The sequence below is a fragment of the Cannabis sativa genome, chromosome 7 (genome assembly GCF_029168945.1).
Source record: "Cannabis sativa cultivar Pink pepper isolate KNU-18-1 chromosome 7, ASM2916894v1, whole genome shotgun sequence".
In the NCBI taxonomy this organism is placed as follows: Eukaryota; Viridiplantae; Streptophyta; class Magnoliopsida; order Rosales; family Cannabaceae; genus Cannabis; species Cannabis sativa.
In genome coordinates this window covers 14,654,650-14,724,982 of record NC_083607.1, presented here as the reverse complement: position 1 = coordinate 14,724,982, position 70,333 = coordinate 14,654,650, and the positions used below count along the sequence as shown (strand labels likewise).

At 35.2% G+C, this 70,333-nt stretch overlaps 7 protein-coding genes, 1 long non-coding RNA gene and 1 other non-coding gene across 17 annotated transcripts; 5 read left to right on the top strand and 4 right to left on the bottom strand.

Moving 5' to 3' along the window:
• Nucleotides 1-50: 50 nt before the first annotated feature.
• LOC133029337 (uncharacterized) lies at nucleotides 51-1,738 on the bottom strand. The gene is made up of 2 exons (XR_009683486.1): nucleotides 1,122-1,738; nucleotides 51-298 (listed from the first exon to the last, which is right to left on the bottom strand). It is a non-coding gene; the product is annotated as an uncharacterized LOC133029337 (long non-coding RNA).
• Nucleotides 1,739-25,185: 23,447 nt separating this feature from the next.
• LOC133029336 (uncharacterized) lies at nucleotides 25,186-28,882 on the bottom strand. Its single transcript, XM_061101864.1, has 2 exons — nucleotides 28,047-28,882; nucleotides 25,186-27,970 (listed from the first exon to the last, which is right to left on the bottom strand). The coding sequence occupies exons 1-2, from the start codon at nucleotides 28,707-28,709 to the stop codon at nucleotides 27,521-27,523; spliced, it is 1,113 nt and encodes a 370-aa protein (XP_060957847.1). The 5' UTR covers nucleotides 28,710-28,882; the 3' UTR covers nucleotides 25,186-27,520.
• Nucleotides 28,883-31,686: 2,804 nt separating this feature from the next.
• Nucleotides 31,687-35,131, top strand: LOC115697270 (putative E3 ubiquitin-protein ligase XBAT31). The gene is made up of 8 exons (XM_030624203.2): nucleotides 31,687-32,144; nucleotides 32,271-32,330; nucleotides 32,434-32,505; nucleotides 32,609-32,730; nucleotides 32,829-32,969; nucleotides 33,062-33,169; nucleotides 33,558-33,813; nucleotides 34,322-35,131. Exons 1-8 carry the CDS (start codon nucleotides 31,965-31,967, stop codon nucleotides 34,706-34,708), a joined length of 1,326 nt encoding a protein of 441 aa, XP_030480063.1. The 5' UTR covers nucleotides 31,687-31,964; the 3' UTR covers nucleotides 34,709-35,131.
• Nucleotides 35,132-35,289: 158 nt separating this feature from the next.
• LOC115697269 (uncharacterized) lies at nucleotides 35,290-39,549 on the bottom strand. The gene is made up of 7 exons (XM_030624202.2): nucleotides 37,675-39,549; nucleotides 37,497-37,587; nucleotides 37,268-37,425; nucleotides 37,109-37,160; nucleotides 36,511-36,590; nucleotides 36,327-36,420; nucleotides 35,290-36,215 (listed from the first exon to the last, which is right to left on the bottom strand). Exons 1-7 carry the CDS (start codon nucleotides 39,370-39,372, stop codon nucleotides 35,476-35,478), a joined length of 2,913 nt encoding a protein of 970 aa, XP_030480062.1. The 5' UTR covers nucleotides 39,373-39,549; the 3' UTR covers nucleotides 35,290-35,475.
• A 2,816-nt stretch (nucleotides 39,550-42,365) lies between these two features.
• Nucleotides 42,366-46,339, bottom strand: LOC115697328 (dol-P-Glc:Glc(2)Man(9)GlcNAc(2)-PP-Dol alpha-1,2-glucosyltransferase). 2 transcript variants are annotated; one of them, XM_030624281.2, is made up of 9 exons: nucleotides 46,198-46,339; nucleotides 45,300-45,480; nucleotides 45,124-45,212; nucleotides 44,313-44,646; nucleotides 43,887-44,160; nucleotides 43,571-43,741; nucleotides 43,287-43,491; nucleotides 42,809-42,951; nucleotides 42,366-42,719 (listed from the first exon to the last, which is right to left on the bottom strand). In XM_030624281.2, exons 2-9 carry the CDS (start codon nucleotides 45,387-45,389, stop codon nucleotides 42,460-42,462), a joined length of 1,566 nt encoding a protein of 521 aa, XP_030480141.1. In that variant the 5' UTR covers nucleotides 45,390-45,480; nucleotides 46,198-46,339; the 3' UTR covers nucleotides 42,366-42,459. The 2 variants fall into 2 exon arrangements, with proteins under 2 accessions (XP_030480141.1, XP_030480143.1); XM_030624283.2 differs by having other exon boundaries at nucleotides 43,571-43,708.
• A 210-nt stretch (nucleotides 46,340-46,549) lies between these two features.
• Nucleotides 46,550-50,296, top strand: LOC115697329 (pectin acetylesterase 5). Its single transcript, XM_030624284.2, has 12 exons — nucleotides 46,550-46,772; nucleotides 46,880-46,962; nucleotides 47,051-47,180; nucleotides 47,278-47,357; nucleotides 47,438-47,527; nucleotides 47,689-47,813; nucleotides 48,481-48,541; nucleotides 48,824-48,880; nucleotides 49,008-49,085; nucleotides 49,174-49,279; nucleotides 49,692-49,837; nucleotides 49,952-50,296. Exons 1-12 carry the CDS (start codon nucleotides 46,550-46,552, stop codon nucleotides 50,063-50,065), a joined length of 1,293 nt encoding a protein of 430 aa, XP_030480144.1. The 3' UTR covers nucleotides 50,066-50,296.
• An 815-nt stretch (nucleotides 50,297-51,111) lies between these two features.
• Nucleotides 51,112-54,961, top strand: LOC115698287 (protein TRM32). Of its 5 annotated transcripts, none has more exons than XM_061101862.1 (5): nucleotides 51,112-51,647; nucleotides 51,901-52,072; nucleotides 52,203-52,276; nucleotides 52,390-53,854; nucleotides 53,987-54,961. In XM_061101862.1, the coding sequence occupies exons 2-5, from the start codon at nucleotides 51,919-51,921 to the stop codon at nucleotides 54,667-54,669; spliced, it is 2,376 nt and encodes a 791-aa protein (XP_060957845.1). In that variant the 5' UTR covers nucleotides 51,112-51,647; nucleotides 51,901-51,918; the 3' UTR covers nucleotides 54,670-54,961. The 5 variants fall into 5 exon arrangements, with proteins under 5 accessions (XP_060957845.1, XP_060957846.1, XP_030481361.1 ...); XM_061101863.1 differs by having other exon boundaries at nucleotides 51,895-52,072; nucleotides 53,993-54,961; XM_030625501.2 differs by having other exon boundaries at nucleotides 51,889-52,072; nucleotides 53,993-54,961.
• A 60-nt stretch (nucleotides 54,962-55,021) lies between these two features.
• On the top strand, nucleotides 55,022-55,094 carry TRNAK-CUU (transfer RNA lysine (anticodon CUU)). The gene has a single exon. It is a non-coding gene; the product is annotated as a tRNA-Lys (tRNA).
• Nucleotides 55,095-56,878: 1,784 nt separating this feature from the next.
• LOC115698038 (uncharacterized) lies at nucleotides 56,879-60,295 on the top strand. 4 transcript variants are annotated; one of them, XM_030625222.2, is made up of 7 exons: nucleotides 56,879-57,012; nucleotides 57,977-58,089; nucleotides 58,426-58,571; nucleotides 58,650-58,699; nucleotides 58,785-58,890; nucleotides 58,968-59,026; nucleotides 59,862-60,295. In XM_030625222.2, the coding sequence occupies exons 3-7, from the start codon at nucleotides 58,473-58,475 to the stop codon at nucleotides 59,908-59,910; spliced, it is 363 nt and encodes a 120-aa protein (XP_030481082.1). In that variant the 5' UTR covers nucleotides 56,879-57,012; nucleotides 57,977-58,089; nucleotides 58,426-58,472; the 3' UTR covers nucleotides 59,911-60,295. The 4 variants fall into 4 exon arrangements, with proteins under 4 accessions (XP_030481082.1, XP_030481083.1, XP_060957844.1 ...); XM_030625221.2 differs by lacking the exon at nucleotides 56,879-57,012 and adding an exon at nucleotides 57,080-57,135; XM_030625223.2 differs by lacking the exon at nucleotides 57,977-58,089 and having other exon boundaries at nucleotides 56,905-57,012.
• The last annotated feature ends 10,038 nt before the right edge of the window (nucleotides 60,296-70,333 follow it).

Sequence of the window (70,333 nt, the reverse complement as noted above, 5' to 3'; positions counted from 1 at the left end):
TATTTTACAAAAATACTATTTTCATGCATAATTTGAAAAGATAAAAAAAATAATTTAAATACAACAGTGGATTTTAAAAAAAATCAAAATGCAACAGAGAAGGATCCTTCATTTGTAAAACAAGATACAGTAAGTAAATAATTTTAAATAATGCATTTCCACTGTGTTAGATTTATCAACTGCTTAAAATAAAACTAAGGCACCACTGGCGTTCTAGATCGTTTGTCCGCCCGTAGCCGCTCACAGTATACGTACCAGAACTGACCCTGCTCACTATACATACTTCCCTGTCTAATACCTGTAGGGGGAAAGTAAGGGGGGTGAGCTAAAAGCTCAGTAAGGAAATGCTTATCAAACAATACCATATAATATCACACATACCATTAATGTATTTATTAAATTTTAGCAATATCATACATGCTCTTTTATAACTATAACCAAATAACTGTACATATGGAAACCTTTATCATACAAGTCTATACTATTTGTTCACACCGTACACATATACAGAGATCATAACTCCAATATCATACTCATAACATAATCATATCAATACTATAGATAATAATAACATTATCACAACATTGGCATATCATAGCCATTACTTACATAACCCGGGCCTAGCCTGACCCTACAATATCCTGGGCCTAATCTGCCCATATAATAACATGGGCCTATGCAGCCCTACCATTGTTATAGGATAGGGTATCTCTATATTCAACAGTAACATCACTGTATCATACCCACCATAACAATCTCATACACGACTCAGTAAAATGCAGGGTAGGGTATCTCTACATTCAACAACCTTATCCCGTATCATACCCCACCATGGTCCCCCACTTTACCTGAGACGTTAGCATACAACATACAACATATAACATGCAACATACAAATACATCATACAACACACAACCTGAAACATACAAATACAACATACAACATATACAAGTCATACAACCATAATCTATGTATCAATTCGCAAAGTCATATTGTGTCCATACCACACATTCTCAGTACCATATACATATTCATAAAAACAAATCATAAGTCATATTTCAATACATAAAGAATTTAAATTTATGCAGACAAACACATACAAAACTATCTAATTTCCTTACCTCAAATCCCGCTGCTTAAACTTGTTATCTCGTCACTACTACCTATAATAACACATGGGTCAAGGCCCTAACATTAAAATTCACACTCTTACAGTACAGCAGAAAGAATACTATTTTTGACCAATAACTACACGAATTCAGTAAAAGTTTCCTTCATAAAAATTATAGGAAATTCAATTATCTTTCCAACGATATATAGATCATTAAAAATGGATTAAAACTGAGGGAGTTATGATAGTTTTAATGAAACTATTTCTGAGAAGGAATATGGAGTAACGAATCACAGGAGACATCGGAAATACAAAGTTTTGATACTGAAATATTCCAAATCAGAGAATACTCTCTTCATAAAAGTTTTAGAAAATCAAATTCCCTTTCTAATGACACTAAAATCTTTAAAATTGGAGTTATAACGTAAGAGATATAGATATTATACCGAAACAGTTTTCTAGAAATCCTGAAACAAATGGATTTCGAACTACAGCAATAAAACAATAATTTTGACTTAGAATAATCAATAATTAGTGAATGATTTCTTCATAAAACATTTGGAAAATTGAATTATCTCTTCAACAGTACCAAGATCGCTAGAATCGGATCATTATTCAGAGAGATATTCAGATTTTACTGAAACAACTTATATAGAAAATATGAAAAACGATTTACAACAAACAGCATAAAAATACTAATTTTTGACATAGATAAATTTCGATTCAGTAAAACCTTTCTTCATAAGAATTATAGGAAATTTAATAAGCTTTCTATAGACACCAAGATTGCGAGAATCAGATGAATATTTAAAGAGATATGACAGTTTTACTGAGACATGTTTCATTCTGAAAAATAAGAAAAGGAGACCTACGAAAATTCTCCTATTGTGATCAATAAATAAGTAAATGTAGAGTTTCTTACCTCAAATACATCAAGCTACTTGGATCGATAGACATAAGATGATGGTGATCAAAGATGAGAGTGAAGAGTGGTATAGATTTGGCTAAGGATGTAATGGAAAGATGACTTGAAAATTTTTAGGGTTAGTCTTGCTCAGATAGGTGGGAAGAATAGAACGATATAATTTTAGGGTTAATAAAACCTATACTATTCTGACTCTTATTAGCTTTAGTTTTATGAATAATAATAATATTAACATAATAACAATAATAATATGATAAATTATTAAATAAACAAATATCTAACTTTTAAATTTAAATTATAAGCTCTCAATCTCGTAACTTTAAGGCTTAGTTTTGACCTAGAAAAATTACGAATTCTGATATAGTTATTTCTACAAAATATATAGATCTTTAAATTATCTTTCCAACGCCACTGAAATCACCTCAATCCGAGCTCTAGAACTCCAGATATGATCATTTTAGTAAAACAGTTTTTAATCCTGCGAATTTATCCAAACCTATGAATTTTTAACATTAATTAATTAAACTCACTAAATATATTATAAAACCCTAATGGACCTTCATATTGGGCTTTAATTAAACGATTACTTACTCTGTAAAAATACCATAATATTTTACTTTCGTAGTTAATACAACTTTAACTCTCTCTAGAAAATTGGTACAACTACTCTAAGCAATAATATCAACTCACTAACAACACAAAGAAACAAGATAATTATCCTCGCTCAATTAATATCCAAAAAAAAATAAAAATAAAAAATTAAATACTATTTTAATCTGGATATTACATTCTACCCTCCTTAAAAGAAATTTCGTCCTCGAAATTTAACTTACCAACACTCGGGGTGTTGAGTCGTCATGTCTTTCACCACTTACTGCATTACCTCATTATCTACCATATATATATGGACCCAATAAACATGCATTTAACCTATGTCTTATCGGTCAATCCATAACACATAAAATATACACAACTTAATTAAGTATTATTATTTCTCTATACATTACTTTAAATACCAAAATATACTCCATCATAATAACTTACATATACATGCTTTGAATACATAAGTTTTGCAATCACATGCTCGTAATATATGAAAAGTTTTTCTTTCTCTTATGACCATCCTTACATGCCATTAAGAGTGAAATTATTTATTCTTCTATGAGCATCCTTACATGCCATTTAGAGTCACAGTATTTATTCTCTAAATGAACATCCTTACATGTCACTTGAGAACACATTAAACAATACAAAATAACAAACACAAAGAGTAGGGTAAAAGATCTTATGCAAACTTCTCTTTAATTATTCCCATTCTCTCGTTGAATGTTATTACAGACTAAAATCTTACTCTCTCTCTGTCTTTTTTTTTTTCCCACTGTAAAGCTACGGTGTCATTCTTGCAGTTTCATAGTTGTTACTCATCGATAGATACTTTTTCCATGGCACTTGGAAATAAACATGGAATCTCTTTAAAAGGTCTTCTATGTATAAATATTTAACTATCTATCCGACCACCTTTTTGTCTAACGTTCACTTCTTAATTTCCTTTATCCATGCATTCGTTGCACTTGTCATGACTTCCCATTTTCCAAGATAATCGTCTTTGGATCCTTTTGTTGTCTGATTTTTGTATCACTCTATTGTATTTTCTTTGCTAATCTCTCTTATGGTGCTTGGTCCTCCATTACCCCCTTCAATCAAGTTGACTTGATTATGAGATTAGCTAGTTTTCTATACTAACTTTTATCTACTTTGGTATTACATCGATATAGTGATGAAGTTTAAATGTTTGTAATCTTAGATAGATTCTGATAGTTATGTTCAATGATTGCTTCTTCTAATATACCAGCCATCTGAGGTATCACATAACTTCATACTTATCATAGCATTGATTATTCCAGCCATATTCATATCCTATATATATTGTAGCCTTCTTTAATTCACCAAAAAAAAAAAATATATCTCAACTTCTTAATTGTACCTCTAAATCTTCCAAATCTCTTAAACATACATTCCAATACTGATTATTTACTTAAGACTATAACATATATGTATTAAAACATAGAAAGCACACTAATAACCCCTTTAAAATAAGTTCAATCCTACCATAGCTTATCGTAGCCCAACTATTTATTATTTGTTGACTTTTAACAATAAGTCAACCATACCAATCTCATAATGTATTGATCATCCAAGTTATCAGGGTAAGGATACTATATATATAATTTGCAAACTATGCCGAACAGACCTTACTCTGTCCATCACTATTATACCTCCTATACCCCTACTTGTATTTGATTTATTACTGGAGACTCACTATTTATAATTCCTTAGTCAGGAATTTTTTATTCTTACTTCCCATACTACCTTTAAGCACAAGTCAATAATTTGTTCAAGCGTCTCATTTTACATCCAAACGCCACCAATACCTATCTTGTTTTTTTTCTTCTTCTAACTTTGCACTTTCAATTGGACAAGACTTAGTAGTGTGCAATAAGTTAGTTATTGTCAGCTTGAGAGAGTCCTTCCAAAGATCTCTATTACTGGCTTTTTAGATTGAGAAAAATATCTAATATTTTTCCTTTTTTTTTTTTTTTTGCTCTTAACAATTTTAGCTTTTGACAAATCCATAGTCATTTTCTTCTCGGGCACTATAGGGCCTAGAAACACCATCTCTTTTCAGCAGGGCTGGACTTTGTGAGTTTTCCTCTTAGTTTCTCATTAGATGACACTCCAACATACTTATACTATTGCCCATAATATAAGTCGTAATTGGATTGTAGTATCCTTTGCTTACGTTGTGCCTTGAATTCCTCTATGTTGCATGAGTGTATTTTCTAATCCCAACACTTATCAAAAACTTGTATAGTCCTTGACATGCCATGACATTCTTCAATATATGTTACTTTGGTCCTAATTGTGTCTCACTTTTCTCCTGTCTCTAAGTGAGGCTTTCCTAACATTTTCTCATTGAGCTATACTCCACACCATTGTTGTTGCATCAGTGAGTATTTGGAATCTAGGGATGTCACCCTTGAATGCTAATTCCTCCTCTTTCTCAAGTTTTGAATTTGCGATCTACTCTCTATAGTTGTTTGTTGTACACCCGCCACAAAGCTGCATCCACAATCTCTTAGTTGTGTAGTTGTGATCAATTCCGAGTAGTCACCCTCTTAGTTGTCTCTCATTCATGTTGTACCCAAATTGTTAGCCGTTCCTGGACCTTTTTTTGTCTTTCTCCTTTGAAAATGTCTCTGTCGAAGCCATACACATTTTTCTCTATTATCTCCTCCACCAAGTAGATGACCTTGAGTTTAAAGTTTACAACTTTCCTTCGGTAATCTAATATTTGTTGATGCTCTGCTTATCTCTTAGTGTTTAAGATACCTTCATAAGTTATTACCTCTAGTAATTTTATCATGTCTCTTTCTAACTTCTCATTTTGGATTCTATTCAACACACTACACTCCTTTCTATATGATGGCATCGTCCTCTCCTGACTCATTTCTATAACATACTTATCTCCAATGTCTTTGCATACAGTACTCATACTTCTTACCATCTAACTTAAGAGTGTGTAACTTATAGAATATCCAACAAGATAGTACCTTCTCCTTAAAGATCTATTATTTCATCCTTCTTAATAAGTAGGTTTCGTAAATTATACTGTCCCAGTCTGGTATAACGTCTACTATTCTAAGTCATCCCTACTTCCTATATGTTGGGCTTCCATTCATGGCTAGGTGTAGAGACCGCTTCTTCAACCATTCATAGATAGGTGAAAATATATGCGTCGGTACTTAGTTGGCTATTGGTACATTTCATTATGTGCTTCAAGTTCCACTACTAGTGTTGGTGATATTTTGCTGAGCCTGTGAAAACTCTTCAACAAATTGTCTTAGTCATGCTCGTAGTCCTTCCAATACCTCTATTAGATCGTTAGCCTTAACTATTATTGGGTTTTCTAGAACATCAACCATCTGTGGGTCAGCGGAACACACATCCTTAGCCCCCACCTCTATTGGTCGTTCTTTTCACATTGATTCTAACTGATCTTCTAGTTTCATGTGTGAGCTCTTACAAGAAAGGTTAATTTAATAGAAACAAAAGAGTTCAATTATAGGGAGAGAAGATTCCATGAATATATCTAAACTTAATGTTGTCAAGCTTAACTAGTAATATTCTATTTATCAAACAAAGTCTTATGAATTCCTAATATAATTTATTCTAAATTTTCAAGAAAGGAACACTGTCCTTCCTAGTTTCAATTCAAGACAATAAAGAAAAATAAAACCTATTCATATTCTTCATAAAAAGTGTAATCAATCATAACAGGTACTATACTCTTAATTTCTCTAAGCACCCACTACAGATGAGGCACTAATTTTAGGAAACATATTTTAACAAAAATCTATGTATCACATATAAAACTATTAATGGCAATACCAAGAAAATTAAAACTAACACTTACATAATAGTGAGAGGGATCTTTTTCAGTCTTCTGTATGTATACCGTGAGTATCCTTCGGGCTAACGGACGATCGGCTCTGATACCAACTGTAACGCCCCGATATTTTGCCTTATTTTACAAAAATACTATTTTCATGCATAATTTGAAAAGATAAAAAAAATAATTTAAATACAACAGTGGATTTTAAAAAAAATCAAAATGCAACAGAGAAGGATCCTTCATTTGTAAAACAAGATACAGTAAGTAAATAATTTTAAATAATGCATTTCCACTGTGTTAGATTTATCAACTGCTTAAAATAAAACTAAGGCACCACTGGCGTTCTAGATCGTTTGTCCGCCCGTAGCCGCTCACAGTATACGTACTTAACCGACCCCGCTCACTATACATACTTCCCCGTCTAATACCCGTAGGGGGAAAGTAAGGGGGTGAGCTAAAAGCTCGCAAGGAAATGCTTATCAAACAATACCATATAATATCACACATACCATTAATGTATTTATTAAGTTTTAGCAATATCATACATGCTCTTTTATAACTATAACCAAATAACTGTACATATGGAAACCTTTATCATACAAGTCTATACTATTTGTTCACACCGTACACATATACAGAGATCATAACTCCAATATCATACTCATAACATAATCATATCAATACTATAGATAATAATAACATTATCACAACATTGGCATATCATAGCCATTACTTACATAACCCGGGCCTAGCCTGACCCTACAATATCCTGGGCCTAATCTGCCCATATAATAACATGGGCCTATGCAGCCCTACCATTGTTATAGGATAGGGTATCTCTATATTCAACAGTAACATCACTGTATCATACCCACCATAACAATCTCATACACGACTCAGTAAAATGCAGGGTAGGGTATCTCTACATTCAACAGCCTTATCCCGTATCATACCCCACCATGGTCCCCCACTTTACTTGAGACGTTAGCATACAACATACAACATATAACATGCAACATACAAATACATCATACAACACACAACCTGAAATATACAAATACAACATACAACATATACAAGTCATACAACCATAATCTATGTATCAATTCGCAAAGTCATATTGTGTCCATACCACACATTCTCAGTACCATATACATATTCATAAAAACAAATCATAAGTCATATTTCAATACATAAAGAATTTAAATTTATGCAGACAAACACATACAAAACTATCTAATTTCCTTACCTCAAATCCCGCTGCTTAAACTTGTTATCTCGTCACTACTACCTATAATAACACATGCGTCAAGGCCCTAACATTAAAATTCACACTCTTACAGTACAGCAGAAAGAATACTATTTTTGACCAATAACTACACGAATTCAGTAAAAGTTTCCTTCATAAAAATTATAGGAAATTCAATTATCTTTACAACGATATATAGATCATTAAAAATGGATTAAAACTGAGGGAGTTATGATTGTTTTAATGAAACTATTTCTGAGAAGGAATATGGAGTAACGAATCACAGGAGACATCGGAAATACAAAGTTTTGATACTGAAATATTCCAAATCAGACAATACTCTCTTCATAAAAGTTTTAGAAAATCAAATTCCCTTTCTAATGACACTAAAATCTTTAAAATTGGAGTTATAACGTAAGAGATATAGATATTATACCGAAACAGTTTTCTAGAAATCCTGAAACAAATGGATTTCGAACTACAGCAATAAAACAATAATTTTGACTTAGAATAATCAATAATTAGTGAATGGTTTCTTCATAAAACATTTGGAAAATTGAATTATCTCTTCAACAGTACCAAGATCGCTAGAATCGGATCATTATTCAGAGAGATATTCGGATTTTACTGAAACAACTTATATAGAAAATATGAAAAACGATTTACAACAAACAGCATAAAAATACTAATTTTTGACATAGATAAATTTCGATTAAGTAAAACCTTTCTTCATAAGAATTATAGGAAATTTAATAAGCTTTCTATAGACACCAAGATTGCGAGAATCAGATGAGTATTTAAAGAGATATGACAGTTTTACTGAGACATGTTTCATTCTGAAAAATAAGAAAAGGAGACCTACGAAAATTCTCCTATTGTGATCAATAAATAAGTAAATGTAGAGTTTCTTACCTCAAATACATCAAGCTACTTGGATCGATAGACATAAGATGATGGTGATCAAAGATGAGAGTGAAGAGTGGTATAGATTTGGCTAAGGATGTAATGGAAAGATGACTTGAAAATTTTTAGGGTTAGTCTTGCTCAGATAGGTGGGAAGAATAGAACGATATAATTTTAGGGTTAATGAAACCTATACTATTCTGACTCTTATTAGCTTTAGTTTTATGAATAATAATAATATTAACATAATATAATAATATGATAAATTATTAAATAAACAAATATCTAACTTTTAAATTTAAATTATAAGCTCTCAATCTCGTAAAATTAGGGCTTAGTTTTGACCTAGAAAAATTACGAATTCTGATATAGTTATTTCTACAAAATTTATAGATCTTTAAATTATCTTTCCAACGCCACTGAAATCACCTCAATCCGAGCTCTAGAACTCCAGATATGATCATTTTAGTAAAACAGTTTTTAATCCTGCGAATTTATCCAAACCTATGAATTTTTAACATTAATTAATTAAACTCACTAAATATATTATAAAACCCTAATGGACCTTCATATTGGGCTTTAATTAAACGATTACTTACTCTGTAAAAATACCATAATATTTTACTTTCGTAGTTAATACAACTTTAACTCTCTCTAGAAAATTGGTACAACTACTCTAAGCAATAATATCAACTCACTAACAACACAAAGAAACAAGATAATTATCCTCGCTCAATTAATATCCAAAAAAAAATAAAAATAAAAAATTAAATACTATTTTAATCTGGATATTACATTAAGCTGTGCAATCCCACACCGCCTGGGGAAGGTCAAGTGGGATGATTCTGACACTGTGTAGGTATGAGACTACATAGTTGAAGAGGGCTTAAATGGATTGATTGGTACTACCTATGTCAACAAGGTGCATCTTGTTTTTCGGTAGCCCATCTCGAAAGAACTCCATAGTTAAGCGTGCTTGGCTTGGGGTAATTTAAGGATGGGTGACCTCCTGGGAAGTTTTCCCAGGAAGCGTGCGAGTGAGGACAAAGCATGCTGGAAACACTCGTGTTGGTCTGTAGGGTCAGTCGTCAGTCCATGAAGCAGCCAGAGTGACGTACTCGTGTATAAGAGTCATTCATTCCGTGGGTGTAAGGACCCAATGGAGGCTTGAAACGGGGACGTTACAAATGGTATCAGAGCCTTGACCCAGCCGGAAGTGTGGTCGACGAGGACGTCGGACCCCGTAAGGGGGGGTGATTGTGACAGTCAGTAGTCCCGTGATCCGTAAGGGGAAACACCGGGTAAGCTGTGCAATCCCACACCGCCTGGGGAAGGTCAAGTGGGATGATTCTGACACTGTGTAGGTATGAGACTACATAGTTGAAGAGGGCTTAAATGGATTTATTGGTACTACCTATGTCAACAAGGTGCATCTTGTTTTTCGGTAGCCCATCTCGAAAGAACTCCACAGTTAAGCGTGCTTGGCTTGGGGTAATTTAAGGATGGGTGACCTCCTGGGAAGTTTTCCCAGGAAGCGTGCGAGTGAGGACAAAGCATGCTGGAAACACTCGTGTTGGTCTGTAGGGTCAGTCGTCAGTCCATGAAGCAGCCAGAGTGACGTACTCGTGTATAAGAGCCATTCATTCCGTGGGTGTAAGGACCCAATGGAGGCTTGAAACGGGGACGTTACAAATATCTAGGTTTATTTGAATCAAATTAAATTAAATATCTAATAAGATCAATGATTTGAAAGGAAAGAATCTTCAATATCACTTTCAGATCTTATAATTTAATAAAATAAACCAATTTTAAAATAGATTTGGTTAGATAATTATTATTTTAGGAATAAAATAATAAATGAATAATAATTACCATAATTATATGTCAAAATATCTCAAATTAAGCAATATTCAAATCTCTACAAAAATATCTATGTTATTTAAATATTTAAGATATGATTTATAAATTTCTAATAAGGAAAAAATGATATATATAAAAAAAAATATCGTTTTTAAACTTATAATTTATAAATTATTAAATATTTAACAAAATAACAAATTTTTGAATTTAAAAACATTATGGTAAGTATATCTATAAAAATATCTATGTTAATTTCAAATTTATTAATTATTAAATTTGTCATATAAGATAATTTTAATATAATATTTTAAATAAAAAGACAAAGTTATTTTATAATTTAAAATATCTTAAATATCAAAATATCTAATCTTATAATTAAATAATAAATAAATATTAAAGAAGTTAACAAATTTTTAAATCTCACCATAATAAGAAATATTTAAAATTGGAAACATTCCAAAATAGAAATATTTAAAAATTGGAAAAATTCCAAATTGAAAATATTTAAAATTGGAAACATTTCAATTTAGAAATATTTAAAATTGGAAAAATAAATTTTGGGAAACAATCCCATGAAAAAATTTGATTTTTGGGGAAAAACCTCAAAAATTCGCAATTTGTGGGGAACTGCCAGGATAGGCTACATGCAGCAACCATGATTTCCAATCTTCCAAAATTCATATCTTTCTCAATTTTTATCGGAATCGAGTTCCGTAAAAACGAAAATTGCTCAATTTTTCACAAGGAATCCAAATAAAATATTTTAAAAAATTGAAAAAATATATTTCATGGAAAAATTTCGTACAACATTAACATTCATCACATAAGCACATAAACCAACATGAAACCATCCAAATCAACACAGAAACATGCAAATCATCGTTTTAATTCATATTACATGAAAGTAAATCATTACCATGGCTCTGGTGCCAGTTGTTGGAAATTATTTTACTAGGATCTAGATTTACTAACAAGTATGTTGGATTAACAACCTAATATGAATTCTAAAACAATGAAAATAAACACATATAAAGTTAGAAAACCTTACAGTGGGTGCAGCGGAATAATATGACTCCTTCCGTTCAGATCTCTAGCCCTTGATTCCTTTCTGTAGGAGAGCATCACAAAGATCTGAACCTGGATCTTCTTTTCTCCTTCTTTGATGCAGAAATTCCATAGTCTTCCATACTATGATTGAGATACCACTTGATGTGTGTGGGCACTACTCATCTCACAAGGATTTCGAAAATTCTCTCTCTTTTCTCTCTCAATTTCGTGGCTGATAGCTTGCAAGAGAAGAGACACAAAGGTTGCTTTATATAGGGAGAAGGGAGAGCACAACTTTCCAAATAAAACAGTTTCCTCTTTTACTGTGTAATTGATTAACTGCCTTATTTAGTGTGATCCACCACTTTCCTATTATAGCTAGGCTTTGATTAGCAATTACATGACAATTAAAAAATAAAAATAATAATTGGGAAACACAAAGGGAGTGCTCGGCCATAGAGGGCATATGGGCCTCACTTGGATTTTGCAGTTTCCTTAATTTTATTTCAATTTCTCCAAAAATGTCATTTTTCCAATTCTAATCATTTAAATGCCAAAACTAATTATTTAATAACTAAAATAGATTATTAAATAATATTGTCATTTAAAATAATTATTAATTAGACATGCAAAGTCTCTCAATTAATAATTAAACCTAGAAACCCTTTTATTTACGATTTCATCCTTAAACTGTGAAAATTCATAAAGTAGACATAGTCTAACTTTTAGAATTATAATTGATTAATTAAAATCAATTAACTGAGTCTTACAAGCAGTATGGCCTCAACTAGTATGGGGACCATGGGTCTATATAACCGAGCTTCCAATAAGTCGAACCGAATTTACCAAGTAAATTCCCTAACTTATTAATTCCTCATTGAATCCACACTTAGAACTTGGAATTGCACTCTCAGTCATATAGAAACGCTCTATATGTTCCACGATATAGACACGTCATTAGTTATCCATTGTTATAACCCTAATGTGATCAATGATCCTCTATATAGATGATTTACACTGTACAGCATTAAATTACCGTAACTGTTGGAAATTATTTTACCAGGATCTTAGATCTACTCACAAGTATGTTTATTAACATCCTAAATAAGAACTTTCTAAAACGATAAATTAAACACATATAAAGTTTAAGAAACCTTACATTGGGTGCAGCGGAATAATATGACTCCTTCCGTTCAGATATCTAGCCCTTGATTCCTTTCTGTAGCAGAGCATTATCAATATCTGAACCTGGATCTCTTTCTCTGAATCTTTGATGTTGAAACTCCTTTGCTGATGATCTTTCTTCACGATCTTCCTCAACATGATTGAGGTATCACTTGATGTGTGTGGGCACTACTCTAATCACTAAGGATTTTGAAATTCAAAGGAAGAAGAAAGAAGAAGTGGTAGCTAAAGATAGGGAGAGAGAAGGCTCAGTTTTTCTCTGAAGGAAAAATAGAAAATTTAAGTGTAATTTTCCTGAAGCCTTCACTATCTATTTATAGCATTCCACTAGGGTTAGGTTTGAATTATTTGGCATTAAAATAATGAAAATATCAGTTTAAATTTCCTACAAAAGTGGCTGGCCCTATACTAGTGGATTTGGGCCTCACTTTTTGCAATTTTGCAGTTTTACCTTTTCTGCATCTGATTTTCTCAAAAACGCCAATTTTCTAATTCAACCATTTAAATGCCAATTCTAACTATTTAATAACTATAAATAATTATTAAATAATATTGTCATTTATCATATTTATTAATTGAACCATACAAAGTATCATAATTAACAAATATGCCCCTAAAACTCTTTCTTTACAATTTCGCCCTTACTTAGTGAAAAATTCACAAATAGACATAGTCTAATTTGAGAATTATAATGGATTAATCAAAACCAAGTATATGAGTCTTACAAGCAATATTATCTCAACTAGTGGGGGGACCATGGGTCTATATAACCGAGCTTCCAATAAGTAGATCAAGAATTTAGCACTAAAATTCACTAACTTATTAATTCTTCGTTGAATCCACGCATAGAACTTAGAATTGCACTCTCAGTATATAGAATGCTCTATATGTTCCACCATATAGACACATCATTAGTTATCCATTGTTATAATCCTAATTTGATCAATGATCCTCTATATGGATGATCTACATTGTAAAGGGATTAAATTACCGTAACACCCTACTATGTATTTTATCCTTAAAACACTTGACCCCGTATAAATGATATTTCAGCTTATGTGAAATGAGATCTCCACCATTTATTTTCGTTTGGTCAAGCTCGAAGGTGATCATCCTTTGCTTACTATTCGCCAGATGGAAGCTATAGATTCCATGTTTATGCTAGCGCTCCCACTTAATTGCACTACCGTGTTCCCAAAAAGTACGTATCACCCTGACCTAAAAGTAGGCTTAACTAACAATTCAAGGAACACGAATAGCCTTTCAAGATTGAGCCTAATCATAACAGGATTAAGATCATTTGATCTAGGATCAACTAGGCGATATTGACTTGAATAGATTTTACGGTAAGTTTAATTAAATCTAAGTCAAAGTTCAATATCGGTCCCTTCCGATGCATACTCCATGCATCCAACCTGAGCTTTACTTTAACCAATGCTCTGGAAAGAACATAGCACTTCTCCAAATGCAAGTAAACTCTGTTGTAGATTATCATATCAGTAAAACCCTGTGTCTGATAAATCTAGGAAACTTTATTCACATAGTCATGTTTACTTTCCAATGTGTTGATGGCACAATAAACAGGATCAAGTATGTGAAAAGGGTTTCAGATGAATTTATACATTATGTACATATAATCATGAAATAAATCATGTGAACCATGCAACATTAAATGTTATTTCTGATCTATATTAATAAGTAAATCTGATTATATTGAAATGAGTTTTATTTAGGGCATAAAACCCAACAGTAACACCCTACAATGTATTTTATCCTTAAAACACTTAACCCTGTATAAATGATATTTCACCTAAGTGAAATGAGATCTCCACCATTTATCTTCGTTTGGTTAAGCTCGAAGGAAATCATCCTTTACTTCTATTTGCCAAATAGAAGCTATAGATTCCATATTTATGTTAGCGCTCCCCCACTCAATTGCACTACCGTGTTCCCAAAATGTACGTATCACCCTGATACAAAACTAGGCTTAACTAACAAATCAAAGAACACGAATAACACTCTTGAGATTGAGCCTAACCATATCAAGATTTCGATCATGTGATCTAGGACCAACAGGTGATATTGAATTGAACAGATATTACGGTAAATTTTAACATATCTAATCAAAGTTCAATATCGGTCCATTCCAATGCATACTCCATGCATCCGATACTGGTAAACTTTGCCAATGTCCTGGAAAGGACATAACACTTTTCCAAGGTGTAAGAATACCTATCGCTGATTATACCATGTCAGTCTAAATCCAGTGTTCTGACAAATCAGGGAATCTACTTTTGAACATACAATAAAGATTATATTCCACTGTGCTGACAACACTATAATCTTTAACCAACTCATATGTTCTGGACTTAAAAAGAATTCATACATTATATACCTATAATCATGAAATAAATCATGTGAACCATGCAACATAAAATGTTATTTCTGATCTTTATTAATAAGTAAATCTGATTATATGAAATGAGTTTTATTTAGAGCATAAAACCCAACACCTACACGTATTCAAGATTAGAGTTTCACAGAGAATTTGAGAACATTCGGGCCATGAATCCAGCGGTTGCACAATATCTTAAGGAAATTGGATTTGAAAAATGGGTCTTGTCGTACTTTCCAGGGGTACGTTACAATGTAATGACGAGCAACTGAGCTGAGAGCTTCAACAACACAACTAAGGATGCAAGAGGCTTCCCGATCACTGCTGCTGTAGCATTCCTGAGGTCCAAAGTCCAGAAGTGGTTTGCTTCACGAAAAGAAAAAGCTGACAAGTGGACGAAACCCCTAGCACCAGAAATGGAGGAGGACTTGACATTGCATTTTGAAAAAGGTCGGTATTTGAACGTTGACTCATGCGGGCCTTACACGTTGTAGGTTCACCCAGGAGGAACAGTTATGACCGGTAGCGTAGTGGACTTGCAGGAACATACTTGCACTTGCGGCTTGTTCCAATGCATGAAGTTTCCTTGTCCTCATGCATGTGCTGCATCTCAGGAGCAAAGTATTAGCGCGTACACACTAAGCTCACCATATTACACGACTGAATACTGGAGGAGGACATATGAAGGAACAATTATGCCAGTTAGTGACGAGGATGATTGGGAATTGCCTGATGACATCAAGAACATGACACTTGGAGTGCCTGTTGAGAAGCAACCAGTAGGGCGACCCAAGAAGCAAAAGGTTGGAAGAATTAAGAACAACTAAACTGCTTGTAACGGTGAAAGGATTATCAAATCACGAAATTGTAGCAAGTGCGGTGCCAAGGGGCACAACAGAAGCACTTGCAACTACCGAGGTTAAAAATGTTATTTTAGTTTATTTGTATCTTGATGTGTTGGACTATTATGTACTGTTATTGAATTAATGTTGGACTATTTTAAATATTCGAATTTGTGATATTTTATGTTTACATAATTATTATAATTTGTTGCATGAAAGAAAGGCGTAAAATTTGTATGAACTCTTAAAAAAACATAAACATACCAATAAAAAAAACCAGTTACATTGTTATCTTAATAAATACCAAATAAAAAACACATTTGTTCATGCTAAATTCTGGTAAAACAAATCTACACACCACCGCTCTCTAAATTTCTTCATATTCTCATCGTGCACATTATCAAACGTAGTCTCCAGCATACTATGCTCGATGTGCTCTATCACGTACATCCCGCAGTTACCGCTGTATGAGACAATAAAAAGTAAATAAATAAAAGTATGCAAATTAAATTCAAGTTAGATAACAAAAATATCAATTGTAATTAAGTTACCTTGTCTTTGTTTGTGGAACAACGGCCCGATCCATGACTTTTGAAGTGAAATTTTTGACCTGGCTCTCTGAGGCGGTAAGTGTTAGAAATTATTTTACCAGGATCTAGATTTACTAACAAGTATGTTGGATTAACAACCTAATATGAATTCTAAAACAATGAAAATAAACACATATAAAGTTAGAAAACCTTACAGTGGGTGCAGCGGAATAATATGACTCCTTCCGTTCAGATCTCTAGCCCTTGATTCCTTTCTGTAGCAGAGCATCACCAAGATCTGAACCTGGATCTTCTTTTCTCCTTCTTTGATGCAGAAATTCCATAGTCTTCCATACTATGATTGAGTTACCACTTGATGTGTGTGGGCACTACTCATCTCACAAGGATTTCGAAATTTCTCTCTATTTTTCTCTCTCAATTTCGTGGCTCATCATCCATGCAAGAGAAGAGAGCAAGGTTCCTTTATATAGGGAAAAGGGAGAGCACAACTTTCCAAATAAAACAGTTTCCTTAATTACTGTGTAATCAATTAACTGCCTTATTTAGTGTGATCCACCACTTTCCTATTATAGCTAGGCTTTGATTAGCAATTACATGGCAATTAAAAAATAAAAATAATAATTGGGAAACACAAAGGAGTGCTCGGCCCATAGAGGGAAATGGGCCTCACTTGGATTTTGCAGTTTCCTCAATTTTATTTCTATTTCTCCAAAAATGTCATTTTTCCAATTCTAATCATTTAAATTCCAAAACTAATTATTTAATAACTAAAATAGATTATTAAATAATATTGTCATTTAAAATAATTATTAATTAGACATGCAAAGTCTCTCAATTAATAATTAAGCCTAGGAACCCTTTTCTTTACGATTTCATCCTCAAACTGTGAGAATTCATAAAGTAGACATAGTCTAACTTTTAGAATTATAATTGATTAATTAAAATCAATTAACTGAGTCTTACAAGCAGTATGGCCTCAACTAGTATGGGGACCATGGGTCTATATAACCGAGCTTCCAATAAGTCGAACCGAATTTACCAAGTAAATTCCCTAACTTATTAATTCCTCATTGAATCCACACTTAGAACTTGGAATTGCACTCTCAGTCATATAGAAACGTTCTATATGTTCCACGATATAGACACGTCATCAGTTATCCATTGTTATAACCCTAATGTGATCAATGATCCTCTATATAGATGATTTACACTGTACAGGATTAAATTACCGTAACACCCTACAATGTATTTTATCCTTAAAACACTTAACCCTGTATAAATGATATTTCACCTAAGTGAAATGAGATCTCCACCATTTATCTTCGTTTGGTTAAGCTCGAAGGAAATCATCCTTTACTTCTATTTGCCAAATAGAAGCTATAGATTCCATATTTATGTTAGCGCTCCCACTCAATTGCATTACCGTGTTCCCAAAATGTACGTATCACCCTGATACAAAACTAGGCTTAACTAATAAATCAAAGAACACGAGTAACACTCTTGAAATTGAGCCTAACCATATCAGGATTGAGATCATTTGATCTAGGATCAACAGGTGATATTGAATTGAATAGATATTACGGTAAGTTTTAACATATCTAATCAAAGTTCAATATCGGTCCCTTCCAATGTATACTCCATACATCCGATACTGGTAAACTTTGCCAATGTCCTGGAAAGGACATAACACTTTTCCAAGGTGTAAGAATACCTATCGCTGATTATACCATGTCAGTCTAAATCCAGTGTTCTGACAAATCAGGGAATCAACTTTTGAACATATAATTTAAGATTCTATTCCACTGTGCTGACAACACTATAATCTTTAACCAACTCATATGTTCTGGACTTAAAAAGAATTCATACATTATATACATATAATCATGAAATAAATCATGTGAACCATGCAACATAAAATGTTATTTCTGATCTTTATTAATAAGTAAATCTGATTATATGAAATGAGTTTTATTTAGGGCATAAAACCCAACAAACTCCCACTTGCACTAATATAAAACAAAAAGTGCATTTCAAATAATCATTAACACCTTGATATACCAATCAAGTGTAATAGTAGTAAACTCCTCATAATGGGATCTGACAGGTTGAATTAAACACAACCTCTTCTCCACCATTACTCTTCCTTAATCACAAAATCCTTGATAATGTGAAATTCCTCTCTATATGTCTACTTTCTTGGGATACTGGATTCTATACTTTTGGGCAACTACTCTTTGGTTATTCAGGAAGTAACCCTAGTAGTTAAGGCAAGTTGGAACAGTGCCACAAATGTATAGAACTTTCCTTAGACTGAATAAGTATCTTTCCTGCAACTTTTAACATTCAGTCTCTCTCTGGTAGACCAAGAGATTTCAGATAGGTTTTTACACTTCTCCAAAATCGCTACTCCACTCCCAAAGTAATCACCATCTCATCAGCAAACTTTCTAGCACAAAGGCAAGTCTTGAAATCTGATGTGGTGTAGTCTAAGAGTTTTAAACAAACACCCTTATTGACTAACATATAGTTCCTCTTCTTAATCTTAAGATTTACTTGATTGTCTTCCAATGTTCCTCTCCTGGATTAATCTGATACCTACTCATTACTCCCACTCAACAGCAGGTGTCTGGTCTAAGGCATACTAAAGCATATCTGATACCTCTCACTGTTGATTTAAGAAATTATTTCATGGCTTTATCTTCTCTGGAATAGTTGAGACTTTTCCTTAGATAAATAAAATCTATGTTTAAGAAGTTGTGAAGCTTCTATAGATTTCCATTGGAAAGAAAATGCATCAGCATCTCATGCTTGCATTAGAGTAAGTAATTACCAGGTATACCACAAGCCATAGGTTTAGATAAACTCAAACCTACAATACTAGGAACAGGAAGTTTTGTTAAGTCCATTGAATAGACTTATTAACGAAAATTTCCTTTCATGTCCTTGTAACAGAAAACTTTAGGTTACTCCATGTGAATGGATCAAACCATAGTTCTCTTGGCTTTCTTCTTAGTTTCTTATCTTGACAATCCATTACTTGCTTAAACTCACAATGGATTTTAATCACTAGTTTCTTCCAAGTCATGAGAAGGTAAAGTTCCTTGAAACTCTCACACTATGACAAGGTACCGTGAATTATGTCTAAGAAAACTAAATGGTATTGGCCTCTTCAGTTGTGTTAAGACAACAGAGGCAGTGGGATCATCTTGTAAAATAAGATGAAAGAACACTTTTGGAATCAAGAAAAAAAATATCTCCTTTATTTGCTACTTTATTTTCAGACTTAGTCATTTTCTTAGAAAAAGTGGTATTTGTTTAAACAAAACACTTTCTTATCTAATGACTATGGGATGTTCCACCCCTAATCACTTAGAATAGCTAACAAACATGCAAACCAGGGTTAGCAGTTCTAGCTTTTCTTAAGATTTCAATTAGGTCATCCATAAATCTAGTAATGATTTACATAAAGTATACAACCATTGCATCATTCTGAAATTATATTATCATAGAAGGATTTAGGCAATAACTAGTAACTAATCATCAATATGCAACTCGAATTTCTGGGGAGGTAAGTTTGGATATAATTCAAAAATCAAATTAATGATCTTTGAACTGCATATCTACTAACTTTTTCTCCACCCCTATCAGTTCGCAAGATCTTTAACCACTTACCTTCACCATTGCTAGAAATTCATGAAATTTTACAAACATTTCAAATTTCTTTTGCATAAGGTAAAATCTAGAGTGATCGTTTTAAGAACACAACGAAAACTCATATCCACCTCTGAATGTACATCCATCTACGAATGAGATGAAATTACTTTCAGTGGATATAGGCATATTAACTCTTTGCAGAGAATGATCTTGTCAAAACCACTATGAACAAGATACAAATGCCTTAGATTTATAAAATATGTGGTTGTATCTTTTGATGACTTAAGTTACATCAAAGAGTTCTTAGAATAGTGCAAGTGGATTCTGGTCACAGAATACTAAACTCATACAGTTTAAATCCATTGATAGAAAATGGTTATTAAACACTTGTGAAAGTGTAACTGTATAATTAGTCATTCTTTCTTGGACCACCACTACTAATCTAACTCTATGATTTGCCTATACAAGTAGGAGATATCTAAGATTGAGGATTTATATCATTTAGGGATAGAATTCCGGGAATATAATCATATGCGTCATCTAATTTCTTAAGAGAAATTAAGACTTTATATGATTTATAGACCATTCATCCAATGATATGTTATTAAGCTAATTCGAAATGAATAAGCTAAGAGGAATTAGGATAATTTCGTTTTAAATAAGAATCCAACGATGCTCCGATTAGCGAGAGTCAAAGTAATCTTATTTATACAATCTTCTTGTTTCATATTGTAAAACACTAGTCTAAGATGTCATCAATTGATGAACAGTTAGATGTTGCATATACAATATTTATCTTTCGAGATCTAACACTACTAAGTTAGTATAATGGTGAAAATCCATTAGGGATTTATCTCATTAGAAAAACAAATCAAGTTAGACCAACAATGAAGATTCGAAATTAAACTACAATTTAATAACAGAAAATAACATGGTTCAATACAAATTCATACACAATTCAGAAATTATGAAGCACATAGCAAGTAGGAATGACAAGTGAAAATACTAAAACATACAATCCTAAATAATTTCCAAGGTTTTCAACAAACTGATATCAGTGTCCCGTTTAGGCGAGAGTCAAAGCTATCATTCATTGAATAGAGTTGTCAGCTCATCTAAAATGTCAAACATTCTAGCAACCTTTTATTCGATCAAGATTTGAATCCGCGTTGTCCCATTTAGGCGAGAGTCAAGGCTATTCTATCTTATGAGCTTCCACCATTGTTTCATATTCTTGCAAGTCTTATATAGTCGCCACCATTAGGGTGATCATAAACTATATAAAAAACTTACAAGATTACTTATCTTTCGAGATTAAACGGTGCTAACTTACTAATGAACGTTCCTCCATTAGGGAGGATTACTCACTAAAACAATAGCTATGTAAAACCAACAATGGAGATCGAATATCCTTATAATAATAAAGCTCATTATTTATTGAAGGGTTGTATTTTCTTCTAATATTTATTTTGATTTATTTATTTTAAATATATATTTATTTAATTAAAATTTCCAATTTAGAATGAAAAATTCCAAATATAAATTTTAATTTAATATTTATCAATTATACTTAGATGGATAAATAACGTGAATTATTTCCATCTTTGTAATAATTTCCATAAATATTTAGAAAATTATTCAATTTAAGTTGTTTCAAAATTAATTTAAATTAATTTACAACTCAAATTTAATTTTCTATAAATATATATTGCATTTCGAAAATGCTTTAAAATAAAATAAAAATAAATCCTGGAAAATTATTCTAATTTTATGTTGGCCCAAAATTAATAAAAATTAATTTTCAACAAAAAATATAATTTCCCTATTTAATTAAATATCTAAGAAAAATTTCAAATATTTAAGTATCATGATTAAAAAATCAACTTAAATATTAATTTTCTATTTAATTAAATACACTAGAAAAATACTTCAAGCAAAACAGATAATATCTATCTAGACTTTCATAGACCAATTAATCCAATTTCTAATTATAATATATTTTAGTTCATTTATTTTAATTAATCATCAAATGAAAAAATCACTGATTTAAGTTGGTCCAAAATTAAATAAATAATTTTCAACTTTAATCTATTTTTCAAATAAAATTCGAAATTTCTACATTAAAGAAATGTAATTTCGAAATTTTGGGAAATGATTAATAAAATAAAATAAAATATATTCTGAAAATTATTCAAACTTAAGTTATTCTGAAATAAGATTCCAAACTTAAAATAATTTTCAACTTTAATTAAATAACATGAAAATAACAATATTAAAGTATCATGATGAAAATCAACTTAGATATTGAAATTTTCAATTTAATCAAATGTATTAAATTCAAGAAATAAATAATTAAGTAAAGAGGAAACTTAATTATTAATTCTAGTTTAATACTAGGAAAATATTCTAAACTTAGATTGTACCAAAATTAATTATGAGACAATTAATTTCACAATCAATGATATTTTCCTATTTAATATTAGAAATAATAGCTAGTACTAGAAATAACTATCTAGAATATATCATTGACTAAGTGTTTTTCTAAAATTAACTTTAAAATATTACAATGAAAAATAAATTTCATATATTTTAAAAGTTAATTATGTTGCCAATTCAATTTTAATTAGGTTAGACTAATATAATTAACCTAATACAATTATTTAAATAAGGCAAATGGGCCTTCACAATTGGGGTAGTTCATGTGAGGGGGAGCTGGGTTCAGTATGTCGTACCCACTTCTATGGCCCCCAACTCTCACACAAGGCCCAAAAGAGAGGAATTTAACCTTAAAATAAACAATTGTTATTCATTGAATAAGCCCAAATCTAATTGGGCCTAAATAAATTTCCTTATGTCAAAATTTATTTTAGCAACCTAGTCCATTTACTTAGTAGAAACTTAAATGGGCTTCCTATATGCATCTAAGCCCAAAAGCAAACATATAGGCTCACACAGGTCAAATGATTTGGATGGGCCCTATCATGTTACTAGGTTTACACAGATGAAAGAAGTACAAAATTTACCTGTTACAAATTATTTATAAGATCTATCGTCAATTGGACTATGATTAAAATCAGATCATTGGATCATGATCTGTCACCAAGTTAATCATAGCAATTTAGATCAGATAAATAATAGGTTTGTTAAAAAAAGTTTTTGAATAAACAATATAAATAAACAAACATTGTCCATGTAACAGATGTGAATCAAGATATTAATATAATTAAATTATTATTCTTAAACTAACCAAATAAAGGAAACTAATTTTAAAATATCTAGGTTTATTTGGATCAAAATTAAATTAAATATCTAATAAGATCAATGATTTGAAAGGAAAGAATCTTCAATATCACTTTCAGATCTTATAATTTAATAAAATTGAAGTAATAAAATAAACTAATTTTAAAATAGATTTGGTTAGATAATTATTATTTTAGGAATAAAATAATAAATGAATAATAATTACCATAATTATATGTCAAAATATCTCAAATTAAGCAATATTCAAATCTCTACAAAAATATCGATGTTATTTAAATATTTAAGATATGATTTATAAATTTCTAATAAGGAAAAAATGATATATATATATATATATATATAGAAAAAATATCATTTTTATACTTATAATTTATAAATAATTAAATATTTAACAAAATAACAAATTTTTGAATTTGAAAAACATTATGGTAAGTTTATCTATAAAAATATCTATGTTAATTTCAAATTTATTAATTATTTAATTTGCCATATAAGATAATTTTAATATAATATTTTAAATAAAAAGACAAAGTTATCTTTTAATTTAAAATATCTTAAATATCAAAATATCTAATCTTATAATTAAATAATAAATAAATATTAAAGAAGTTAACAAATTTTTAAATCTGACCATAATAGGAAATATTTAAAAATTGGAAACAATCCAAAATAGAAATATTTAAAATTGGAAAAATTCCAAATTGAAAATATTTAAAATTGGAAACATTTCAATTTAGAAATATTTAAGAAAGGAAAAATGAATTTTGGGAAACAATCCCATGAAAAAATTGGATTTTTAGGGAAAAAACCTCAAAAATTCGCAATTTGTGGGAACTGCCAGGAAAGGCTGCATGCAGCAACCATGATTTCCAAACTTCCAAAATTCATATCTTTCTCAATTTTTATCGGAATCAAGTTCCGTAAAAACCAAAATTGCTTAATTTTTCACAAGGAATCCAAATAAAATATTTTTCATGGAAAACGAAACTGTACAACATCAACATTCATCAAACAACACATAAACCAACATGAAGCCATCCAAATCAACACAGAAACATGCAATCATCGTTTTAATTCATATTACATGAAAGTGAATCATTACCATGGCTCTGGTGCCAGTTGTTGGAAATTATTTTACCAGGATCTAGATTTACTAACAAGTATGTTGGATTAACAACCTAATATGAATTCTAAAACAATGAAAATAAACACATATAAAGTTAGAAAACCTTACAGTGGGTGCAGTGGAATAATATGACTCCTTCCGTTCAGATCTCTAGCCCTTGATTCCTTTCTGTAGCAGAGCATCACCAAGATCTGAACCTGGATCTTCTTTTCTCCTTCTTTGATGCAGAAATTCCATAGTCTTCCATACTATGATTGAGTTACCACTTGATGTGTGTGGGCACTACTCATCTCACAAGGATTTCGAAATTTCTCTCTATTTTTCTCTCTCAATTTCGTGGCTCATCATCCATGCAAGAGAAGAGAGCAAGGTTCCTTTATATAGGGAAAAGGGAGAGCACAACTTTCCAAATAAAACAGTTTCCTTAATTACTGTGTAATCAATTAACTGCCTTATTTAGTGTGATCCACCACTTTCCTATTATAGCTAGGCTTTGATTAGCAATTACATGGCAATTAAAAAATAAAAATAATAATTGGGAAACACAAAGGAGTGCTCGGCCCATAGAGGGAAATGGGCCTCACTTGGATTTTGCAGTTTCCTCAATTTTATTTCTATTTCTCCAAAAATGCCATTTTTCCAATTCTAATCATTTAAATGCCAAAACTAATTATTTAATAACTAAAATAGATTATTAAATAATATTGTCATTTAAAATAATTATTAATTAGACACGCAAAGTCTCTCAATTAATAATTAAGCCTAGAAACCCTTTTCTTTACGATTTCATCCTTAAACTGTGAGAATTCATAAAGTAGACATAGTCTAACTTTTAGAATTATAATTGATTAATTAAAATCAATTAACTGAGTCTTACAAGCAGTATGGCCTCAACTAGTATGGGGACCATGGGTCTATATAACCGAGCTTCCAATAAGTCGAACCGAATTTACCAAGTAAATTCCCTAACTTATTAATTCCTCATTGAATCCACACTTAGAACTTGGAATTGCACTCTCAGTCATATAGAAACGTTCTATATGTTCCACGATATAGACACGTCATCAGTTATCCATTGTTATAACCCTAATGTGATCAATGATCCTCTATATAGATGATTTACACTGTACAGGATTAAATTACCGTAACACCCTACAATGTATTTTATCCTTAAAACACTTAACCCTGTATAAATGATATTTCACCTAAGTGAAATGAGATCTCCACCATTTATCTTCGTTTGGTTAAGCTCGAAGGAAATCATCCTTTACTTCTATTTGCCAAATAGAAGCTATAGATTCCATATTTATGTTAGCGCTCCCATTCAATTGCATTACCATGTTCCCAAAATGTACGTATCACCCTGATACAAAACTAGGCTTAACTAACAAATCAAAGAACACGAGTAACACTCTTGAAATTAAGCCTAACCATATCAGGATTGAGATTATTTGATCTAGGATCAACAGGTGATATTGAATTAAATAGATATTACGGTAAGTTTTAACATATCTAATCAAAGTTCAATATCGGTCCCTTCCAATGTATACTCCATACATCCGATACTGGTAAACTTTGCCAATGTCCTGGAAAGGACATAACACTTTTCCAAGGTGTAAGAATACCTATCGCTGATTATACCATGTCAGTCTAAATCCAGTGTTCTGACAAATCAGGGAATCAACTTTTGAACATATAATTTAAGATTATATTCCACTGTGCTGACAACACTATAATCTTTAACCAACTCATATGTTCTGGACTTAAAAAGAATTCATACATTATATACATATAATCATGAAATAATTCATGTGAACCATGCAACATAAAATGTTATTTCTGATCTTTATTAATAAGTAAATCTGATTATATGAAATGAGTTTTATTTAGGGCATAAAACCCAACAGTAAGTTGAGGCACGAGGATCATGTCATGACTCTCGAATAGGCCAGCCTGCAGCAGCAAATTTGGTAGTAATTTTCCCACATTGCCAGGTGACGCTTCAATTCGTTCGGGGAAATCGATCCGAGGCTCGAGTCAAATATGTTCAACAACCAATGATCCAGATCTACCTCTAGTGCCACCCAATGCTTTGTTCCATTGAAGTAGAGGGCCATATATATTCTCTCCTTGTTCTTCCAACTGGCCAAGAATTGACTTTCATCCCCTCGAATCAAATCTAATATGCTCTCGTCCCACTGATAGTTAGCCTGCTCATCACCCGCAGCTTCCCACCGAGCAATAACTCCTGCTGAGAAAATACACGGCATTATGATACATCTATTTGGGTAGGCCTCGGGATAAAAGTGTTGCCGCCTCCTCATCAAATGGAATGCCGCATCCAAATGCTAAAACATGAAAATTAAATATGTCAGAGATTAAATAAAAAAGAGTTAGATAAAGTCTTTAAAAGCAAAAGCAGTAAAAAAGTCTTAAAAACTTACATCGTTGCCAAGCCAAAACTTCGGAGTATGCAGTTCGAGGAACCAAGACAAATGGTATCGACCGGTGAAGCACTCTCTCGGGTAATTATTCCCAATCTGGCCGAGTACCCAATTGTGAAAAGTCTTGAGCAGCTTCCGATCAACCACTCTAAGTGGGTCCGCATTCACGAGTGTCGAAGTAGCCCTAGCCTTCTTCTTCATTTCAGTGTACTCAGCGAACCACCTAGGCCGCCTTCTCTTCCTCCGGTTCTCCATGACTTCTGGAGTTGTCTCTAACACCTGCACCTCAGAATCCTGAGTATCCCCGATGCTGGTGATATTCGTCTTCTCAGGTGTACAGAACATGTCATCATCATCTGGTAATCATTTGGGAGAATGAAGTCATCTTCCGGTGTCCGAGCCTCCTCTTCCGGTTGTGGCTGTGGCTGTGGCTGTGAATTTGCTGCCGGCCTTCCAGGATCTTGCAGGAGCATCATTATGGTCTTCAACTGATCCATAATCGCTGTTTGTCCTCTTAGCAGAGCGGCCTGCCCCCTCTCCCCAGTCTCCAACCTTGCCAAAATGGCAGGGTATACTGGATCGCGAGCCTCTGAGGTGCTGGGAATAGAACTGACGGGGGAACAGGAGGATCCTGTGATGCTGCAAGTGGGTCAACACCAGACCCATCAGGAACTGAAGCTGGAGATGGGTCAACACTAGACCCATCTGGAATTGCAGGCGGTGCACGTGGTGGAGATGGTGGAGGTGGTGTAGAGTCTTTAAATATTCGGGCTGCCTCCGCTTGTTCTTCCAATGTGGAGGCAAGCTTTTCGGCCTGGCTTCGCAAAGCATCCTGTGTTGGTTGCCCATCCTCACCCAACACAAGTTCCTCCAAGTCAACAAATAACGGAGGCTGACCCCCGGTTATGTAACTCACAAACTCAATCTTGTTCGGCCGAGGACATAACATGGAGTACACTGTCAACTGAAAAATATAACAAATATATTAATATAATATATGGAAATTAACATGAATTCAACATAAAGCGTAACAAACTTACATTTTTAGCAAATAATCTGGTCACTTCATCCTTCCCGAGTGTAGTGTTCGGCTTACTCTCCCAGTTGACCATTCTCGGAAAGCGATGCGACCTCCTCACTGCATACTCGTTGCCCAGCTGTAATATGGCCTCGTATGCCCAATACTGCAACGCTGCAGCATAGCCGTAGGCTGAGTATTTTGCCTCCTTCTGAGTGACTCCCTTCTCAATCTTTTTCAACATCTTATTATTCACATCCAAGTAATCCTTGTTACAAGTTTCCATCAGCTTGGTGTAAGAAATCTTTCCCCAGGGGTACTCGTAGAAGAATGGAAGGTTATCAACCATTCTTATCACAAAAGGAGGAACGACAGTCTTCTCCTCCTTACCAGTGAGGACGCCCATAACAAACAAGGCCATCCCCAACTTGTAGACATCATCAGCTTCTGTGCAGCTCTCAAAAACTCTGCGCAGTTGGCCGAAGCTGATCGAAGCACTACCGTTGAAATATTCCTGAATCAACCGGTCAGAGCTTCCATTTTGTTTGATGTCTTCCTCAGTAGGGCCGGGCAACAAGTTTAACCCGGTGACCAAGCCGAACTCCACCCTCCCAAATCTACATCTCTTCCTTCCCTCATAGAAATGCACCTCGTCCGGCTTGTCAGATTTTATTTTGTGAAGCATCAATTGATGAAAAAATGCTCCTTAAAATTGGATGGGCGCTCTCTCGAAAATTTTTTGAAAGGGGATTCCCTCACTCTGTCTCATAGGTTGAATTCTTCAAATTTAACCTTAATCTTCGGGTAGTAGTAACTACCCCCGCGCCATGTGACACGACATGTGTAGTGGTCCGACACTGGAATTATAAGATGTGCAGTTTCTTGAAAAAAAAAAAAAACCAACAACGATAAATAATTAATAATAAAACCATAACCAATAATTGATAAAACAATAAAAAATAAAACAATAATTCATAATTAATAATTAATAATTAAACAATAATCAATAAAACAATAAAAATTAAAAAAAAAAAATTACTAATTTATACTAAAACAATAATTCATAAGTAATAAACAATAAAAGATAAAACAATAATTAATAAAACAATAATTAATTATTAAAAAAACAATAAAAAATAAAAAAATAATTAAAAATTATTAAAACAATAAAAAATAATACAATAATTAATAATAAAACAATAATTAATAAAAAAACAATAATTAATAAAACAATAAAAAAATAATAATATAACAATAATTAATAATTAATAAAACAATAAAAAATAATACAATAATTAATCATTAATAATAAAACAATAATCAATAAATAATAAAAAATTAATAAGACAATAAAAATAAATACAAAAATTAATATTTAATAATAAAACAATAATTAATAATTAATACAAATTAATAATTAATAATTAATAATTAATAATTAGTAAAAAAATAATAATTAATAAAACAATACAAATTAATACAATAATTAATAATTAATAATTAAATAATTAATAAAAATTAATAATTAATAACTAATAATTAGTAAAAAAAATAATAAATAATAACACAATACAAATTAATACAATAATTAATAATAAAACATTAATTAATAATTAATAAAAATACAATAATTAATAAAATAATAAAAAATTAATACAAAAATTAATAATTAATAATAAAACAATAATTAATAAATAATATAAAACAATTATTAATCAAAAAAAAAAATAGAACAATCACTAAATACTTATTAATAATTAATACTAAAACAATAATTAATAATTAATACTAAAATAATAATTAATAAAACAATAAAAATTAAAACAATAATTAATAATTAATAATAAATTAAAAATTATTACTTAACAATAATTAATTAAAAAATACTTATTAAGTCATTAAAAATAAATTAATACCTAAAACAATCACTAAATAATATAATAATAAATTAATACCTAAAACAATTACTAAATCATTAATATTTTAAAAAAAAAAATTATCTCGGGTCCGATTGGCCCGATAGGGTACCCATCGGACCCATCGGTCCAATCGGACCCATCGGACATAACTCCCTGCCCATACAGATCACTCCGAACCCCCACCCATCGGACCCCTTAAATCGTACCATCAGACCCGACCCCAAAGGCACCATCGGACCCATACTCAGACCCACAATCGGACCATCGGACCGACCTGCACCCCATCGGGCCGGCCTTCTTCACCAGATCCGAAGGCTATTTTCACAGTCAGAATCCGATTTTCACGGATCCGAATCCCATTTTCACAATAAAACTTAAATCTAACCAATAATATCTCACAAACAATCTCAAACAAAATAAATCTTTAAATCCTTTCTAAAAAAAAACAAAAAAAAAACCACATACCTTTGACATTTTCAGAGTGGGTCGGGGTTGCGAGTTGGTCCGAGTGTGTGCTCAACGTTGGGGTTGCGAGTTCTTCGTCCGACTGTGTGGGTTTTTTGGGTTTGGTGTGGGTTTGGTGTTCGGCTGAGAGAGACGAAGAGAGAGGAAGAGAGAGGCTGATTACAAATGAGAGGAGTAGTTTAGGAAAATTGGTAAAATGGTCCTATATTACCAATTTTAATAACTTCACATTTAGGAGAAAAAATTTTAGGTAATGGAAGTATAGGAATTCAAATTTACTTCTTAAAAAAAAAACTACTATTCAAATTATTTCAATGATCCTTTAAGAAAAGATATTAAGTCCATGATTCATGAAAATTATGTGGCGGCTAGAAAGGGAAAACATAACAAAAAGAAAAACACAAAAAGTTGACTGCCAACATTATGAGAAAAATGTGTTGAAAATTTGCTTTAAGAAAAAGAAATTTTTAAAAACTGCAATAAAATAAAAGAAATGAGTCATGTGTGAAATGAACTCCATTTTTTTGACAAAGAAAGAGACTCAAATAATAAAATAATAACAAAGTAAAATAATAATAATAACATAAAATAATATAAAGGTAATATGGATGAATGAGATTGGATGCCTTTTTTATTAATTAACTAGTATATTGTTACGTGCATCGTACGTATGCTATGTTTTATATTAAGTATTACATTATGAGTTCGGAAGGAAATAAATGAATCAAAAATAAATAATATTTAATTTAGAGAGATTTAAATAATAAATTTAAATTTAACTTTTATGTCCAGTATAATGGAGTTTAAATTAAACTACAAATGTTAGTAAAAACATATTGGAAACAATAATAATAAGGTTATAATATATGTTGCATTTGTTCCAGTTCAAATATTATAAAATTAAGAATAACTAACACTTGAAGGAACATTCTCACTACCAAGAAGAAATCTTAGATATGGAGTTAAAAACAGAGCAAAATCAAAATTAATGTGTACAAGTATTCTTAAGAAGCTACCACTGTCAGCCTACCAGAAATCATGAATTTTAACAATGCTAAGTGAACTGCATTCTGACCTTTAGCTTGGACATTCTTGTAAAATTGTAGTTTGTTAGAGAGATATGTAAGTTAATCGTAAATATTATTTAATTTTATGGGTTTAATTAAACCAAGAATCGTTAAACCAAGAATTGCCGTTAGACACTTTTAATATATAAAGATATAGTGTTAATATTTGACATTGAATAAATAGCCTTATATTTAACTCTTCAATCAAACTAAAATTTGAAATTTATAAATAAAATAGATTGCTCATTTTAAAAAATAATAATATATAAATAAATAAAATAGATTGCAGGTACGGTCAGCTGCCCGAAATCTCGGCGGGCAAGTCCAAGCTCCAACGAACCCCTTCTCTCTGCCCATTACTTAGATTACCTTTTGCTCTCAACCTCAAGCTCAACCAAAGGTCCTGACTCCACCACACCAGCGTAGACAGCGGCGTGTGGGGAAACGCTCCCATGTACTGCTGACTTCACGTTCGGACTACACAGAGAAATGGGTCAGGGCTTGAGCTGCAGGGAGCGCCGTGAAAATGCTCTTTTTGGAGCTATCAGAGATGGTGAACTTGAGCTCGTCGAAGCCCTGGCGGAGGCTGATCGATCCTCATTGGCGCAGACCAAAGGTCGAGGCAAGCTGTCTCCACTGCATGTGGCGGCCGCCAATGGTCGATTCGAGGTGAGTGATGAGTTTTTGGTTTCATTTCTTTTCTTCTCTTGATTGGCCTTGATCACAGATTTTTGCTTTGTTTGTTTCTTGGGAAAATAATGACATGGGTTTTTTTTGGTTTCGTTGACAAAGTAGGTTCTTTCCATGATCTTGGATCGGTGTGGTAACCCAGACATTCTGAATCGTCAGAGACAAGTATGTTAGTGTATCTTTTTGAAATCAAGAAACATACTTTTTTGTTTTGTTTGCATTGATTTGCAACTTTTGTCATTAATGAGTTGTTCTATGCTTGATTTAGACTCCATTAATGCTGGCTACTATGCATGGAAAGATCGCTTGTGTACAGAGACTTATAGAAGCAGGAGCTAATGTAAGTTCAAATACGTTATGTATTTACCATTTAAACGATTATTTCGCTAAAAGAGCCATTGATCGAGTACTGATCATCATGGATTGCGTGTATAATGTATTAGATATTGATGTTTGATTCCGTAAATGGAAGAACCTGTCTGCATTATGCTTCTTACTATGGTCATTCAGATTGCTTGAAAGCCATTCTCTCCGCTGCTCGCTCAGACCCTGTTGCAAATTCTTGGTGAATACTCTTTCTCGCACACATGTTTTCTCCCATTTTTCTTTTATTTTTCCTGGTTAGATGATTAACATTTGACTTTTTCTGTATGGTAATGGCAGGGGATTTGCAAGATTTGTTAATATAAGAGATGCAGGTGGGGCTACCCCACTGCATTTAGCAGCACGTCAAAGAAGATCTGAGTGTGTTCATGTCCTTTTAGATCATGGAGCTCTTGTATGTGCATCTACCGGTGGATATAGGTAATACTCTATGTTGGTGGATACGGATGTTTTATCTTATCAAGTGATGATCTTCCATGATCCATTTAGATTGATGGAAGTTCCATTTGCAGCTATCCAGGAAGTACGCCTCTTCACTTGGCTGCTCGTGGAGGTTCTTTGGAGTGTGTTCGTGAGTTGCTTGCATGGGGAGCAAATAGGCTTCAACTAGACTCATCTGGGTACCCTCTTTGAACCAAAATTCCAAATACATAAATGATTGCACATTATGCTCTAAATTGGAGGGGATCCTTAAGATGAAAATACAGTTGCCTATCTCAACATTGTGATAAAGTTAGTTATTTTAAAGTAAAAGAATTTTGTTCTTAAATAGAGACTTAACATTGATATAAAAAATATAAAAAATGAAGCTTTGTTTTTGTCCATTGTTAATTCAAGCAGAAAAAATTGCCATTGAAAGCAATTTCGTAACAACCCCACCAAAAACTAAATATAAGTAAAATCAAAATAAATTTATAATAAAACTAAGTACTCAGATTAGGAACAATGGAGAGTGGACTAGTTTATGCAGGATGACTTGTATAGTAATGTTCTATTCAACTATCGCAGGAGAATACCATTTACAGTTGCTTTGAAGAACAAGAATCGGGCTTGTGCAGCTTTGCTGAACCCCTCAGCAGCAGAGCCTCTTGTATGGCCATCTCCTTTGAAGTTCATCAGTGAGCTTAATCCAGATGCGAAGGCATTGTTAGAGAGGGCCTTAATGGAAGCTAATTTGGAGAGAGAGAAAGCTATATTGAAAGAGGCAGTCTCAGAATCATCTCCTTTGAATCCTGATATTGAGATTGATGATAATGTCTCTGAGGTAATTTGTTCTCTTTCTGCTTTTATTTGAAATCATCTAACACTGATTACTTGGAATCAAATTTAGTGCAAGTCTTTTTTGAATATTGTTTAGGAGTGTGTGAATGTACTAAATTCCCTTTCTTTTTTGTTTTTTTGACAGTTAGTATTTTATTAAAGGCATTTGAATACGTTTGAATTCTTCCTTTAGGCCCCCTGTTGACATCCATAGCAGAAAATCTGTACCCTTATACAAACAGTTACCAAAATTCAAGCTAGACATAATCCAGCAAATATTATACCAGAATTTTTTTAAGGATTTTCTCTTATGCATTTGGGGTTTATCCGTTTATGAAGCTAATTGCTGTTTTTTTATATTTTCCTCATTTAATTAGTAAAACAGAGGGATAAAATTTTCTCTTGAGATGCTTGTCCTAAGTGGAAAGTCCAAAAAATATTATATATATTCCTTTTATTTAAAAAAAAAATAATTTTTCCTTTGTATTAACTTCGGAAAATATTTGAAACAGGCTAGCGAGGTTGAGCTTTGCTGCATATGTTTTGACCAGCTGTGCACCATTGAGATCAGACCATGTGGTCATCAAATGTGTGCTCACTGCTTACTAGCCCTGTGCTGCCATAAGAAACCCCATTTAATGGCAACATGTGCTGCAGCCCCATTGTGTCCCTTCTGCCGAAGCAGTATTAGCCAACTAGTTGTTGCAAACATCAACACCAATAATGAGAGAGAAGTAGAAAGTAGTCCTTCAAAGCCGAGGAGATCAAGAAAGTCTAATTTTAGTGAAGGTAGCAGCAGCTTCAAGAGCTTATCAGCTATGGGCTCATTTGGGAGGATGGGTGGACGCAATTCAGGAAAAGTGGCTGCTGAATCGAGTGAGGATGTTGACAAGCCCTAAAATGAAGCTTGTGATGTTTGTTTTTTTAAGAGTAATGCTGACAATCCAGCGGATGAACTCTCCCAGACTTTCTTCCAAGGGAATTGCTTGGATCTTGTTGGGGGAAGTGAGTACAAGTCTTTGAATACAAGTTTAGCGTGATCTCGATTTGCTAAGCATATACGAGGATTGTTGCATCTTGTTTCATGCTTTGTTTTTATTTTATTTTATTTTAGATTGAAGCAGCAGCAATGCTTCTAGAGTTCTCCTTTTCCAGATCCTTATGTGATCCCTATATGTAACAATCATTAAGGCTATTTATTATCTTTTGAGAGAACAAGTCTATGAGCACTGTAAAAAAAATATTGTCTCTCCTTTGGCCATGGAAGGAAGAGACGAACAATCTTAATTATGTCTATTATATATCACGCTCCTTTCAGTTTAGGAAGAACAGTTTCCTCGCAGAACAGAAGTATGGTAGCAAATATAAGTTTTTGCAACCCTCGAACTATTATGAAGAAATTCTTTGCATAACTTAGCCAAGTTCAGGTCAGAAGAAGGGGTATTTGGTTTTTACTTGTGAGTTTCTTGAGCTGTGGTCAGAGGACAAATGTTTGTCTCTGTTTTCATTGATAAAAAATAGACTGAACTGAATGATGATTTACATTTATATAATTTTAATTGAATATCTAGCTCTACAATTGTTTCTGTGAAAAAACACGAGAGTATTGTGTTGTGTATGTTGCTGTATTGTGTATGGTCCTAGAACTTGTTGCACACACTAATCACTATGCTTGGCTTCCAAAAAGACTGGTTTGTCGACCAACTTTCCGAGGCAACCCAAAATTCTGATAAGCTTTGATTTCACCACCTAGCCCTGCTGTCACAATAACCATCCCCCACGCAGTTGCTTGGATACTTTGACTTCCATGGTTACCACCAATGTCAAACCAAGGCCAAGACGAAGACCATGAGGAAGATGGTGTTGCACCTGATGCCGATATAGATGGTGAATCACCATACCTTATTGTCTCTGCTTCGGAATTGAAGGACTCTCCAACATAGCCACATTCCATTTGAGAAACTTGACCAAGCTCCTCTTCTGGCTGATTGTTCTCCAACGACGAAGAGGCACCAGTAGTACCTTTCTTGGGCAATGGTGGTAAATGTCGTTTGCTATTACCTGTTGGTGCTGCTGCTGCTGCAGCAGAGGAGACTTCATCTCGAGTGGGTGACTCAGGAGCTGAAGGTGAGGCTGAATAGCGTTTGGAGTGGCGTTTTGAATGATGTAATGGGACAGAAGGGGGATCGCCTTTGATGGTACCTGGCCATGGGATTGCTACTGAAACGTCTCTACATTGGAAATGCTCATATGATCTTGTGTTAATGACGGGTCTTCTTCCTGAGACTGGTTGCCTAGCCTCTTCACGCTTCCATACATATACTTGAGAGTCTTCACTTGCAGATATGATATATTTCCCATTCTCAGTGAATGCTGCTGTTATTTGACTACTTGTATTGCGAAATCCTGTTTGTTGTTATATAAAATGTTCAATATCAAAAGAAATGAGTTAGAATTATAATATCCTTTTACTCTTTCATTCGGCCAGAGATAACTGAGTAAGAGTAATGGAGGTACCTTTGAACTTGTGAACTGGGTTTGCACCATCCACTATTCTTACCCGAGAATCAGCAGAGGTAACAAGCAATTCAGATGGATTTGTGGGAGAAAACTGGTTCATTTATACCACTTTTGGGTGTAAGATAAAAGTTTGAAAAAAAAAAGAAGAAATAAATTAAAATTATAACATTATTGTAATTACCTGAAAACCTGTAATCTTTTTGGCCTGAGATTTCTTCTTGGATTGAAAATCAACCTGACTTGTTTGACTCAATTTGCAATCTGGGTCCACCAAAGACAATCCAATGAATTAATGAAACCAAAACTAAATCGATTATATATATATATATATAAAATATATATTTTGGTTAATTTTTTATTTCAAAATTTTTACATGTATCAAATTATGCTCTTGAATGTCAGGTCGTTAAAAATTTTTCTTGAACTATTGGGATTGTTGAATTTAAAGACTTTGTCTAAGTTCATTTAATTTTGCTAATATAGCGATTGACCATATACAAATCGTGCCTCCCGAACTTTAATATTTACAAAATTATACCCCTGAACTTTAATATGTATTGAATTGTGCTACTAATTTTCATACAGGTTAGACTTTTTTTAATATAATTGAGCAAAAATATTTAAATCTAACAATCTCAATAGTTAGAGAAAAATTTTTAACGATCAAAAAAATCCAGGGGACATAATTTGGTACATGTCAAAATCAATGACAAAAATCTAAATTAGCCTTATAGTTAAGGTGTTCAGGAACACCATGAGAGTCACATTCTTTGTCCTACCTTCTGTACTGTACATGCGACAGCTACCTTTGTGTGAACCAATAAAAGCACCCTGCAAATTATGAGAAAATGTTACCAAAGATTTCAAAACAAGACACCAAATTTTTTTTTCTCATACACATTTTTAAAACAGTAGGTAAAATGAAATGGGAGGTGAACCTTGCCATCAGGGGTGTAGCAAGCAGCAGTAACCATCTCATGAAGATCAGTCCAATCCACAACTTGTCTATCGGGTATGTTCCAAATCCTAACCTTGGCATCAAGTGAGCCACTGATGAAGTAGTCATCATTCATTGGATTAAACTGTATGCAAGTTACTGCCATAACGAAACACAAAAATCAAACCAAATAATCAACATGTTACATCACAACCAATCCAATTTCATACCATAATCGTTGTGAGCAAACATTCTTAAACAGCTCTTGCTTTCTAAATCCCATAGTCTAACGGTTTTGTCCATTGATGATGAAAGAAGCAACTGTTAATCGATCACAAACAAAAAATATTCATGTTCAGTTCAGGTTAAACACAAAAGAAATTAGAAACCTTTTCACATAACATATACCTGATCTCTTGACCAAGACAAATCCAGAACATCATCCAAATGGCCAGTGAAATTGCAAAATGGTTTGTCTGAGAGAGCAAACACCGTTTCAGGCACGTGAACATAGTCAGGAATGGTATTGGTGCCACCTCTTCTACTAGATGACCCTTTCCCTTTCTTCCTCCTCTCCGATGGCATCAAAGGAGCATCAGCAAGAGATTGTGGCCGCTCCGGCGAGTTACAAATCGAGGGATGAAGGGGCGTATTGGCGTTCCCTTCCTCTCTCAATGACATAATCCCACACTCCTGCACTTCCCACACTCGAACTATCCTATCTTCCCCTGCACTCGCTAGAAAATGGGCATCCATACTGAACTTGATACACCAGATCGAGCCTTCATGGGCTTGAATCTCTTGACAACAATGCAAAGCCGATAACTCCTTATAAGATTTTCCTGTCTGCCGAACTTTAATCCAATCCGAACTAGCAGTATTGGAGTTCTTTGCAGGCTTATTATGCTCAGCCCCAGCTGCAGCAGGCGGTGGGGGCAATGGTGGCAGAGCCTCCCTTTCTTTCTCACAAATGAATCCACTCATAGAAGAAGCCACACCCTTTATGCTATTTTTGAGAAGAGCAACACCTCTTCTCTTGCTCATCCTCAAACTCCTTGATATGTAAGAATTAGAAATACCCACTTTCCTATTACTCCCGCCAACTCTGCTGCCGGTAACGTTTTCGCGACGCATTAATTCTTTAACGACGGGAGAATAGCCAACGCACTTCTCGAACTCTTCCATGGTGAGTTGCTTCCCTGTTTGAAGGTCACTGAGCCTGTTCCACATCCCATCTTCGCCATATTCATTGACGATAAACTCTGTCCCTGTATCTAAATTCTTGATGAGGAAGAAAGCCCCAAATCTGCTAGAGGAAACCAATGAAGACAGAGCACCACGACCACCACTATTTCTGTGCCTGATCGAACGTCCTACGATGGTACTCGGATGATCCCTCGGCGAAACTCGGATCGTATCGGCATAAGGGCATATACGAGCCCTTGGAGCCAAAATGGCTGAGTAAGTTCTAGTGATCCTCTGTTTTGAATTCATACCGATCATATCTTGCAGCCGTAGTTTCTCGAGGGTAAAAGACTCGATATCACTATCCGAACGAGACCTCACAAGCACAACCGGAAATTGAGGAGACGGCGAAGACGGAGAAGATGAAGCTGAAGGCGAAGGGTCTTGTTTAGGATCAACGTCGGAGCAGGTTGCAGCATTGTTTTCCGGTTTAGCCGCGACGACAATGCTGCTAACCCTCAATAGATCCTTCTCCGCTGCCAATCCCATTCCCTGAAGCAACCGTTTACGACGCTCCTTGATAGAGCCTGGAGCAGCCATCCATACATCGTAGTTTGCAGCGCCTGCAACAGAGACGACGGCTGAGGAAGGAGTGTTGGGATCGGAGAAGTTACGTAGGAAATCGGCAGAGCGAGCGGTTGAGACAGTGGAGGCGAAGGACATGCGACAATCGTCGAAGCCATCGTCGTCAGAAGAAGAGAGGTCGAGATCGATTGCGAGTGCGGAGGAGATTCGGTCGAAAGATTCGAAGAAGCGGTCGTCGTCATCGTCGTCCTTGAGAGCGTCCCAGTTCATGGTCAAGGTCCTGAGTCGTTCCATGGTGGCACATTGGGGCGGTGGCTGAGACGGTTGTGGAGACATTGAAGATGGAACGAAAAGAAATGATTTTGAGTGAATGGAATGAATTTTAGAGAGAAAAAATAGAGAAAGAGAAGTTTGTTCGTTAATTATAAAACGGTTACGTAGGGAAATGAATGATAAGCATTCCTACCATAATTAATTTATTAAATTGAAAAATAGAAATGATTTTAATCGTAATATCGTTTACATCTCCTCACGTCTTTTACTAGTTTTTTTTTTGTATCTCCTCAATTATTATTATTATTATTATTATTATTATTATTATTATTATTATTATTATTATTATTACAAAGTCAAATCAGAGTCAAATGAGAAAATATTACAATATGTGTAGCATCGTGCTAATGCCTATCCATCTCTCCTCAATTCTTCACAATTCCACATCAAAAAAAAAGAAAGTTATAAAATTATTATGAATTTACTAAAATATAGAAGATGAATATCTCAAAAAAAAAAAATATAGAAGATGAAAAGATTTATATAAGAATTAAGAAACTATATCGCGCTTCGTAACATTTGAGAATGATAAATATTTAAGTAATTTTTATATTTTTATAGGTACCGTTTGGTAACACTTTTGTTTTTTAATTTTTTAATCACAAAATGAAAGTAAAATTTTTGTTTTTAAAAAATAAAAATGCCTTTGGTAACCACTTTTATTTTTCAATTTTAAAAACAGAAAACAAAAGTATATTCTGTAAATGTCATTTTTATTTTTATTTTTTGATTTTATTTAAGTCGGGTCAAGATCCGGGGTTGGATTCAGGTTCGGGTCAGAAGCCGGGTTCAGCGCCAAGGCCGTGAGTAGACTATCCAACTATCCGGGGTTGGATCGAAAGTAGACTATCCAACTCAATAACAACATCTTGAATACCCTTTCTCTTGACCCAACTGAGTGCTTCCTCAATCCCCATTATCTCGGCCAACTCGGGTTGAACTAATAACAATTTTTTCAAAAAAAAGAACTAATAAGAATAAAAAAAAAATTGAGAAAAAAAATCACAAAATTTAAAAATTACAACAGAACACGTGTAATTTTTTTTTGTTTTGTTTTTTTTTTTTTTTTTTTTTTGCATGGGAGAATTATATATAGATAAATTATTGAGTTTTTTTAGGAGAATTATCCCATATAATATTTTTTTTAAATTTACGTGGTTTACTATGTGAATTTTGATTACAATTTAAGTTGTTCTGTTATTTGCTATATGGATTTTTGTATGAAATTCCGTAAAAATACAAAAAAAAAAAAATGACTTGTCATTTTATTTTATCTTTTTGTAAAATTTTTATAACAGAGATCCCTGGAACATTTGTCGTTATGATGTCTGTTTTTAGTGTTTTATTTTAGTCAAATTTTTAATATTATTACAATTTTTAAAAATAATATTAAACTAGTTTATAAAATCATACATGTGGCGTCCCTATAGATTAGAATTTCCTAAGTGAGTTTCCTAACTTGTCAGTCTTCATTTCCAAATCTTATAATTTGAGTGTTGATATGACTTCCTTAAGAGTTATGGAAGTCCTTCCATATTGGATGGTTATTTTTACTTTTATATAGGATTCTAATAATGAGTTGAGGATGATGTAGCTTGATTCCCATCACTCAAAGCCTCTTTCTCTCCTAAGTTATCCCATTCGGTATGTATCCTCAAGAATTCATCAAGATTTTGATAAATCTTGTTAGAGAGTGATTTCTATTGAAAATTGCTATTCTAGTTTTTTCCAAATCTTTGTTGGAGTTTCTTCCTTGTCAATTAATATGATGATTGAGTAAGATAGATTGAATATAATCAGAGCATTAGCAGTTTCCAACAATTCCTCATGTTGAATCTTTGTAGTTCCATCTCGCCACTCAATTGGGAGAACCCTTAATAGATTATGTTGAGCCAGTAGAGATCGAATCTTCTTTCTCCATATCTTGTAATTTTCTGTACCATCAAACTTATCTATTTCAACTTTAATTGTACTCATGTTATTAGGTTGTAAGTCAAATATAAATAGAGTTAGAGGGTTCTAATCCAAAATTTCCAATGAGACATCAACAAATTCATCTAGATTGAATTCAGGTTCTTATATATTAATCCTCTCCAGTCTTGCAACTTCTTTCTAATGTTCTTAGTCGATTCTTGCTTCTAAGATTCATGCAGCTCTGATACCATGTAGGAAGTTCAATTTCGAATTTACCGTACACCAACTCAAAGACAAAATTAAAAAAAAATAAGGTCAAAATTGAATAAATCATGATACTGTAGTACTACCTTTACCTTCCTCTAATAGTTTGGTGTGCTAGAACAAACTTCGAATCACACACACAGGAACACACATTAGAGTCTCAAACTAAATCCACACACAAGAACACATGATTCACAATGAATTCAATCAATACAAAAGAGAAATTAAAAGATTGAGTAAGAGACGCAAACACAATAATTATAGAAGTTCACCTCAAAATACTAAGACTACTTCCACTTTTGAGTTTTCCTCATAGATATGGGGCTCAATCTGCACTAGTAATGGTAAATCCAGTTACAAAGTCTCAAGATTCCATGTCACAATACGCAATCTCTTTTTTCTTCTCAGGATCTCTCTCTCGCTAACTTGGACAACCAATCTCTCATCTCGCTTTTTTCTTACCATGATTGGTATTTATATTTATTAGCCTTTTTCTGTTACACAATTTTGTGTCTAAAATAGGAAATAAGAAAGTCTTGGACTGAGCTAGCTTAATGCTAGGACTTGATCCAATATGTATTCATTTTCTTTTTCCTCTATAACACTTTTTTTGACACCTCTTTCACACTTTAATTTAATCAACGGTTTTCAGTTTTTTTTATTAAAGATTTCAAAATTAGATTAATACAAAAATGATTTCAAATATTGTTGTAGAGTCATGGTATTCAAATATTGTACCCTTTTCAAAATTAGATTCACCAAACCGTACAATATTTGAATAACATGACTCTATAACAACTGTTATGTATACTACATCATTTGAACTATTACAATTTATATATATGGAAAGAGTTTAGTAAATGTGTCTAACTGAAAGTTATTGAAAAAGCATTCAAGACCATTCTATTTCTTCTACCATATAAACCTCTGGGTCCCAAGCTCATGGTCCCAGTGGAATGGCCTATACAAGAACATGATCATTGTGAAAATATTAAGGGCCACATACAAAAATCCCATCAGAACCCAGCTTTGGATATCATTATTATGGGAATGAAGTATCAAGAAAATGAATGGGATGGTGTAGTATCTGAACTCAATCAGTGGAGCAGGAATCAGAACTGCAGCAGTGGCCAAAAAATATCCCAACACCCAAATCTTCCTCTGAACTTTCCCTGCCATAGGAGAAACAATAATTTATCTACACTATATCGACGAATTGTACAATAACCATATCAACATTTTCAGTAAAACTTCTTCTAACCCAATCTAGTGCAGATGGAAAGCCACGAATACACATATAGCGGGACCAGGAGGTATTTCATTGGCCAATAAGCTTTGATGATCTTCCGCCATAGATAGAAGGTATAGTGCCGATTATCAGCAAGAAGATATGGATGAGCGATGCTGCAATAGTCAAAATTTTGCATCACACTTAGTATGATAACCATCACATGGGTGCTTGAAATGAATAGCAGGTAAAAACATCAGATGAGAAAGTTACAACATAATCTTGATTGGAATCATATACGGTATTATCATAGTTTACATTACAAAAGAAAGTATTATCATAGTATAGGTCAATATTATAACATGAGAGCACAAGTTACAACTACAGGGATAAGGATCAATGGATCTTATGCAAGAATTCTATATGAACAAAAAAAAATGAGCTCAACTAGACTTTGAAAATAAATGAGTAAATACTGAAAAAGTGATCAAGCACGTTAAATGGGCCTGACCTGAAGAAATGAACAGAGATGAAGCCAGCAATAAGTGCCAAAATTGCTTGAAAGAAACTGTGGGGCCTATTCTTCCAGAATGACTGGAAAAAATTTATGGTTTCTTCAAAACTGAAATAGAGCGGAGCCAAAACAAGAGCAGAAAATATACCGAAGTACAAGATTTGTGCAAAATGTAATGAAACAGCATGAGCTTCTTTAGCACCTGCAATACTGAGCCAGAGTAAAAAAACAATAGAATTTACATGTGAAAATGTTATTAAAAGATGTGGTAAGAGATTTACCAAGAACTACACTCCCATTCCAGCGGACAAAAGCAACAAATGCTACCAATAAGATAATAAAGGGGGAAAAAGCAACAAAAAGCTTCTTCTTCATATGCAAACTTGTTAAACATACAGCAATAATATCATCAACCAATCCTGCAGTCAAAGTAACCAAAAATGCCAAGAACACTGTAAAACACAAATTCAAGACATTTAACATTAGTGCTAACTTGGCAAGTTACAGAGCAAGCATTCCGATTTTCCATTGCACAGAGAAAACGGATTGTGTGAATTGTTATGTTAATGTGAGGTCTAAAAATATATAAAATCAAACCTGGTGTGCTTATTCTTGACGTAGAACTTCTAGTGTGAGTTGACTGTGCACCAGTATCTAATTTACTACTGATAATTCTCTTTCTCAGGTTTGAGCTCAAAATGGCATTATTTTCAGGAGCCTGCTGACTATTTTTCCTGATGGAGACACTGGCATCATCAATGTCTATTTTATCTCTTTGGTGGCCTAAAGTAATATTTATGATCTCACTGCATGCAACAAAAAGCATCCATATAATATTTGTTTGTCGAATGGCCACTGCCATGGCACCAAGCTGCAGTGAGAAATGGAATACGTCAGCACTTGACTTCAAGAAGTCATGGACAGTGCACTAATACCAAATGAAGTGAATGGCTGCGGATAAATTTACCAACAGTATAGAATATTTAGAATTTTGGGACACAAAGTTTTTTTTAACTCATTTACCAATCCGCTGAACCAGTAACTCTTCCTCAAACAAGCAAGATACATAGCAAGCACAGCAGTAAGTGACGCTACATCTGTATAGTAGAGAAATGTAAAGAACCAATGGAGAGGATACATGGAAAGGACAACAGCATAAAATGTAGCTTTTCTATCATCAAGGGCTGGTCTCAACAGGGTTATGATCTCATACAGAAGAATACTGCATATTACTGCCAAAACACCATTTACAGATCGAAGGATCACAGGGGAGCACACTTCAAAAATTGAGGAGGCTCCATTTATGTATGACAAGCCTGGAAACAGAAAAGTAGCATGGGCAAGTGAAAGATAGTACCTGCAGTAGTATTAATATTCACATTTAAAATTCAAATCCCTACCGGCACGATGAATCACTAAGGCGTTGAATTCAATACTGAAACTAGTTTCTCAACTTTGCAAGAGAATCAAAGACATGTACAAGCAAGTTGTAAACTAGAACAAAAGATCAGTAAAGGGGAAACATGAAGTTATAATATTCCAATTCCAATAGCATAAAATTCCTATTTTTGACACCAATGCTTGTTATATATGGTCACTCGAAATGCAGCTATTTTCCTTTCTACAATTACAGGACTGAATTGATTCCAAATGTCTCTTGTAGCTAGTAATTCTCTTTCAGCATTTGTTATAAGAAACCTAAAAGTTGACTGCTTGGGTTTCTTAAAATCAGTTTTCTCATGCATCTAGCTGAAGAGAGCAGTATATAAGAATATAAAACAGAAACTGGAACTAAAATTAAATTTGGGAAAGGAAGAAAAGATAAGATTCTTACAGGCCAGGAGGAGTGGTAATCATTGGATCCCAGCTTCTGAAATTTCCTTTGCAGTACTGCTGAGCCTGAGGCATGTGGAATATCTCGTCCTACAAATTAGAAATTATGGGGCCTTAAGTTTTTTCAGGCAAAAAAAAGAAAAAATTAACTTCAAGAACAATTATTATTAGTGCTACCATGTAGGGTTCGGGCACAATACGATTGACGAGGATAGAAATGGGAATCACCCACAAGCTCACCATCACTGCAACTGCTAATCTTCCCATCTTTCCGATTTCTCTCACTGGTTGTCCCCTTCGTCAATTGAGCAGCCGCAGTGATGAAACAGAACTTTCAAAATGCTGTGTTTTGGTCTCACTGATGAATGAACAAGACAAAAATATTACACACTCATGCCATAATTGTATTGCCCAAGGCTATGTTTCAAGCTTGGATTTTAGGTTATGGCAGGGAAGAAAAGTATAAGGAAACTGAGGAAATAATTTATTATGTTTGGCACCATTACAATATGCTTTTATGAGTCATCCAACTTTACCTTTTTTCTTACTTTTCTCACACAAAGTAATTCATGAAAAGGAAAAACAGGAGCAATCAAACTACAGATAAGGCGTATATCAGCAAAAATATCATAGCTATAATGAATTGTGAATTCTTTTAATTCAGTTCATTAATTTGTTTCTCCTCAAAGTCACTCAAATCATATATTAGAATTCCAACTAAATAACAACTGGTCACTCTTAGATTTCTTGAGACTTCAACCATTTATAAAAATACAACGAATTAACTACAGTTCATCAAGATGGTTACCTACCATAGTCATACAGAATATATCAAAATGTACAAAACCATTCAATTCAACATTTGTATGCTAAAGATCTATAACAAATAGCTTAAGAAAACTATAAGTTCAACAGAATCATTCAAAGCAATCTTCTATTCAGTTAATCATTCCAACAAACATTTGGTATGACATGCTTTATTTAAAATGTTCTTCTACACTATATTCAAAGGGCATCCATTAAAATTTTGAAAAATAAATAACTCGATTAAAAGATGAAATAATTTGTATCTCACCATTGAAAGACTTCGAAATCAATGTTGAGAAGTCAAAGACATTGATTATCACTACATATCTCGGCGCGACCAGTATTAAAAGTCGACAGTCAGAGGCATAACGCGACGGCGGTGTTAGGTTTCGGCAGTGGAGGACGCGCCAGCAATGGCGGTGTCGTTTGTTGTTGAGCTCTCTAGATCGAGGTGAGCTTGTGTTCTCCTTTCATAACTCTACATATTGTATTTGGGCTTTCACTGGCCCATTGGGCCAAGTATGAGTTAGTGGGCTTCTGGCGCCAATATTCAGAAAAGTTCGGTAATTGAAAAGTCAATGTAACGAGTGAAGTCTTCCAAGCTCAAAGATCTTCTATCAATGGCCACCAATCTCAGAATTCGATTTCTGGTTTGGTTGAGAAGATGGTCGAAGAGGGATTGGGCAATCGCAATCGCTGTTTTCACAATCACCATCTTCGTCCTCACTTTCACCATCAACTCTTTCTCCGACGATCCCGACTCTCCATCTCCGGTCGATGCCACTGCCGACGATGATGTTGTTGACTTGACCTTCTTGCGCAACGCTAAGTCTAGAGGCGCTCGTACTTGACCTATACCCTATCCTATCTTCTTCTTCTTCTTCTCCCTTCCTTCAGTGTAATTCGAAGGAACGGACTCTGAAAATCTTTTCTTGCTTGTCGTTTTGCAGTTTGTTTAGATGGGAGTGTACCTGGATATCATTTCAAGAAGGGCTTTGGATCTGGGTCTGAAAATTGGCTTCTTCACGTTGAGGTTTGCATTCCGAATTTAAATTTCAATTCACGCCATTAACTGTTTGAATTTTCCATTTTTCAATTTTGGATTGACGAATCGTGTGTAGGGTGGAGGTTGGTGCGCTAATAGAGAATCATGTTCTTTCCGCGCGAAGACCCAGTTGGGCTCTCTCAATTATATGACACGTCGTGTACCCTTTTCTGGGATTTTGAGCAGTGACCCATCACAGAATCCTGGTACTATATTTAAAATCCTTGCGCAAGCCCCTACTTCGTGTCTTAAGTCTTAACTATAATTGGTTCTTGTAGCTTTATATTTGTGTGCATTTTCTAGATTTCTTCAACTGGAACAAGGTCAAGTTACGATATTGTGATGGTGCATCTTTTGCTGGCCACCCCGAGACTGAGCTGAAAGTATGTTTTCGGTTTATGAAGATAAATATTTAGTCATTGATACTGCTGTATTTATTTATATATTTATTTTTGTAATGCAGACTGGGAACAATCTGTTTTTCAGAGGCCAACTTATATGGGAAGAACTTATGGATGAACTGTTATCAATTGGCATGTCTAGAGCAAAACAGGTCTTTCTCTTCTCTATAATTTGTCGCTTGTAGTATGTAGTACGAATATAATTTGGTTAAGCTAGTATTGTTGTCAAAGTTACAAATGTACTATGCTTCCATTTGAAGTTAAAAGCTATTCAGTATTTTTTCCCCCTAATATCTGTGGAATCTTGTTTTAGGCTCTTCTTTCAGGATGTTCTGCTGGTGGGTTGGCTGCTCTTATACATTGTGATGACTTCCGCAAACTTCTTCCGAAAGATGTAGTAGTGAAGTGTCTTGCTGATGCAGGTTTTTTCCTTGATGAGTATGTCTTATATATGTCTTGTACCTTGTGCACCTGACTCTAGCTTATACGTTGTGCTAGAAAATTTCATTTATTTGTAATCTGCTAGGAGCATCTGGATCACACATTCTGGGCTCGTTTGGAACGCCGTATTAGGCCGTATTGTATTGTATTGTATTATATTGAATTGGATTATATATCATATTTTTATATAATACTATGTTAAACTTTAATTTATACTAAAATATTATATATTTAGGTGTCTATAAAAGTTAATACCACATATAGTTTTCTATAAAAATATTGCATAAAATACAATTCAATATAATACAATACAATACAATACGACCTAATACGGTGTTCCAAACGAACCCTCTTATATATCTTCCAATTGTGATATGTAGATGTTGTGCTGCATGTAGCCTTCATATTTGTTACCCTGCCAAAAAGGGCTATCATAATATTATCACTCATTCCAACTTTTTTCATCTTTTAGATACATTGGAAATGATATTGTAGAAGAGAATTTATCAATCCCACTACACAAGGAATTGGATGCCTTAGAAAGAAATTACTACTTGAAAAACATGCATGATATACATAACATTTTCTTTACATGCTCTCTGCTCTTAAACATAACTTACTGCAAATAGATATTTTCAGCCACATGATAGTTCCTACATTTCAGGAAGGATGTTGTTGGCAATTATACCATGAGATCCTTTTACCATGATGTCTTCACCCTTCAGGTTATGACCTATTTTTGCATAGTAAATGATACCTTTACATAATTGGCAGGTTGCCTGAGTTGGTACTTATATGAGATTGTTCCATTAATTTTATCGTTAGTTTATAAATACGGCCTGTTGTGCATATCTAACTTTTGTTTATTTATTTTTAAAGCATCTTTATTCAAAGGAATCAGTAGCCAAAAGTTTATTGATCAGTCCTCTTTTTCCATCCTCTCCACAGGAAAGAGTTTCCTTATAAGTATTCTGACACTTTTTATTTTAACTGAAATCATTCTTCAGAGTTTAGCAAAAAGCTTGCCGAAGGAATGTGTCGAAAAGATGGAAGAACCATCAGAGGTAGGTTATTTAACTCCTTTCCTCTTTGATTTTCATATTATGCATCAAGTTTGAGATGTAGTTCCCATATTTCTTCTAACTCTTGATTTATAACATATGCCTTTGTTACCTTGCTTTGCAATGCCAGTGCCTTTTTCCACATGAAATTATCAAGCACATAAAAACACCAGTGTTCCTTGTCAACCCAGCTTATGATTGGTGGCAGGTAATTTCCTCCAATTCCAAACTTCATTTGATTACTATGGATTATAGTTCTCCATTAATTTCTTTTATGCTAATTGGGTAATCATCAGATACAAAACGTGTTGATACCAGATACATCAGATCCCCATGGCTACTGGCAGAAATGCAGACAAAGCATTCTCAAGTGCAATCCTAGGCAGATTGAAATACTACATGGTAATAGCTGAACCAAGTCACATTGTTGTAGGGATTTCTAATAAATTTTATATGAAAATGATGCTGGTATGTAAGTCATGCACTTACATGCAAGCAATTTTCTGAAACTAGTGAATGATTAGAATACATAATAGTTGCCTTACCAAAAGAAAATACATAATAGTTGCAGATCCTGTGGAAACATAAAAATATATGAATAAAAGTTCAGAAGTTCATACGTAAAATTCGGTCCACTTCCTGGAGATATCTTGCCTAATACTCCATTAGAATCCTCATCTAGAGTCAGTTGCTGAAGTCTCATTTGATTATTTTAGAATTCTCAAGTCTTTCAACTTAGCATCTAGCTGGACACTAAAATATTACAATGTTTGGCAATGTACGTGGTTTACTGTAATTGACATATTCCATGTAGGTTTCAGAAATTCACTTTTGAAGGGCCTGAGTGATTTCCAGAAAAATAAGGATGGTGGAATGTTTATAAATTCTTGTTTTGCTCACTGCCAGACATGGTTGACTGAGACATGGCATTCACCTAATTCTCCTAGATTAAACAATAAGGTGAGGAAAGTTTGTTTGAGCCTTATCTGTTCTATGAAAATCTGATGAAACTTCTTGTGTTGGATTCTTGTTAAGCATTTCTAATATGCAATTGAATTTATCAATGTGGAACAGAGTATTGCGGAATCTGTTGGTGATTGGTACTTCAACAAGAGAGTGGTTAAACAAGTTGATTGTCCATATCCATGTGATCCCACCTGCATTCATGTCGACTTCTCACAGACTTAAGTAATCTACATGGGATCTTGTCTTCCTTTTTTTTTTTTTCTTTTTGAGAGAGAGAGAGACAGAGAGAAAAATGTTCCTATGTGGTGTTAAAATACTGTCTTGTCCATTTTTTACTTTGTCAATGTACATTATTGTGTAGACCCTATTTGACTCGACAGACATTAGTTGGATAAAACATATAGGCTATATTGAGGCATAAATATATAATGTTTTAGATTTTATACACTGAAATACTTAATGTTTATTTTTGTAGGCAAAAATACTTAATGTTACAATTCTCTTACACCGTTACTATCACTTTCATTAACTTATCATAAATATAGACACGTGTAGGGCTCAAATGCATTACATTTATTTATTTTATTTTAAAATTTAATATTTTTAATATCAAAAACTAATATCTACTTGTTTTTTTAAAAAAAAATAGAGATGCAATACTAAATTATCATAGCTGAGTGAACCAGTGCAGTATATAGAACATAATTATCGAATTGAAGTGTCAATATCATGTGAAAATTATTATGAGAACTGGTTTTTTTTTTTTTGGAATAAGTAGTATTTAGTTTCTGATAAAAAGAATATTAAGTTTTAAAATAAAATAAAAATAAATGTAATGCATTTGAACTCTCCACGTGTCTATATTTATGAGTTAACGAAAATGGTAGTAACGGTGTAAGAGAATTGTAACGTTAAGTATTTCTGTCTCCAAAAATAAATATTAGGTTTTTAAGTGTATAAATTTAAAATATTAAATATTTATGTCGCAATTTAACCAAACATATATAATGTGAAATACTATGATAAGCAATTATTTCTCACAGAAGACTATGCTTCTCTCTCTTCCCCGTATGTATATAAATATATGCATTTGTAATTCATGGCTCGAACGAAAAAAAAAATCAAACTTTACAAGATATGCACAATTCAATCAAACATTTTGACTATTTTTATGTAATTCATGGCTCGAACATGTAAAAAAATGGAAAGGTTTTAAGCAAAAAGGAAAGGCGGGCCTACATTATCCCTTTTTTTTTTTCTGCTGAAGGGCCTACATACATTGTCTCCAACTGTGGAAAAATTAGACTTGTTGTATCTTGATGCATTTGTTAATTTCATAGTTATAGCTTCTATGTTGATAACTAATAAGGTTACATCACATCAAAAGCTATTGGGAATATGGTTTGGCTTGGTCCATTCCATAACACAAAATTATTAATGAACAACCTTCATTCAATGTTATACTAGTGGTTGTGGTGTGTCCATTGGGACACCTAACAGATCCCTCATACAATCGACCTCATATTGTCCACCATTTTAGACCCTTATTTTTTTATATACGAAAAACTAAAAGATAATTATTATTATGATTTTATTTTATTTTATTTGTGTGTGTTTGTTTTTGAATAGATGGTTGCTTCCACATTCTACCATTGTCAAATTGATTTTTCCTATATTAGCTCGAGTTGGTTTAGTTCTTTTTCTCACACATTAAAGTTCTTTCCCCTTATAAATCTATGATGGAAAAAGGAGTTTGAGGACAACTATCTACCCAAGACCAAATTTTAATTGCTTTTTGTTGGGGGTAAGTCTGGTCTTTTTTCATATTATATTTAACCAACAAATACACAATCATGATAAAATTAAATTTCTGGATTTTCATTTAGCTTCATATCTTCAATTTTGTTCATTATTTTCCATTAAAATGTAGCAAAAATGCTCTTAATTTCAATCTAAAGATCTCATACTATGTTATATTTTATCTTATTTTTTGTTTGAAAGAATCAACTAATTTGTTTTAGTTAATATATATTTTTATATACAAGAATTAGATGCAGTATTTTGGTAAAAAAGAAATGGGGAAGAACTTGAGACAAAAAGGTTCAATCATATCTTTAAGATCGAATGAGAATGAAGGAGGACATGCATGGGGTTTACTTCACATCATCAAATATCATCACTGGCGTCGTGTTAAGAAAAAGCTCACTCAAAAAAACCCATCTCTTGTTGGTAAGTACACATTTTTTTTTGTTTCACTCATTATTTCATTTTTAATGTTTTGATCCATTTTGCTTATATGGTATGTTTGAAAAGATCTGATATGGGTTTTCCTTCAAATTACCTGTTTGTTTATCATCAGAAAATCATGAAGAGATGCCAAGTTCTAATCCTAACAAGCAAGAACAAGATGATGGGCATATGTATAAGCCTAGTGTAAGTTCTTAGATTAAAGAAGCCAAAAAAAAAAAAAACACGTTCTCAGTTTCAATTTGATATGTCAATACTGAACCAAACCAACTGGAGTATCTGATTTAAAAAATTATCAGGTTGAAGAAAGAAGTAGAGATTCCTCTCCAAAAAAGAACAATTCTGTCAAATCCCGAATAAAGTCATTTCTTGCTGAAGAGATAACTCATAAAAAGGGCAGGCATCATAGGAGTTCATCCTGTCCTGTAAGACAATTGACAAGAACAGATTCCATCCATCATTCACAACTTCCTTATTTGGAACCTCTTATTAAAACATTAGAGTTAGATCATGAGCAAAACATCGAAATCCATTCCGCGTCCAATGAGCAAAATCCAATGGCAATGAATAGTGATTCTAGTCAAGAATGTAGTGTCAGGGTTGTTGAGGATGAACCACAACATGACCACTTTGATGAGAGTCCAAAACTTCTCCAAGGAGAGTTGGAGAATACCACAGCATTTATGTTGAAACAGAAGTCTACAAATGAAAGAAAATGCAGTGTGGATGCTTTGGCTAGTCATCCCAAAGAGTGTTTAGATGCCTTGGATATAATCAGTGTAAACAAGGAGTTGGTGATGAAAATTTTGCAGGATCCAGGGTCTCCTTTGGCTCACCATTTTAGCAGTCAACAAGCACTGAGTGCAAAACAAGGACTAGACAAGTGTAAGACATTCCCTTCATCTGGTTCATTAGGTTATAGAGGTTTAGAACCTAGCAGACTCAAACATATGAAGAAGGCTTCTCCAGCTTCTGCTAAGCAACAAAAGAACAATGGCGATACTCATGCTGTTGTTAAGCATTTCAAGACTCTTAAACAGAAGATTAAACATGTAATCAGAGAAGGAAGAAAAGAGAGGCATATAATTAGTATGGACGCCATCATCCATAAGATTCCACATGGACATAATATGGAGGAGGAGATTGATAATAAACTTAATAGTTCGGCAAATTATGAAGAATGTAAAGACATTGATGGTACTGCTTTTGAAACTGATTTGTCAAGTTCTTCCCTTAAGAAAAATAAAGCAAGGCTGCGCCACCAAATGAGAAGAGCCTCATCTCTCACTGAATCGTTGGATCGGTATTGCCAGTTGTATGAGACTAGCTTCAACCGGGAAGCTAAACATCAAAACACTGAAGGATTGAAAATCAAAATAAAAGAAGAAGGTTCCCCTAATAGTGTCCCAAAGTACTTGGCAAGGATTTACTCCTTACCTGACCTTAACTCTTTTCTTGATCCAGAGGAATCTCCTGAAGCTTTGTCCTCCTCAAAAGGGCAAGCCAACAATGTCATGGATCAGAATGTTAGCACAAGTAGTTATGATGAACCAAAAGATCTTGGTGTTGCAGTAGGCATTGCAGGTCAATTGCACATGAATGATGATCATACAACCAAGAGCATTATTTCTAAATCTTCGGTTGAGACTGGTGCAGTAAATTTTGTTACAGATGATGAGTTGGGTTTAACATCAATATCAAATAGTGAAGCTGATACTCAGTTGTGTTCTCATATACATGATTATGGAAGCTTGACAGTAGAAGGTTTGCCTCTTAGCCTTTCCTTATATTAAACTATTCTCTACTTGCCTACCTTTTCTTAAAGGGTTTACTGGTTTTATCTTTAAGATTAATGCACTTTACAGCTAAACATGGATTTTTTTTTTTTTTGGTAAGAATCAGAGAACGAAGCAATACTTGCTGATGAACTAGTTAAGTTGGTAAAGGACAAGGAGCTTGACATGGCTACACCCCAAGTGTCTGGAACTGAAAAGGCTCAAGAAACACTTGACAAACAAATAATGGAAGAAATTTCCCATCTTAAAGTGAATTCAAAAGACAAAGCTGAGTTCAGTTATGTGAGAGATGTACTTGAACTGTCTGGGTTCAGTAGCAATGCATTCCTTGGAACTTGGCACTCTGATGATCAACCAGTTGATCCCTCAGTATATGAAGAAGTAGAGGGTTGCTTAGAGGTTGATCCTAACACTTGTGCAAATGAAGATTTTGAAAGTGATCACATGCTGTTATTTGATATAATAAATGAGGTTTTGATTGAGATATATGCAAGGTCATACAGTTACTGTCCATTTCCACTCTCTTGTGTTTCACTCATGAGTCCAATGCCAGCAGGGCCACATGTTCTGAGAGAAGTGTGGTCCCTTATAAGTTGGTACTTGAGCTTCAAACCAGAGGTTGGCCAATCACTAGATTATGTTGTGGGGCGTGATTTAGCTAAAAGTCATGGGTGGATGAACCTTCAATTTGACAGTGAGTGTGTTGGTCTTGAGCTAGAAGACTTAATTTTTGAAGATCTCCTAGAGGAAGCCATATTGGGGTTTGACATAGTTAGTCCATGACTATATATATGTTCCTTCAAAGTGGTCTTCTTGGCCTGTCTTTTGCTTGTTTATAAGCCATACAAGTCAAGAGTATGGACCTATCTCAACCCTCTGTCTTGGTAGAATCGATGGTTGAGATTACTGGCTGCTTAAGGGATATATATTGTATAGCATTAGCAATTTTGTACATTGTGTTGTAGATAGAAGAAAAATAATAGATATAAAGTATACTTATAAGATATATGTATCACAATGTTTTTATAGTGTTGAGATGAGATCTGATTCTATGGTAAGGCTTTCCTTTGTAGTTTGTAGTGCTGTCATTATTATAAGTAACTTCAAATATCTAAGACATTGCTTCAACAAATAGGCCCGTCTAGCTCAGTTGGTAGAGCGCAAGGCTCTTAACCTTGTGGTCGTGGGTTCGAGCCCCACGGTGGGCGTAGTTATTTTTAGTTTCCATTTCTGTTATTTGATTCCTCAATCTCCACTTCATCTGTTTGCTTCAGGATTTTAATACATGAAAGAAATAACATTCAACTTTTGGAACAATGAATAAAAAAAAACTCTTTTGGGTAGCACGAACAAATTTTATAAAAAAATAAGCTACATTTTAGCAATAAATTACCAATTTAAATGGATATGCTCTTGTATAGGATTACGTTATTCTAATCAATTATTTATTTATTTATTAATTAGAAAAATTAAAATATTTTTAAAAACATTTTCAGTAAATTCATTTCCTTTTTTGTTTTCTTAATTTAAAATATTGGGCTCCTCTCTCGTCTTTTTTTCCGATTTCTTTTTCTCTCACTTTGATTTTTTATAGTAAGGTTTTACACTCTCTCTTCAATTTCAAATATGAGAATTAAGAATTGAGATAACAAATTGGTTCTTACAGAGAAATTTTTTCTGGGTAAGATTTTATTTTTAAAAATATTTGGATATGTATGGGTGTATTATGATGATCTCTTTTGTTAGAAGGCCATTGAAATTGTTTTTAGTATTATGGCCTCTTTTGTTAAATTTTTTATAATTTTAACGGATTTAAATTTTCTTTGATGGGTTGTGTTTGATTTTTCTTAATTTAGGGTTCTCAACTAAGTTTGAGGGATTCAATTATGTGTTGGCACAATTACATATTAATATGATGTTTTATACCATTTCTTTGTGTAACGAATATTATTTCTTAATAACAAATTTTGATTTTCTTGATAGAGAAAATTTTTTGTTTAAGAATACATTTGGATAAAGTAAATTATGTTTTAATTGAGATTTTATAATTAGATAGAGTTACATTAGAAAAAAAAAATAATTAAAACACTAAAAAATATAAATGTAACAATAATAATAATAATAAATAATCATAAATACTACATCATAATAAAATTATTTTTAAGTAAATATAATATTTATGTATACATTACAATTTACAATAAAATTATTAATTGTATACCTATATATTTTATAAAAATATAATTATTTTTATATAGAGATATACTTTTTTATTGCGAGACTTAAAAAATGTACAACTAATTACAATTTAAAAATTATTTTTATTTATAACTTTCTTAAATTTACCTAAATTTAAATTTGATTTTTTATGATAAATTGAAAATTATTTTGAATAGAGTATTCTAATATATGTTCTATAATATTCTATAAGACAGAAGTTTTGTCTCTTTTTGGGCCAACTAATTTGGTCCGGCAGATAAAATTATAGACTAATAAATTGCTTGATTATTTTTTTTTTATCTGAATAAATTTCTTGATTATTACTTGCATCAAATGTACTCGGGTAGAAAAAAGATGAGGTATGATTGCTCTCATGTAATAGTAGAGGTCCACATTTTATAAAGATGTTGTTTTATTTGAATTTAGCAATAACAGTGGTATATGCTATGTTTTAGCGGATGAGTAATATTTTAAAAAGGTTAATTAGTAATTTTTTTCTTGAACTTTCATAGGTATTAAATCGTGCTTATGAAACTTTTTTGGCTGTTAAAATTCAATTTAACAAATTAGTGATTTATTTTTATATAATTAAAAAATATAATTTTATATAAGAGTATCTCCATTTAAATTGGTGATTTATTTTTGAAAGACTAATTAATAATTCAAAGTTCGGGGAAAAATTACTAATTAATTTTTTAAAAATAAATTACCAATTTGAATGGAGATACTCTTATATAAAATTATATTTTTAATTATTATTTATTTATTTAATTAGAAAAGTAAAATTATTTTCAAAAATATGTTAAGTAAATTTATTTTGTTTTTTGTTTTCTGAATTTAAAATCTTGGGTTCTTCTCTCGTCTTCCTTTCCAATTTCTTCTTCTCTCTCACTTTGACTTTCTGAGGTAAGGTTTCAATCTCCCTCTCTCTTAAAGATATCCTCTTCCTTTCACTTCAATTTCAAATATGAGAATGAAAAATCGAGATATCAAATTGGTTTTTAAAGAGAAAAATTTTCTGCTACACAGGTATGATTTTATTTTAAAAATATTTGGGTATATATGAGTGTATTATGATCTCTTTTGTTAGAAAGCCTGGGTCTTTCTTCTTGTAATCGTTTTCGTTGTTTGGTTCCTACCAAAAGACTGGGTCTGTTTGAAATCTACTCTTAAGTATTCGATTTGAGTGGATTTGGTGTATTTATTTTCGTCGATTTTGCATACAAGTTTAAGATTTGTTTATAATTCATTCTTTGATATCCGTTTATTTTTAGAAGTACTTGTAATATTTAGAAATCGAATATGCAATGTCTTTTGGTTTGGTGTATGTAATGAAAATTTAATTTACTCAAATTTATGTAGTTACCCACCATTCTTTATACATTATTTTGAATATTGCATTTTTGGTAGCTGCACTTTGTAGAAGAGTCGTGTTTGTATTAATATTGATTTTTAGAGGGGGCATTGGTGCATTTAGATTACTTCTGGTTTTAGATTTAAAATCAGGGAAATTTGAATGATGATTGGTGTGAACTGTGAAGAGGTTGTGGCATAATTTGAAAATAATGGTACTGTGTCATTGCTAAATGCTAATCTATCTTTGGAAATGCTTTTTGAGTAGCTAGTGTAGGATAAAAAGAAATACTTGCTTTTCTTTGGAAGAAAAAAGAAACTTACCTACTGCCATCTTTGATTGTTATTTTTTGTTGTTGCTGAAATCTTGGATTGTCATTAATTTGTTAAATCAGAGATTATAATATATCATGGCCCTGTCCCTGTTTTATTCCCTGCTGTAAATCGTGGCTCTGTTTTGAAAAGATGAATTTATAAGTACTATTACTAATCAAGTATTAGTGTTTTGTTTTCCCAGGAAAAGGAAAAATCTCAGTCCGAACAATCGTTGCCATTGTGGTTCCAATTGCTGTTGCTATACTCCTACTCGTATTAGGATTCTCTTTCTTAGTAAAGAGAGCATAAATGATTGTATATAATCATACATGTTTCATGATTTTTTATTTTTTGTATTTTGTATGGTTTTCTATGTCCAATAGTGGTGTATTTGCTAATTTACTTCACAACCTTTTTCCTTCTTGTGTTCATCATTAGTTACTTCTGGTTATTTTTTTCATCAAATTAGTTTTTAACTTTTGTTAACTTTCCCTATGTTTGATGGGCACCATCTTGAGTTCATTATTATCTGTAAGGATGGTTTTCAAAAGTTCTCTACTGTGTTGCCTTATAGTATAATTTGATTATAATATGCAGAAACAATAGATCTATATTGGTACTTTATTTAGTAATTCTCTTAATTTGATGCAGTAAGTGTTATCTTCTCTTGGTGAAAGAAACTCTCAATTCTAGTAGGAATGGCGAAGGAAAAGGGGTTCATTGTTTTGGCTTTATTCTTAATATTCTCGCTCATCATGCCATCTTCCACCATTGCCAAATCTCGTCGTCCCATAACTGTATGTTTTTATGTCTTTAATGAATTTAAGAATAGACTTGAATTTGTGGTCAATTCTTTCGGGTGATGTTTTTCTTAGGATATTGAGATGAGGCAGAAGAAGAATCAATGCTACGAGGACATTGAGAGGTATAATTTTCTATTCATTGTTTTTAACTTTGCTTTTGTAAATTTTGCATTTGATTTTCGATTTGGATGGGTTGGAATGGAACAGTGGATTATGGGGTTGGCAGTGCAAGTCTTCCATGATAGCAAAGGAAAATTGTGTTTTGAAATGCCTTTCTCCTACTTGTTATCAAATCATATACCAGCCTGATCCGGTAAAACTTATTTCATTTGAACTTGGTAATAATATTCAATTTCTTAACATTCTTACTAATCTTTGTTTTCATTCTAGCTCGAAGAAGGAGAAAAAGATCTTATTAGGGGACAAGAGTACAAGTACTGTATGCACAAGTATGTTACTTTCATTCTTTTAATTCTATTATGAACGTGAAAAATACCACCTTTTTTTTCAACTAATGTTTACTGTTTATTTCAAAGAGGGGAAAAACAAAACTATTGTTTAGTGTTTACTGTAAACTTGAAAAACCTCATAATCTCCATAATAAGCAAACTACTGTCCCATCCGGAATTATTGGATAGCCCACAAAAATATCGCCAAGACCACCATCTACATACCTAAATGAGGTGTCAACTGTCAACTAAGCTTTGATAAATCCCTATTAAAATTGTGCTTCCATTCCATCTTGCAACCACCTTATCTATAAAGACTGCTATGTTCTTCCCTCAAGTAGATCTCACCAAACCTAGCAGTTGCTGTCCTCACAACTCCTTTCTTTCCATTTAAAATAATAGAGGTTGTTGTTGATGCATTTCTTCTCAAATTTGTTTTAATATCTGCTTTCCGTTTATGAATTTGTTTTTGGGATAATGACTACAGACAAGAAAATATCTGTGAACAGTATAAAGTAAACATTGTGATGGTGTGAGTTTCTTAACATCCAAAAACTGAGAATATTTTTCTGAGTACGGAGGATCAACTCTCCTGCAAGGCTCTATAATTAGCCCATAACAATTCTTAAAATAAACATTGAGGGTGTGAGTTTCTTATGAACATAGTTTAACATCTAGTAATCTACCTTAGTGATCAGGTTATAAATTCTTAAAGTATCTTTACTGGTTTGATGAAATTTCGACATTGTCTTCCTTGTTCTTCCTTTTTGTGATTGTGTGACTTTGTTGCTATATCTACTTTATTCAAGTACATAATTAAGTTGCATTACAACAGACTATCGTTGGGAGAGAGTCTTGAGGGTATTAAGAGTTCATTTGAGTAAAATGAGTGACAATTATGGCTGCACTGGATCGGTGTGAAACAATTTCATCAGGTGTTTGTAAATTTGAAAGAAGGAAGATATGTGAAAGGAAGGATGTGTGGGATTTCGATACGACTCATCCTGTTGGTGTTTCAATGTTGTTTTTGTGTGGAAAGATATTAGATGGTGCTGCAAATCAAGTCAGTTTGAGCATATGATGACCACCAAGTCTACTTCTGGACTTTCATTGCTGTAACTTTTCTACTATTAATAATTGCTGTATGTTACCTAATTATTACGTAGTAATTACACTCTTTTAAAGTGTGTTTGGATTTGAGGTGATAAGGACTTAAAAATATTTATTTGGCAAGATAGTAATTACATACAAAAATAATTATTTTTAGTACATAATATTTAATATGGAAAGTTTTTAGTAATTACACACAAATCTTATGGGGGCATAAGAATTAAGACTATAATTGAGACTTCTCAATTATTTTTAATTACACATTAGAGTATAATTAAAGTATGTTTGGAAGTAATTATATATTTACTAGATAATGTAATTATGTGTTTGGCAAACAGTCAAAAAATAGCTTTTTGAGTAATTTTTAGAGAAGTTACAGCTGAAAGTTAAAAGCTGCTCCAACTCAACTTTTAAAAAAAGTTGTTTTAATTAAAAGACTATAATAATTTTATTTTTTTTACTAAAACCATATTTACTTATTTATTACATATTAAAAAAAATAAAAATAAAATAAAATAAACTAATTATAATAAAATAAATAATTATTAAATCTCTTATTTTTTAAAAAAAAATAATTTATATTTTATTTTAATATTAACAAATAACATCAACCTATAATTTTTTATATACTTGAGTTTTTAATTTTTTTTACATTTGATAAAACATAATAAACAAATACTATAACTTATTTTTATCAAATGCATATAATATTTATATTTTAAAAAAAAAATAAAAATATATATAAAAAAATAAAATATTATATAAAATAAATTTTTACATATTTGTGATTATAATTGTTGCCCTTGATTTCACCCAATATACGTGGACCAATCGAACAGGGACACGTGGATCAGATAACTTGTAAATATTTGTTAAGTCTTTGTATGCCACAAGGGAGCACTCTGGGCATAGGTCCCGGAGGAGGCACCCAGAGTGCAAGGTGCTCCCGGAAGCTCGCATAGCATAAAGCCTCTCCGTGAGGTGTCAGGCTTCTCCTGAGTAATCAAGTCGCATTTAATGCTGCATGGGAGGAAGCGTGTTGGGACTGCAACACGCAATAAAGTCTGACGGCACAACCCCCAAACAACAGCGCCACAGTAATGATCATTTAAGTCTAGCGACGGCTACTCTGCGAAGAGTCACATCAATCACAAAGCAAAAAGGACATTCCTCATAAAAGCCCTACAGCACCTAGGGATTTGACCATGCATTACTCATGGTATATTCATTGGGAATACCCAACTTTATGGATACTTACAGATACGTTTGTAAGAACAATTCTAGGGATTACCCCACCAAAACACTATAAATACCCCCTCAAAGCTCATTAAATGGGATCGAGAATCTTGGACTGCATATGAGCAAGAAGAGTAAATACTCACCAGGAACATTCTCTGTATTTAAAAGAGTGACATTCCCTCAAATGTGGAATCTGTATTAAATACATCCATTAATAACAAAGACTCGTGGACTAAGGCTCATTAACGCCCCAACCACGTAAAAATCCTTCTCTCACTTTCTTACAGCTCAATATTATAATCATATTTTAGTAGTTGCCGAAAATCTCGGTCAACATTTTGGTGCTTTCATTGAGAGCTGAAGAAAGCTGCTACACAACAAGCATTTGACTTCACAAATATGGTGGAGACAAGAAGTACACGTCAGCCTCGCCCTTTGGAAGATGCTCAAGACCCAAACGAGGAAGATGTAGCCTCAAGAGCAGCAGAGGAGTCTGAGGAAGAAGAAATAGTCCCCGATGAGGACTACGAGGGAAACCTCGACGAGTATGCCTATGACGAAGGAAGTTACTCAGAACTGGTGCTTCTCAGACAAAAAGCTATCGATCACGAAGCCGAGATCGAAGCTCAAAAAGCGCAAAACCAGAAAATGCAGGAAGTGATGCTAGCCATGCAGAAAGCCATGGAAGCAGCTGGCATTCACGTGCACCCCAAGGCAATAACCGCTGGTCTCAACAGGGAGCCAGCGACATCTTCGCCTAATTCCCAGCAGCAGAAATCTAGGGAACCTAGCCCTATAAGATACCCTGCTGAGGGAAATCAGCCAAAAAACCCTACTTCTACCCCTGGGCGAAAGAAAAAGGTGCAGGATCCGCGAAAGGTCCGCTCAGATTTCCCTAAAGGGAAAGGTCCGCAGAGGGGCAAGCCCCAAAAAGGGAGTCTTGGCCCTCAGGATCGAGGGGACCGAAAAAGCGTTTCTGTGCACCAAGAACCAGGGGGAAGAGGGAGAAGAGGACAGAGATGTCCTCCCATTGATCTGAGAAATCAAATCAATGGGAATCAAGGTGACCTCCGGGATCACCTTGACCAAAAAAGATACGGGCCCGTGGTTTCCTCGGGTACGTTAAATGAAGGAATTATGGCGGAACTCACCATACTCCGAAAAGACATTGCTCGAGTCTCCCGGAGGCAGAAGGGAGACGACTCTGATTCAGACAGCGAGGATCGGGAGCCCTGTGCCAAGCACATCCTGGAGGCGGAGCTCCCTAAAAACTTCAAGATGCCCGAAATGGCGACATATACCGGGAACTCCGATCCCAGCGACCACCTGTCACGGTTCAACCGTGTCATGACGGTCATGAGGGTCATCAATGACGCCAAATGTCTGTGCTTCCCACTCACTCTGAGTGGGTCCGCGAAGGAATGGTTCAAAAAGCTGGAACCAGGATCCGTGGGCTGTTGGAACAAGCTCCAGACCAACTTTCGGAGACAGTTTGTCGCCGCAAGAAAGGTCAACTTGGAAGTCAGTGCCTTGACTAATATCAAGCAACTGCCCACCGAGACCTTGAAGAATTACATCAAGAGGTTCCGAGAGGAAGCCTCAAAGACCAAGAAGGTTGATGACGGACAACAGCTTGCACTTCTCCAAGCAGGAATCCGTATTGGGACTCCCTTCTGGAATGAGTTGCAGCAAGAAGGGGCTGCTTGCCTCCAGGACTTCCAGAAAAGAGTCCAAAAATATATCAACCTCGAAGAAGCCCAAATCGTGGCTTATGGAGGCTATTATCCCACCGGGATAGCAGGGTACATGCCCGGAGTGTCGCCCTCGGGTACTGCCCCGACCGCAACTCCACAAGTGAGTGGCATACAATTCTCTGCTACCCCCGGATATAGCCAGGGCCAAGCTTTGGCACCAGCATCCTCTCATTTTGGCAACCCGTCCGGAGTAAATGGGCAAGCTCCTTCACAGGCCGCCCCGACTGCTAGCTTAACAGGCCCTTCCCAGGGATCAAGGAGTAAAAGGTCCTCCAAAGGCAACACCCGGACGGGGGAGAAGCGCCAGAAAAAGGGGTACACCCCCCAATATACTCAATACACGGAGCTATCGGACTCCCAGGAACGTGTGTACTTCGCCACTAGGCAAAATACACACTACCGGAGACCACAGCCGTTGTACAAAGACAGCTCCCGGAGAGATCCGAGCAAAAGATGCGAGTACCACAACGACATTGGTCATAGCACCAATGAATGTAAGAATCTCAAGGACGAGATCGAAAATCTAATCTGATTGGGCCACCTCTATGAGTGGATCAAGAATAGGCTGCCCCACCTTAATCCGGGTCATGTGGCTGGGAGTATGCCTCCGGGAACACCAGGGGGTACAGCAGGAGTATTGGCTCCGGTTGCTCCCGCAGGTGACGCCCAGCATATTCCCAGACTACCGCCCCGGCCTAACGGGCGGGTAGCCATGATCTTCGGAGGTCCCCATATCGGAGGGAACACTCGCAAGGAGCGAAAATGATACGCCGAGGCCGCAAAACACAATGAGATATGGGAAGTTACTCAACTCCCAGCTCAAAGGCCTCGGCTGATGGACCAACCCATCACGTTCACGGAAGAAGACGCCAAGACGGTGCGCTTCCCTCATCACGACCCGTTGGTCATAGAGACCCCCATCGCGAATAAAGTGGTGGCCAGAGTTTTAATTGACAATGGGAGCTCCGTGAACCTGCTCTTCAAAGAAGCCTTCACCGCGATAGGCTTGACCGACCGTGACCTCTCGCCTAGTGGGTCCCAGCTCACCGGGTTTAACGGGACGACACTTATCCCAATGGGAAAGGTGAGGCTCCCGGTTACTCTGTGCCCGGATACTCCCCAAAGCACATTTAAATATTGCACCTTCGTGGTGGTAGACTGCCTGACAGCCTACAACGCAATCCTCGGCCGACCGGCCCTAGTGGACTTTGGTGCAATCACTTCGATTCGACATCTGTGCCTAAAATTCCCTACCCAGGAGGCCGGAGTCGGGACTGTGAGGGGGAATCAGGGAAGCAAGGCAATGTTATAATGTTGCCACCCACCTACCCGTACTTATGGTCCGGGAGCACGTTGAGCCAGAGATGGCTGAAGAGGATGAGTTGGATCCTCGTATAGGATCCGAAAGGATCGTGGAACCAATGGAGGACGTCGAAGAAATACCAGTGTGCGACGTCGACTCCACCAAAGTACTCCGGTTAGGGAAGAACCTGGACCCGGAGGAAAAGGACAAAATAATAAAAACACTGAAGGGCGCCATCGACATCTTTGCATGGCGCCAAGAAGACATGACCGACATAAGCCCTCATGTCATCACCCATGTACTCAATGTCAACCCGGACATGCCTCCTGTACAGCGAAAGAGACGCCCGCTCGACTCGGTGAAAGCCGAAGCTCTGGAGAAAGAGGTGGACAAACTCTTGACCAATGGCATGATCCGCGACGTATACTATCCGGAATGGCTGGCCAATCCGGTCCTGGTACCCAAGCTGAACGGGACTTGGCGAGTTTGTATAGACTTCACTGATCTAAACAAAGCTTGTCCAAAGGACTGCTTCCCGCTGCCCAGGATCGACCAAATGGTAGACGCCACTTCCGGATTCAAACTGTTATCTTTCATGGATGCCTATGCTGGGTACAATCAAATAAAAATGCATACGGCCGACCAGGAGTGCACTAGCTTCAGGACCGATAAGGGGGTATACTGCTACCTAGTCATGCCTTTCGGACTGAAAAACGCCGGAGCAACCTATCAAAGAATGGTTAACCGGATGTTTAAAGGCCTCCTGGGACGAAACATGGAAGTGTACGTGGACGACATGCTCGTCAAATCCAAAGCATGCAACAACCATGCAAACGACTTAGAAGAATGCTTTGAAGTTGTCCGGAGATACGGTATGAAACTTAACCCAAAGAAGTGCACCTTCGGGGTCAAATCAGGAAAGTTCCTGGGTTTCATAGTCAGCCAAAGGGGGATTGAAGCAAACCCGGAAAAAATCCAGGCTCTCCTGAATATGCCATCCCCCAAGAAGCATAAAGATGTGCAAAGCTTAACCCGAAAGGTAGCTGCATTGAGCCGTTTTATCTCACGGTCCACGGACAAGTGCATACCCTTCTTCAACGTGCTAAAGAAATGCCAGAAGTTCGAATGGTCGGACGAATGCGAGGAGGCATTCAAAAGGCTAAAAGATCACATGGCCAAGCCTCCTATCCTATCGAAACCCGTCCTTAGAGAAGACTTGTTTCTTTACTTGGCCGTCTCCGAGCACGCGGTCAGCGCTGCCCTGGTCCGGGAAGAAGAGAAAACTCAGCATCCCGTGTACTATGTCAGTAAGCGCATGATAGGAGCCGAGACAAGGTACCCGGTCATTGAAAAACTAGTATTTTGCTTCCTGATGGCATCAAGGAAGTTAAGGCCATACTTCCAAGCCCATCCGATCAAGATTCTGACCAACCATCCGCTCCGGCAAGTTCTCCAAAAGCCTGAAGCATCCGGAAGACTCCTCAAGTAGGCGATGGAGCTAAGTCAATTCGACTTGCACTACGTCCCCCGGATTTCTATAAAAGGCCAAGCCTTGGCAGACTTCATTACTGAATGCAACGAAGCCGAGGCAACAGCAAATACGCCGGTACCACCAATCCCCACCTGGAGGGTATTTGTAGACGGAGCTTCTAATGAGAACGGTTCAGGAGCCGGAGTAGCTATGATATCACCAACCGGACTGCGACTCCAGGCGGCCCTCCGATTTGACTTCACAGCTTCAAACAATGAGGTCGAATATGAAGCCCTAATAGCAGGGCTGAAATTGGCAAAAGCTGTAGGAGCCAAAAGAGTGAAAGTCTACAGTGACTCCCAACTGGTCGTAAACCAAGTATCCGGAGAATACCAAACCCGCGACGAACGGATGGCCGCGTACGTAACAATAGTCCGAGAGCTGCTCCACGAGTTCGCGGACTACAAAATAGAAAGAATCCCCCGAGAAAAGAACGCTCATGCGGACTGTCTGGCTAAGTTAGCCTCGGACAGCGAAATCGAAGAGCTGGGGGTAGTACCAGTGGAACGCTTGGCAGAACCAAGCATCAAAATAAAAGAGACCACACTAACGGTTGGGCAAGAACCCAGCTGGATGGTCCCCATCATAAAATACATAACAACAGGTGAGTTGCCCCGAGAGAGGGCACTGTCTCGAAAGATTCAGTATCAGGTTCATCGTTATGTAATGATGGACCAAATTCTCTACCGGAGAGGACTCAACATGCCTTATTTAAGGTGTGTATCGGACCCTGAAGCTAGACAAATCATGCTGGAGGTCCACGAAGGGTTCTGTGGAGATCATACGGGAGGACCCAGCCTCTCAAAGAAAATATTGAGGCAAGGGTACTTCTCGCCAACAATGAAAAAAGATTGTATAGACTATGTCCAAAAGTGTGACTCGTGCCAAAGGTACGCGAACATACCGAGAGCCCCTCCAAATGAGATCACCCTGATGACCAGTCCCTGGCCCTTCGCGGTCTGGGGAATAGATCTCATCGGGTCTCTACCAACAGGAAAAGGAGGGGTAAAGTATGCAATAGTAGCAGTAGACTACTTCACCAAATGGACAGAGGCTGAGCCTATGAAGACAATAACTGCCAAGAAAGCATTGGACTTTGTTATCAAAAACATAGTGTGTCGATACGGCTTGCCTCACAAAATAGTCTCCGACAATGGAAAGCAATTTGATTGCGAGGAATTTACTGACTTCTGCAACCAACACGGAGTAGTGAAGAGCTTCTCCACAGTAGCCAGGCCTCAAACAAATGGCCAGGCGAAAGCGGTCAATAAAATCCTAAAGGTCACCTTGAAGAAGAAGCTGCTGGCCTGCAAAAACAACTGGCCTGAAGAATTGCCAAGGGTATTATGGGCCTACCGGACGACCCCCAGAACCACGACCAGTCACTCGCCTTTTTCAATGGCGTACGGTTGTGAAGCAATGGTCCCGGTAGAAACATTATTCCCATCCCACATGAGGACGACTTACGATCCTGCCACGAATCAGGCACTGCTTCAAGAAGCTTTGGATCAAGTCGAAGAACTCCGGGATGAGTCTCAAATACGGATGGCTGCTTATCAAAAGAAGGTGACCAAGTATTTTAACTCTAAGGTTAAAAACAGAAAATTCGCTATTGGGGATATGGTCCTAAGAAGGGTTTTCCCAGCCACCCAGGAACCCGGAGTGGGGGTACTTGGGCCAAATTGGGAAGGACCATATGAGATCGAGGACGAGATCGGTTCCGACACTTACAAACTAAAAAGAATGGACGGAACCACCGTGCCAAGAGCTTGGAATGTCGATCATCTCAGAAGATATTACCAGTAGCGAAATAAAACTTAGACTTTGTTCAAAGAGTTTGTACCACCCAAATGTATACCTCCTCTACGTGTTAAATAAAACTGAGTGCCTTAAAAACAAAGTTTCTATGCCACTCAGGGGGGTACTAGGGTATACCGCACGGACAGACAGAAAAACAAACTAAGTAAAATATCCTGACCCGAAGGGCAGGTCAAAAAGTATGCGCAAAAAAAAAACCCCTGATCCAAAGGACAGGTCAAAAAGCATAAGTATGTGACAAAAGAAAAGATCACATATAAAATATCCTGACCCAAAGGGCAGGTCATATACATATAAATGGCCCGGGGATAGGCCTTAAAAAATATTGTCTCCCCTTCGAATAAAAACTGCTACCTATATATATTGTTCCAAGGCAGCAGCAAATATGTACAAAGAAAAAAAAAAAGAGAATAATAAAAGAAGCGGGTGGAATCTTGGTTATACTGGGTCAATCATACAGCAGCTCAGTCAATGCGCGGAGGAAGGCGAGGTCCGATACGTGCCTCTACCATGGCATCAGGCTTCTTCTTCTTTTCCCGGAATTTGGCAATCATGTCCTCGGGTTTGGGATAAAAAGTAAGCTTGATATTTTGGTCGTTGGTGGACCAAGCCATGTAGACCCCATCATCGAAGCACTTCGGACACCGGGCGCAGGAAACAGGAGAAAGGAGCTCGGCTCTTTTTGCCTTCTTGATGGATTGCTCCTTGTAGTCCCTAAGCTCCTTCAGCTCCGCAGCTAGAGCCGCCTTGGACTCTATGTTCACCTGGTGAGTTTCCTCTAAGGATCTCACCTTGGCAACCATCTCGTCCAAAGCCTCCCTGGCCTCCCGGAGTTCCCGCCTGGCCTTATCAGCAACCTCGCTTTGTGCCCTCAGCTCCTCCTGGTGTTGGGCCTCCAACCTGTCCCTCCGCTGGGCCTCGTCCCGGATTATGGCCTCCGCTTGAGCCTCCCTCCGTTTGGCCTCCTCCTCTTTGGCCTTGGCAGCCGCCTCCTGGCGCTCAGCAGCCTCTTGGTAGATCTGCCTCTCCGCAGTAAGGTCCTGAAGGACCTTCCTGACGTCGTTCATGTCCCCAAAGTCAGACAGAACGAAGCCGTGGTTTATGATGTTCTTGGAGAGGCGGCCAGCCTCAGCAGCAAGTTGAACAATAACGCAAGTATAAGAAAAAAATTCTCAAGAAGAAAAATAAAGGGAAAAGCAAAATTGCGAAGTACTTACCACGGTGAGGGAATGGCTGAGGTCTTGGACATGGAAGATAGAGTTCAGGGAGGCACAAGTGGCGAACCGCTTAGGCGCGCATCGGGTAAGCTGAGAAGCGAACTCGCCGGTCATCTCCGCGGCAAAGGGAGCCAAGGTGGGCCCAAGGAAGCGACGGAACCAGTCCGATAGGGGGTCTAAGTTAAGGTCCCACGGATCCTGGTACTCCGGGTTGTTGATGCTCTCCATTACCTCAACCCGCAAAACCCTCCTAAGGGCTTCCACCTCGGCGTACCCCCGGGAGTACTCGTCCATGGCATAGTTATGCTTGACTATCCGAAGCTCTTGCCTCACCTCATCCCCAGGGACCGGAGTAAGCACGATGTTGGGAGGAGCAGGATGTTCTTCCATGGGGGAGACCCCATCGTCAAGACCATGGGCAGGAGTGTCGGCTCTCCGAGGCTTCTTGGGCTCGTCCTGGGCAATCATCTTGCCCTTGCGCTTACGAATCAGAGCCACCTCAGGCTCCTCTTCGCCTTCTTCAGCCTCCTCCGGAAGGGCCCGGAGCTCTCCCGCACCCTCGGCGACTTCCTCAGAAAAGCCCCACTGCTTTCCTTGGCCTTCTCCCGGAAGCACCTCCTCGTCGTCCACTAAATCAATAGTGTCAGGGGGAGCGCTAGAAGAGACCTTCAGGGAAGGGGCTGTGGGGGAAGAGGTAAAGGCCGGAGGAGCCACGGGAGTGTGAACTCCGGCAAGCTGTTCCAAGATGGCGTCCATGGAGACACCTGTTTCACAAAAATAAGCAAGTGTTAGATATCCGTGAGAAACCACTTACATGAGATACAACAAATAAGCTACTCCTACCCGGACTTCCTAATTCGGCCCTAGCAAAGTCCTGAACTTTAATGCTGGCAGCATCATCTCCGAGATAGCTGTCCGAAGGCCGAAACTAGCTGGACGTAATGTAAGCTGAAGGACCTAAGGGAATAGGTTCCGGAGGGCCAGAGCCCATCCGGGACCGACCTAGAAAATCTCCTAAGTTTGAAAAGTAAAATTCCTTCAAATGATCCCCCCACCGGGTCGATGGCATCCTAAACCTATGAAGACGCTCGTCGAACCCTACAGGCCTATGACTGGCGTATTCGCCAACGGAAGGAACATAACGAATTATCAAAGGAGACTTACCGCCGGCACCGGAGGTGCTAGCACCAGGAGCCCCTGAATTTGGCTCTGGGACCGAAGGCTGTGGCCTGGGGGTTTTTCTCTCCGAAGAATCCTCAATGCGGAGGGGCCTCCCGGCAGGACGATCCCCAATCTCTTCTTGAAGAATCTTGTCAAAAAATTTAGCCTCGGACT

Coding starts and splice junctions, on each gene's coding strand:
- LOC115697270 (XM_030624203.2), top strand. CDS start 31,965: ATGGGTCAGGGCTTGAGCTGCAGGGAGCGCCGTGAAAATGCTCTTTTT. Junction 32,506..32,608: donor TTATAGAAGCAGGAGCTAAT/GTAAGTTCAAAT, acceptor ATAATGTATTAG/ATATTGATGTTTGATTCCGT. Junction 32,731..32,828: donor GACCCTGTTGCAAATTCTTG/GTGAATACTCTT, acceptor TGGTAATGGCAG/GGGATTTGCAAGATTTGTTA.
- LOC133029336 (XM_061101864.1), bottom strand. CDS start 28,709: ATGCTTCACAAAATAAAATCTGACAAGCCGGACGAGGTGCATTTCTAT. Junction 27,971..28,046: donor CCAGATTATTTGCTAAAAAT/GTAAGTTTGTTA, acceptor TATATTTTTCAG/TTGACAGTGTACTCCATGTT.
- LOC115697269 (XM_030624202.2), bottom strand. CDS start 39,372: ATGTCTCCACAACCGTCTCAGCCACCGCCCCAATGTGCCACCATGGAA. Junction 37,161..37,267: donor GCTACACCCCTGATGGCAAG/GTTCACCTCCCA, acceptor CATAATTTGCAG/GGTGCTTTTATTGGTTCACA. Junction 36,591..37,108: donor TCGCATGTACAGTACAGAAG/GTAGGACAAAGA, acceptor TGGTGGACCCAG/ATTGCAAATTGAGTCAAACA.
- LOC115698287 (XM_030625499.2), top strand. CDS start 51,895: ATGCAGTATTTTGGTAAAAAAGAAATGGGGAAGAACTTGAGACAAAAA. Junction 52,073..52,202: donor AAAAAACCCATCTCTTGTTG/GTAAGTACACAT, acceptor GTTTATCATCAG/AAAATCATGAAGAGATGCCA. Junction 53,855..53,986: donor TGGAAGCTTGACAGTAGAAG/GTTTGCCTCTTA, acceptor TTTTTTGGTAAG/AATCAGAGAACGAAGCAATA.
- LOC115698038 (XM_030625222.2), top strand. CDS start 58,473: ATGGCGAAGGAAAAGGGGTTCATTGTTTTGGCTTTATTCTTAATATTC. Junction 58,891..58,967: donor TCATATACCAGCCTGATCCG/GTAAAACTTATT, acceptor TTTTCATTCTAG/CTCGAAGAAGGAGAAAAAGA. Junction 59,027..59,861: donor TACAAGTACTGTATGCACAA/GTATGTTACTTT, acceptor GCATTACAACAG/ACTATCGTTGGGAGAGAGTC.
- LOC115697328 (XM_030624281.2), bottom strand. CDS start 45,389: ATGGGAAGATTAGCAGTTGCAGTGATGGTGAGCTTGTGGGTGATTCCC. Junction 43,492..43,570: donor GAATGGGAGTGTAGTTCTTG/GTAAATCTCTTA, acceptor TCAGTATTGCAG/GTGCTAAAGAAGCTCATGCT. Junction 42,720..42,808: donor TTCCATCTGCACTAGATTGG/GTTAGAAGAAGT, acceptor CTCCTATGGCAG/GGAAAGTTCAGAGGAAGATT.
- LOC115697329 (XM_030624284.2), top strand. CDS start 46,550: ATGGCCACCAATCTCAGAATTCGATTTCTGGTTTGGTTGAGAAGATGG. Junction 47,528..47,688: donor GCATGTCTAGAGCAAAACAG/GTCTTTCTCTTC, acceptor ATCTTGTTTTAG/GCTCTTCTTTCAGGATGTTC. Junction 49,838..49,951: donor CTCCTAGATTAAACAATAAG/GTGAGGAAAGTT, acceptor AATGTGGAACAG/AGTATTGCGGAATCTGTTGG.